The sequence below is a fragment of the Oncorhynchus keta genome, chromosome 35 (genome assembly GCF_023373465.1).
Source record: "Oncorhynchus keta strain PuntledgeMale-10-30-2019 chromosome 35, Oket_V2, whole genome shotgun sequence".
Classification (NCBI taxonomy): domain Eukaryota; kingdom Metazoa; phylum Chordata; class Actinopteri; order Salmoniformes; family Salmonidae; genus Oncorhynchus; species Oncorhynchus keta.
The window spans coordinates 21,482,524-21,554,612 of NC_068455.1; the positions used below are offsets into that span (position 1 = coordinate 21,482,524).

Sequence of the window (72,089 nt, forward strand, 5' to 3'; positions counted from 1 at the left end):
ATTGATGCACCCATTTATCAATAGACTCTTAAGGAATAAATCACCAAGACATAGCTGGCAATCCATACATTTCTGATGTTTTGCAACTGTCATAAGAATCTGTACGTGAGACACTGTGTGGGTTTGCAGAATGTGATTTTGTTTTCAGAGAGAACTGGCTTCATTTGTCACACCCTGGCCATAGTTTGCTTTGTATGTTTCTATGTTTTGTTTGGTCAGGGTGTGATCTGAGTGGGCATTCTATGTTGTGTGTCTAGTTTGTCTGTTTCTGTGTTTGGCCTGATATGGTTCTCAATCAGAGGCAGGTGTTAGTCGTTGTCTCTGATTGGGAACCATATTTAGGTAGCCTGTTTGGTGTTGGGTTTTGTGGATGATTGTCCTTGTTACTGTCTCTGTGTTGCTTTGCACCAGTATTAGGCTGTTTCGGTACGTTTTTGTATTTGATTTGTGTTTACTTTGTTTCATTAAACATGGATTGCAATAGCCACGCCGCATTTTGGTCTGACTCTACTTCACCGAAAGAGAACCGTTACACACAAAGTATTATGCCAACACATGAATGAATGTTAAACAAGGCCCTATTTCAGGGGGAAATAAACAGCTGTTTAGCCCATGAGTATCATTAGTTTACAATGTATACAGTGCCCAATAGCCTTTCTACTGCTATTCTTGACTAATGAGAACAGGATGTGCAGATTTTATGATTTGTATGTTATTCAATTTAGCATCCTGGAGCTGGCACAACACAGTACTGCTAATCCTTAGTAAAGCCATGTCAAATCAGCAGTACAATATACACACAAACATGTATTTACAGTACTGTTATTAATTGGTGTGTTCAGGGTCGATAAAGTGCTTTATCCATCAGGGGAATGCTCCCTACATATTAACTGGAATGTTAGCAGCAGAAAGCAAAACAGTGAAAAATAGGCTTAAGAACCGAGATAGGTAACTGGTTGGATAGATGCCACCAGGGTACTCTGCTCCAGTCAGAGAGCAAGCAGACTATAGAGACAGTGTCAAAGCTCATATTTATTTAGGACTGGCAGTTGGACATGGTAAAGTTTGGCGTGTGGTTCTGCAACAAAGGAGAGACAACATGAGCAGGTTGCATAATGTAAAAGGTGTTAAGTTTCAGCTTCAAGATGTAATGTCATGTGCACAAGGAAAGAGTCAACAGGTGAAATCAACTTGCTTGATCAAGTCCATCTCAGTCAGCAGTGTGCTGGTCTGCTCTGAGGGCTTTTGTACACATAGCTTGTGACACAAACATGTAAACAGTAAACACAAATAAATTGTGTGCATTTATGCAGAAATATTTGCACATTTAGCGAACACAAACAAATTAGTGGGATTTTGTCAATGTTTAGTGTCTTAGCAAACCAATGCTGAGGGGAGTGAATGGTTGTTAAACTATCTTTATCTTGTGTAGTGGTGTGGTGGGTATTCTTTCCAGACAGTGGTAGTGGGCTTGATAGTGGATGTTTCAACAAGGATTTTCTCATCTTCTTGTAGCCATTGCAAAGTCAACAAGTACTGACATATCCTGCAACTTACTTTGACTATTCTATTGATTGTGTTTGTATATCTAACCGCCAGAGCACCATACCATTCCTAGAAGAAGAACATCATGATGGCTTCAATGACTGAGCTGTAAAGTCTGCACTTAATGGGCCATTGAACTGAACACTATACAAATGCTGCTAAATGTTAAGGGTGTGAGTGTATAGAGCACAGCATGATGTGACATACAGTAACCTGCAGTTGGAGGCAGGCAGCTTGGCATTTGGCTTGACAGCAGGACTACCGGAATAACATTGTTTCTGGAGTTTAGTTTCTATGAAGTGTGCGTTTCTGTCTGTGTATCTATCTGTCTGTGTATCTATCCAGCTGTGTTTCTCTCTGTCTATGTTTCTCTCTTGTCTGTGTTTCTCTCTTGTCTGTGTGTGTGTGTAAGGTTCTTTGCACGCACACATTAGGCTGTGAACAGATCAGTCATGTGGGGCCCATCCATTGGCAGTAATAGCTGGTCCCATCTCTTATCCCATAGCTGTTCCATTCCTGTGTAATTTATTTTTTATTTTAATTTTTTTACCTTTATTTAACTGGGCAAGTCAGTTAAGAACAAAGGAATAGTAGGTTAACTGCCTGTTCAGGGGCAGAACGACAGATTTGTACATTGTCAGCTCGGGGGTTTGAACTTGCAACCTTCCGGTTACTAGTCCAACTCTCTAACCACCATTCAATTAAATGTGCCAATGAGGAAGACTGAGTATGTAGACAGTCTAATACTGTATATTGCTTATGATACTTTGTTCATATACAAAAAAATATAGCTTGAAAACCTCTTCTTGTACGGTCTAACAATGTTTTTACTGTTAAATGGACCCAGCTTTCCCAACCATTGAGAGGCTCCGCTCAGCACATTATTATATTTACCTCTCACTGTAAACAGTTTAGAGCGCTACCCTACAACTGTCCTTTGCAATAGCTTTCCTATGTAAAGTCGCTTAATGTCATGCAATATGTGTCTGACTGTGCTCGTAAAGGAGCTGTTTCCACACTACCTGAACATTAAGTGGCCTTTCTCAAAACTTGACCTATCACTATTTTCAGAAATGTTATTATAGTCTTGCTTCTCAACTGTATCTACTGACTCACAGTGTGAATGTAGGATTCTGTATCTATTTTGTAACATTCAATGAGAAAGTCTTGCAAACTTACCACTTTGAGTTTGGTGACTTTGCTGGAGACCAGTGAGTTCAAATAAGTTAGCAAGTAAATGTTGTCCATGGGAAGTAAATACATATGAGTGATGGGAACCAGTAAATAACCATTTTGATGTCTACTTGATTTAAAAAAACTGTCAGGGGCATCTAAGTCATGCACACAGTTATCAACTAACAATATTTTACCTTGTTTTCACATTTGACAAATATGTTATTTCAAATTACATATTGATGAAATCACACAGAAATAACAGCAGCAATGATCAACTTGTTTTGCTCTGAAACTCTGGCATGGAAAAAATGTATTAGTGTACTTAACTCATATAACCTTCGCCTGGAAGAGGCTGGGAGAGGCTGGGAGAGGCTGGGAGAGGACAGCTTAATTTGTATTCGCTAAGTGTCCAGAGTCATTCGAAAACAAACAGCATTCTTATATATGTGGGACAGGAAATAGCATCTGGATGTCTCCACACACTTTCAGTGGAGGACATTAAAGGCCTGTCATTCTCTACCCTAAGCCTCTGTAGAGTGAAATATTATCTATTAGCCATATTTGGACTTTCTCCCCTTTCTCTTGTTCACAAAGGACATCCTCAGGGTGGTCCATCGAGAAAACCAAAGCACTTGTCAATATGGGGCATTTGTATTGGTTGGTTCAAATGCCTGACAAACTATTTTGATTTCTTCAAAGCGGGGCTGCCTCTGAGAAGGTTGACGGTTTATATACCAGTGGGTCACAACACACCGGTTCTGAATGTCTCTTAACAGAATTTCCAAGACAGAACAGCCAGGTTTGTTTCCAAGTTAGGAGCTGGAGGCTCTGTTTGTCTCTGAGGGGATTAAAGAACATAGCAAATGGGATGACTACATTGTTCTGTGTTACTGCAAGACTGGGGGCTAGCTAATATCTTCTATGCCAGGAGTTGGCCTTGGAGTTAGTTAACAAGGAAAAAAGGAGTGAAGTAAATTAACAGGCATCGCTGCATGGGAACACAAGGTGCTGAAGCCAAGGTGTCCTTGGTCCTTCACACACATTTTAGAAAGCGCTCTAAACTGTTTACAGTGAGAGGTAAATATAATGTGCTGAGCGGAGCCTCTCAATGGTTGGGAAAGCTGGGTCCATTTAACAGTAAAAACATTGTTAGACCGTACAAGAGGTTTTCAAGCTATATATTTTTTGTATATGAACAAAGTATCATAAGCAATATACAGTATTAGACTGTCTACATACTCAGTCTTCCTCAGTGGCACATTTAATTGAATCTATTATATAACCTAGATTTGCTGAACAACACTAACCCCGAAGAGTAACCACAGGTGCGTCAATCTAAATAACACAACTGAGCTTTTGATTACATCGTGTTATGTGATGATGTAACGGGATTCTTCTGGTGAAGGAGAGGAGGACCAAAATGCAGCGTGGTTATAATTCATGGATCTTTAATACAGAAACTATACATGAATAAACTACAAAAACAAGACACGTGAAAACCCAGAACAGTCCCGTGTGGTACAAATACTGGCACAGGAGACAACCACCCAAAAAACCCAACACAAAACAGGCTACCTAAATATGGTTCCCAATCAGAGACAATGACTAACACCTGCCTCTGATTGAGAACCATATCAGGCCAAACACAGAAACTAGACACACAACAGAATGCCCACTCAGATCACACCCTGACGAAACATACAAAGCAAACTATGGCCAGGGTGTGACAGATGAAGCCAGTTCTCTCTGAAAACAAAATCACATTCTGCAAACCCACACAGTGTCTCACGTACAGATTCTTATGACAGTTGCAAAACATCAGAAATGTATGGATTGCCAGCTATGTCTTGGTGATTTATTCCTTAAGAGTCTATTGATAAATGGGTGCATCAATCTAAGTAACATAATTTAAAAGATCCCAATCAAAATATGTCAATTCAAGCTAGAGATAGTAGATATGCGGGGACTGCATTTCAATCCACCACATCTACCTATGTCGGCCTTTCACATCTGCGGTGAAAGGTGGTAGAGCTACAGCGGTGTTTGTCAGACCATGAGACATCCCAATAATGTTTCTTCTAACAAAAACGTCTGTAGCGTCCGAACGGTTTGACCTACAAACTACTATGACCATTCTATTGAAAGAGGAGATTGCTCTCACAAGTGTCATGGAGGTAACCGGTACTGGTTTAAAAAATGTATGGAAGTATGTCAGTAGTTTTGTGCCTACCTAAAGAAAAGAGTTAAATACTGTATGTGTAAAAAAAAATATACCTACACACATATATATATGGAGAGCCCTGCGGATGCGGACGGTGCAGTTGCCGTACCGGGTGTTGATACAGCCCGACAGGATGCTCTCAATTGTGCATCTGTTAAAGTTTGAGGGTCTTAGGGGCCAAACAGAATTTCTTATTCCTCCTGAAGTTGAAGAAAAAATGGTAAGCAGACGGTAGTAGAAATAACAAGATGATTCCAAATCTTGGAATCTCAACAGGCTGAATATTTATTATTATGAATGCATTATTAATTCTCAGAAGCCTCCTAGAGAGCCTCTCAAAAAATAGAATTACCATAAATGACCTTTATAACCCATATTTTGAATTTCCTACTACCATGGTATATTCATATTACCAGGGTATAACCATATAATTAGGAATTAAAATACTAGAATGGACATTAACCATCTTATGGTGGTCCTAAGGTCAACTTTGTTGATCAGGGAGTTGGTCAACCATAGTTTGCCAGTGCTGTGATAAGATATTGTCGACTGGTTTTGGATTTCTCCCTGATCAAGATAGAACATTGAGTTTTTATGACACAGCCCCTTTATAATAATAATAAATGCCATTTAGCTGACGCTTTTATCCAAAGCAACTTACAGTCATGTGTGCATACATTCTACGTATGGGTGGTCCCGGGAATCGAACCCACTACCCTGGCGTTACAAGCGCCATGCTCTACCAACTAAGCCACAGAAGGACTTTACTAATTTAATAGGATCTCTATGGGTATAACATTATGAAAATCTTAGGATCTTCAGATCAGTATTCTCCACAAGATCTAATGGAGAGACATCAAGCTAGAACAACATGTGTTATTAAAGGGATATCAAGCAGATTCCTTTTCCTATTGCTTCCACATGGTGTGAACAGTCTTCAGACATAGTTTCAGGCTTTTATTCTGAAAAATGAGCGAGAAAGATCACATTGGATGGCTGGGTGCCAGCAGAGTTTTGCATGCTCGAGCAGCTCTGAGCAGACATTTTATCTCTCTCCTATTGAAAATGCTACCGCCCGGTTGAAATATTGTTGATTATTTATTGTAAAAACAACCTGAGGCTTGATTATAAAAAACATTTGACATGTTTCTACGAACTTTACGGATTCTATTTGGAATTTTCGTCTGCCCCGTCATGATCGCTCGAGCCTGTGGATTTCTGAACATAACGGGCCAACCAAATAGAGGTTTTTGGATATTGTGTAACTGGGAGTCTCGTGAGTGCAAACATCTGAAGATCATCAAAGGTAAGCGATTCATTTTATTGCTTTTCTGACTTTCGTGACCATTCTACTTTGCTGCTAGCTGTTTGTAATGTTTTGTCTGCTGAGAGAGATGTCCTTACAAAAACGCTTGGATAGCTTTCGCCGAAAAGCTTTTTTGAAGTTAAGCTGTGTTTTGCTATATTGCACTTGTGATTTCATGAAAATTAAATATTTTTTGTAATTTAGTAATTCATTTGAATTTGGCGCTCTGCAATTCAGCGGATGTTGACGAACATGATCCCACTAAAGGGATGGGTGCGCCAAGAAGTTAATTAAGGTGGCAATGTTTACTATGGCTGCCTCGTAATCGTTTTCTCTGGTGCGCAACGGGTTTTGTACCCATTTGTTTGTGGTTCTGGTTACCGGTGGTTTTATGAATATAACTACTCTGTTGATTACCCAGTTTTGCCTTCCTGCGTCTGACTTCCCTGCCGCCAGTTACGCACTCCCTTACACGCACTCCCATGTACAGTCGTGGCCAAAAGTTTTGAGAATGACACAAATATTACATTTTCACAAAGTCTGCTGCCTCAGTTTGTATGACATTATTGCAAATAATTGCAATGTCCTTCTTTGCCATGCAAATGAGCTGAATCCCCCCAAACCATATCCACTGCATTTCAGTCATGCCACAAAAGGACCAGCTGACATGTCAGTGATACGAGGACAAGGCTGGAGATCACTCTGTCATGCTGATTGAGTTCGAATAACAGACTGGAAGCTTCAAAAGGAGGGTGGTGCTTGGAATCATTGTTCTTCCTCTGTCACTCATGGTTAACTGCAAGGAAACACTTGCTTTGCACAAAAAGAGCTTCATGGGCTAGGATATTGCTGCCAGTAAGATTGCACCTATATCAACCATTTATCAGATCTTCAACCACTTCAAGGAGAGCAGTTCAATTGTTGTGAAGAAGGCTTCAGGGCGCCCAAGAAAATCCAGCAAGCGCCAGGACCGTCTCCTGAAGTTGATTCAGCTGCGGGATAGGGGCACCACCAGTACAGAGCTTGCTCAGGAATGGCAGCAGGCAGGTGCGAGTGCATCTGCACTCCCAATGAGGCGAAGACTTTGAGGATGGCCTGGTGTCAAGAAGGGCAGCAAAGAAGCCACTTCTCTCCAGGAAAAACATTAGGGACAGACTGATATTTTGCAAAAGGTACAGGGATTGGACTGGGGTAAAGTAATTTTCTCTGATGAATCCCCTTTCCGATTGTTTGGGGCATCCGGAAAAAGCTACCATCAGTCCTGTGTCGTGCCAACAGTAAAGCATCCTGAGTGTGTGGGGTTGCTTCTCAGCCAAGGGAGTGGGCTCACTCACAATTTTGCCTAAGAACACAGCCATGGTACCAATACATCCTCCAAGAGCAACTTCTCCCAACCATCCAGGAACAGTTTGGTGACAAACCATGCATTTTCCAGCATGATGGAGTACCTTGCCATAAGTCAAAAGGGATAACTAAGTGGCTCGGGGAACAAAACATCGATGTTTTGGGTCCATGGCCAGGAAACTCCGCAGACCTTAATCCCACTGAGAACTTGTGGTCAAAATATTCCACAAATTCTGACAAACTCCAAGCATTGATTGTGCAAGAATGGGCTGCCATCAGTCAGGATGTGGCCCAGAAGTTAATTGACAGCATGCTAGGGTGGATTGCAGAGGTTTTGAAAAAGAAGGGTCAACACTGCAAATATTGACTCTTTGCATCAACTTCATGTAATTGTCAATAAATGTCTTTGACAAAATAAAAGCCATCGCACTGCACACTGCCTTATCCCATCGAGACAAGAGGAATACCTATGTAAGAAAGTCATTCACTGACTACAGCTCAGCCTTCAACGCCATAGTGCCCTCCATGCTCATCATTAAGCTCGGGGCCGCCCTGTGCCACTGGGTCCTGGACTTCCTGACGGACCAACCTACGCTGATCCTCAACATGGGGGCCCCACAAGGGTGCATGCTCTGTCCTCTTCTGTACTCCCTGGTCACGCTAGTCTTCAACGCAATCATCAAGTTTACAGATGACAACAGCGGTAGATCTGATTACCACCAACAACGAGACAGCCTAGAGGGAGAAGTTGAGGGAACCGGCGGAGTGGTGCCAGGAAAAATAACCATCAACGTCAACAAACGAATAAGATGATCGTGGACTTTTGGAGACAGCAGAAAGAACACGCCCCATCCACATCCAGCAGTAGAGAGGGTGAAAAGCTTCAAAATATGTTCACATAACCCTCCTCTTGTACTGACAAATATATTGAACACCCTCCCCCCCTCATAGAATTAACTCTAAATAATGTTTACACCCACAAATAACAATTGTTTTTATAACCGGGGATATTGACTTTGCCACTTCAGCATGTGGCACAGTCGATGCCATGCAGGGCTACGGGCCAGAAAGTTGATGATTTGGTGACCACCACAGAGTTCACGCTCCCTGCCTGTTTCATTACTTCACGATCAAAGTCAGTTGCAGACAATGATCAGATTGGGGAATCAGATTTTCAACATTTTGATGCTATATTTATAGTTATATAAAATATATGCAACGCATTTTCCAGCAACAGGTTTCTGTCCCAATGTACAATACAACTCATAAACAAAATATACTGTACCGATTTCGGGCACTTCAATATTTGCATTTTCAACACCACAATAAACAGACTGTGTCAATCTCGAGAAACATAAAACACATCCCTCCTTATCTTGTAGGCTTACCCGGTATCAAAAGCTCGTCTTGAGAATCGGCAGATGTATTTACATTTTTTGATGTCTCTTGCCATTCAACAAATTGCAGTAGCACAGTTAGGATTGATTGATTTGATTCGTTAGTAAAAAAATACATATATACACACAAAAAACATCTGTGACCGGGAATGCACAGTAAAGTTGGGGACTTATTTCCATTGTAGTCCCTACATTTGCTGCATCATATGCTACAGTAATATGAGTACAAAATGCACATCTAATTTACACAAATCCATATGCAGTGGCAACTTTAGCATGAAAATCTTGGTGGGGCAAACTAAAATATATATTTGTTGATGCATGCTAGCAAACCCACTCCACAACACAACACTAAACAATTGTCACATCTGCTCCTGCACCTCCCCTCCGGCATACAACATCACCAGAGTACTAAACAACGGTCCTGAGATTCTTCATTCCGCACACCTGGCACACATCATTACGCGCACCTGTGCATCATTATTATCCATTATGATTCACACCTGGACTCCATTACCTTCATAATTTTCTCCCCTTTATATGTCACTCTCCCATGTTACTCACCAGTTGGTATTGTTTTTGTGTATCGATGTACTGCCTTATGTTTGTGTCGTGTTCTTGGTTTTGTTGTTTTGCTAAAATGTTTCACCTGCTTCCGACTCACTGCCCCATCATTACAGCAATACATTATTTGCATTATAACGGTGCCCACAAATTGTTAGGAGTCCCAAAACCTTACCACCGCTACACCTGGCTATCAGCGGAGGCTTGTCTGGCAGCGAAACAGTTCATTCAGCCTCATTTACTGCCTTTTCAAAAAACATAGCTGATATGGCTGGCTTGCTTAAACAAATGTGGTTTCTACTGATGATTGAGATGTACAAACTATGGCATAAGGGGACAACGAGTGGATAAAAGAGGCAATCCATAATTTTGGTTAAGACTTTAATGAGCGGGCTAGGATGGACGTAGTCGATATAACTATTTGTTCAGCAATTTTGAAATACAGTGTACAGTGCCGTTCTTCAGTTTTTTCAGTTTTTGATTTGTGAAAAAAGTTTGAAATATCCAATAAATGTCGTTCCACTTCATGATTGTGTCGCACTTGTTGTTGATTCTTCACAAAAAATACAGTTTTATATCTTTCTGTTTGAAGCCTGAAATGTGGCAAAAGGTCGCAAAATTCAAGGGGGCCGAATACTTTCGCACGGCACTGTATCTCCATGGCGTATTACATAATTTATGCAGCAGCATACAATACCTTTTTGAACCCACTTGAACAATAAGGTGGCGTGGCGGTCTTTCGTGGGCAATATTTGTCATCAAACTGTCATCAAAGTCTAGCATTCTCTGGATTTATGGTGCTTTCAAGACAACGGGGAACTCGGGAAAACACAAGGTCGAATCATGACATCAGTGATCTTCAGGTCGGAGCGCTAGAAAGAGGCCCGAGTTCCTGCTTTGCAATTCCTAGTTGGATAACCTTTCAAAACATATTTCTTCCAGTAAGAGCTCGTTTTTATCCTAGTTCCCAGTTATCTTGAACTCACTGACGTCTGAGATTTCCCAGTTCAGAGTTTCCAGTTGTTTTGAAAGCAGCAGAAGTCATGCTGGATTGACAGCATGGCCAATGCTGAATGTTTATCCATTTAAGCTTGTAAAAGAAACCCTTAACACCAGACTTGGACCACACAACCACTCCAATGAATAGCAGGCTAGTGATTGCTTTGCAATGCTTGAATTTAGCCACTGATTCCTTCCAAACCACTCATTGTTGAATTTGGAAATGTCAACTTCTTGTGTAATTTTTATGCCCAATGGCCAATGAGCACCGATACATTTTATCAATAATTTCTCTTAACTTTTAAAATACTGAAAAGGATTTGCCAGTAGATTGTCGACTTAATTGATGATGATGACTGCTAGTTTTCTGAAACTTCTTAAGGACTGGCGTCCCATCAAAAGGCAGCTCCAAAATGCAGGTGTTTCAGACTAGTTCAGTGCTTTCTGTGGTGTGGGGTAGCCAGTAGAAAATATGGAGCGTAGGGGTTGGTAATGTTCTCTAGATGCGCTGTGATTGGTTTTGTGTTCTGTCACTCATGGGGACACAACATCACAGCAAAATCTACAGGGAGAGCTCATGGGTGCTGCCACATTAGAAGTGCCCATCCAAGAAGGCTCAAGGTCATTGGCCACAGATAAAATGACATCAAATCACTTTATATCTACAGTAGCTTTGATTGGACTGATTATGTCAACATCATACTTTTAAAGTGTTAGCTGGAGAGTCTTAGGGATAGTCCCTTTTAATTTTTTTGGGGCCAACAATTACACTGCCTGTAGCTCAGGCCCTGAAGCAAGGAAATTAATATTCTTGGTACCATTTGAAAGGAAACACTTTGAAGTTTGTGGAAATGTGAATTGAATGTATGAGAATATAACACAATAGATCTGGTAGAAGAAAATAGAAAGAAAAAACAAACAAAAAATTCTACCACCATCTTTGAAATGCAACAGAAAGGTCCTACTTCGAGCCATCACTCTGGTTGTTATTCCGATTGTGTCCACAAGATGGCAGCAGTGTATGTGCAAAGTCAGACCGATAACTTGAAGTATGAGCAAACTACATGACATTTAGTGTGTCACCTAGGTACATTTGGGCAAATCGAAGGAGACATTTGCATTCATATAAAACATTTCTGCAAGAATATCATCAAATCTGTAAACTTGGACTGGTTATCATAACTTCATAACTCTGAATATTCTTATTATTTTTGTCCAAAAGGAAAAGGTATGCTGTCGCACGAGGTTAGCAGCTACATTTTGCGATGTACACAGGGTTTCCGGATACTTCCGTAAAGCCCAGCTGATTGGCTATCTAGTTAGCTTTGTTTGACCCCGATTGGTGCTTATTTGACAAAGTTAGTCGATCAAGTGAAGACCCCCTGCATCATCGTACCTGCTTCTCTACTCCAGCGTAGGTCTTTACAGAATGCTGAAGCCACCAAACGAAGCATCGGGGAATGATGGTTTTCCGGTTGGTGGTGACTTCGGGTCCGGGGGCCGCCACTGATGAAACCAGGGGTGCCTAAGCCAGCTCGTCGGGCTGTCACGCCCTAGCTAGTTCGGGAGGTTTCTTGCCCCATCCCACGTCAGGCCTCAGCCTGATCATCAGGTTTTTATGCCCAGCTGGCTCATCAGGCTGTTACGCCTCAGCCAGATCATCGGTCTCCCACAACTCAGCCAGCTCGCTAGGCTCTCACGCCTCTGCTGGTTTGTCGGGATTTCAGGCTCGCCCCTGGGGAGGTCAAGCCTGCTCCCGCTCTTCCCCCCCCCCCTGGCGCTTGAGGGGGGCCAGGCTCCCCAGCATTACGCACTCCTGCCACAATCATTACGCACACTAGAGATTGTTGGACTCACCTGGACGCAATCACCTCTGTCATTACCTCACCTATATCTGTCTGTTACCCCGCTCTGTTCCCTGCTTCACCATTGATTGTCATATGTCCTTGTATGGTCATGTTAGCCTGTTAGTACTTCCAGATTGATGGTAATGTCTTGCTAGCTGAATACTAGTGCTCTTGGAACTGCTAGCGGAACCCCTCGACAACATCTGCTGAAAAGGCAGAGCACGAAATTCAAAAATATTTTTTTGAAATATTTAACTACCATATATTCACAGGTGCAATGCCCCAAATTAAAGCTTAACTTTATGTTAATCTGCCCATCATGTCCAATTTCAAAAAGGCTTTACAGAGAAAGCACACCTTATGTTAGGTCAGAGCCTAGTCACAAAAAAAACATTTTCTAGCCAAAGAGAGGAGTCACATGAATGCTGCAAGAAGGCATGAGGACTGCAGATGTGGCCAGGGGAAAAAAATTACCATGTCCGTACAGTGAGACGCCTAAGACAGCACTATAGGGAGACAGGACGGACATCTGATCATCCTCGCAGTGGCAGACCATGTGTAACAATACCTGCACAGGATCGATACATCCAAAAATCACACCTGCGGGACAGGTACAGGATGACAACCACAACTGCCCAAGTTACACCAGGAACACACAATTCCTCCATCAGTGCTCAGACTGTCCGCAATAGGCTGAGAGAGGCTGGACTGAGGGTTTGTAGGCCTGTTGTAAGGCAGGTCCTCACCAGACATCACCGGCAACAACGTTCCATATGGGCACAAACCCACCGTCGCTGGACCAGACAGGGCTGGCAAAAATGTATCTTCACTGACGAGTCGCGGTTTTGTCTCACCAGGGGTGATGATCGGATTTGCGTTTATCGTCAAAGGAATGTGCATTACACCGAGGCCTGTGCTCTGGAGCGGGATTGATTTGGAGGTGGAGGGTCCGTCATGGTCTGGGGCTGTGTGTCACAGCATCATTGGACTGCGCTTGTTGTCATTGCAGGCAATCTCAACGGTGTACGTTACAGGGAAGACACCCTCCTCCCTCATGTGGTACCCTTCCTGCAGGTTCGTCCTGACATGACCCTCCAGCATGACAATGCCACCAGCCATACTGCTCGTTCTGTGCGTGATTTCTTGCAAGACAGGAATGTCAGTGGTCTGCCATGGCCAGCGAAGAGCCTGGATCTCAATCCCATTGAGCACGTCTGGGACCTGTTGGATCGGAGGGTGAGGGCTAGGGCCATTCCACCCAGAAATGTTGCAGGTGCCTTGGTGGAAGAGTGGAGTAAAATCTCACAGCAAAACTGGCAAATCTGGTGCAGTCCATGAGGAGATGCACTGCAGTACTAAATGCAGCTGGTGGCCACACCAGATACTGATACCCCCCCTTTGTTCAGGGACACACTATTCCATTTCTGTTAGTCACATGTCTGTGGAACTTGTTCAGTTTATGTGTCAGTTGTTGAATCTTGTTATGTTCATACAAATGTTTACACAATAAAAATGTTTTACTTTATCAGAGATGATTTAACTAATGTATGGTAACACATCCGTTTAATCAGAACCATTGTTCCCCAATCAGACAAATATCGATTAACCTGAATAATATATTAGAAAAGGAGCTTTTGTTTCCAAACTCACTTTCAACCTTCTCTCTTAATAACAATGACTGCAAACACTTTCTTGGCTGTTCAGTTGAACGTTAACAATAAAAAGTTCTAGACATAGCGTCATAACTTCTTTAAGAAAAGGAGGAAAAGTTGAACATTTTAATTATAGATATCTGATTATGGAAGAGTTTATTTTCATACTGAATAAAAGTTTGATTGTTGACATTCAGTACATTGATGTTCAGGACATCGACATTCAATACATCGATGTGTAAGCTAACTGTTGCAACTTTCCAAGCTATACTGAGTGTACAAAATATTAAGACCACCTTCCTAATGTTGAGTTGCACCTCAATGCTTCCCACAGTTGTGTCAAAAAGGATGGATGCCCTTTGGGTGGTGGGCCATTCTTGATACACACGGTAAACTGTTGTTTGAAAAACCCAGTGGTGTTGCAGTTGTTGACACAAACCAGTGCACCTGGCGTCTACTACCAAATCCGTTCAAAGGCACTTAAATATTTTGTCTTGCCCATTCACCCTCTGAATGGCACACATTCCCAATCCATATCTCAATTGTCTCAAGACTTAAAATCCTCCTTTATTAACCTGTCTCCTCCCCTTTATATACACTGATTGAATTGGTTTTAGCAAGTGACATCAATAAAGGATCACAGCTTACACCTCGATTCATCTGCTCAGTCTATGTCATGGAAAGAGCAGTTCTTAATGTTTTGTACAATCAGTGTAAATTACTGTGTCAATTTCTATTTTTAATCATAGATATCAATCTTTCATATTTACTAATGGGCAGGCAGGTAGTCTAGCGGGTAGCGCGTTGGGTTAGTAACCGAAAGGTTGCTAGATTGAATCCCAGAGCTGACAAGGTAAAAATCTGTCAGTCTGCCCTGAACAAGACAGTTAACCTACTGTTCCTAGGCCGTCATTGTAAATAAGAATTTGTTCTTAACTGACTTGCCTGGTTAAATGAAAAAGCTAGCTAGGTCATGATACATATCCATTGTAATGATATTTTACCTTGTGGCTGGATGGGAGTGGCAGGGAGGTGGAATGACAAGGCTCTAGATGATGGTTCAGTACAATCTGCTTTGATTGTTGTATTTTGTACTGTAGGCTGTGCCTCAACAAACTGACTTCCCTAGTTAAATAAAGGTTAAAATTATACATTTATAAAAATTAAGACTATGGAGCTATCTCCCCCATCCCACTCCAAATCACCCATTGATCCTGATAGAACATAAACAACTCAGATACAGTTTGGACAAAATACTTAGCTGCCTTCACATATGTAGGCCCTGTAGCAAGTGCAACCAACTGTGTGTGTGTGCGTGTGTGTGTGTCACTATTATGTGGGTGGATGGAAATGATCCAATGTTGATCATAATAATAAACTTCATTTATCAATCTGACTCCATTATCATGTGAATGATATAGGGCCATTACTGTATCCTGTGGGTAGAGCCAAGGTTGCGAGCCTTGCGTCACCACTCTGAATAGTACAAGATGCACGTGTACAGGTTTACCATTATGGATTTATTAAGAGGCTAAGGAAAAAGGAGCTAATATCTTGCAATCAATGTCCTAGCATTAAATTATTGAGTTAACCTTGACTCAGAGATGTATAGTTAGAGACTAAGCATATATGCAACGTACATTGTGAACAAGATTTAGCATTAGACATTCACCAAAAAAATAATTCAAGACTATCCATCTCAAAGTATTCAGATTTATTACAATAATGCAATTAACAAATGGTACACACCAGAAATCTTCACGAAATAAAGAATGCAAAATATCCTAAGTCTTAACAGCACAGAACATTCACCAATTATGACATACAAATATATACGCCAGGAGAGCTGTTTACCAATGACTGAATGATCAGCGTTTAAACACAACTTTTATTCTTCCAAGAGCCCCAGTGTCTCCTATCATATAATTAACTTCACTTTGCATGGCCCTAAATATTAAAACAAAGGCATGAAAATAACTCACACATTCTTGGATCTAATCATCACACCTCAGCACTGTATGATAAGAGCACACACATGTGTCACTCCTCTTTTAACTATTCGCTGTCCTACAAACAGAATAACACAGTTTCTCTGTTTATTTTAAATTTTTATTTCACCTTTATTTAACCAGGTAGGTAGTTCTCATATGCAACTGCGACCTGGCCAAGATAAAGCAAAGCAGTGTGACACAGATAACAACACAGAGTTACACATGGAGTAAACAATAAATAAGCCAATAACACAAACATGTCAATGACACAGTAAAATAAAAGAAAGTATATATACAGTGTGTACAAAAGGCATGAGGAGGTTGGCAATAAATAGGCCAAAGGAGCGAATAAATTCAATTTAGCAGATTAACACTGGAGTGATAAATGAGCAGATGATGAGATACTGGTGTGCAAAAGAGCAGAAAAGTAAATAAAATAAAAACAGTATGGGGATGAGGTAGGTAGATTAGGGTGGGCTATTTACAGATGGACTATGTACAGCTGCAGTGATCGGTTAGCTGCTCAGATAGTTGATGTTTAAAATTGGTTAGGGAAATAAAAGTCTCCAACTTCAGCGATTTTCCCATTCGTTCCGGTCACTGGCAGCAGAGAACTGGAAGGAAAGGTGGCCAAATGAAGTGTTTGCTTTGGGGATGATCAGTGAGATATACCTGCTGGAACGTGTGCTACGGGTGGGTGTTGTTATCGTGACCAGTGAACTGAGATATGGCAGAGCTTTACCTAGCATAGACTTATAGATGACCTGGAGCCAGTGGGTCTGACGACGAATGGCCGGGGTTGGCCGGGGTTGGAGTAGCCAGAGGGAAGGCATGGCCAACTCATGAGAAATGCTTATTGTAATTTTCGATTATCATGGATTTATCAGTGGTGACCGTGCTACCTAGCCTCAGTGCAGTGGGCAGCTGGGAGGAGGTGCTCTTGTTCTCTATGGACTTTACAGTGTCCCAAAACTTTTTGGAGTTAGAGCTACAGGATGCGAAGCGAGCCTTTGCTTTCCTGACTGACTGTGTGTATTGGTTCCTGACTTCCCTGAGCAGTTGCATATCGTGGGGACTATTTGATGCTATTGCAGTCCGGCACAGGATGTTTTTGTGCTGGTCAAGGGCAGTCAGGCACTGGAGTGAACCAAGGGCTATATCTGTTCTTAGTATTGCATTTTTTGAACTGGGCATGCTTATGTAAGATGGTGAGGAAATTACTTTTAAAAGAATGACCAGGCATCCTCGACTGACGGGATGAGATCAATATCCTTCCAGGATACCCGGGCCAGGTCGATTAGAATGGCCTGCTCGTAGAAGTGTTTTGGGGAACGTTTGACAGTGATGAGGGGTGGTCGTTTCACCACTGACCCATAGCGGATACAGGCAATGATCGATGAGATCCTGATTGAAAACAGCAGAGGTGTATTTGGATGGCAAGTTGGTCAGGATAATGTCCATGAAGGTGCCCATGTTTACGGATTTAGGGTTGTACCTGGTAGGTTCCTTGATGATTTGTGTGAGATAGAGGGCATCTAGCTTAGATTGTAGGACTGCCGGGGTGTTAAGCATATCCCAGTTTAGGTCACCTAACAGAACGAACTCTGAAGCTAGTTGGGGGGTGATCAATTCACAAATGGTGTCCAGAGCACAGCTGGGAACGGAGGGCGGTCGATAGCAGGCGGCAAGAGTGAGAGACTTATTTCTGGAGAGGTTATTTTTTTTAATTAGAAGTTCAAACTGTTTGGGTATAGACCTGGAAAGTATGACAGAACTTTGCAGGTTCTCTCTGCAGTAGATTGCAACTCCTCCCCCTTTGGCAGTACTATCTCTGTAACAATAAATCCATAACATTTACAGTACAATGAAACATATCAAAATTCATTGCTCTTTATGAGCTCTTGAAACAATCCAAACATGACAATTTAATTCAGAGTAACATTAATTTCCTCAATTCAATTTTATCAGTTATCACACCTCTACTGGCGTCAGTGACCCCAGGACTTCGGTAAGAAAGTCTCCTCGTTAAGATTGCCACAGATCAGGTGTGCTTAATCCCTGTGATAGCCCACAGATGGTCTGCCATTTAATAAACAATGCCATAAATCATGATGAGTCATCAAGCTGTGCTCCCATGCTAGCCAGTCGCTAGTCAAGAGTATCATTTAAAAAAAATTCTTCCTCTACATTTTCCCACCTGTGGATACTCTGCACTGTAGAAGACAATCAGAGAAACCAGAGAAATGTGTGGAGCGAGGTAATTAGAACTTGAAGCAACAGCATCAACTCCATGTAATAGTTACCCTCCAAAGGCTTGCAAGGACACAGTGTAGACCCTCAACAAGATAGTCGCTGTCTGCATTAACTTTTTGTCCAGTAGCATTAAGGTCCTGGTGTTCTCCTCATAGAAGGCATCTTCTCACCAAGGTGGAACTTCAGTCTCCAGGGGTACCCTGCCTAGAATGCTCAGCTGTCCCATCGTGGAATCCTCCATCAGAAAGTTCCATCACCTCCATCAGAAAGTGTGGCTTAGTTGGTCAGTTCAGGTCCCATCATGGAGTCCATTTCACATTTTATGACGCACCAGTTTTTGTGAAAAGCTTGTAAAACATTGGAAATAGTACTACATTGAATGTACACACATCACCATGATAACATTCTGAAATGTATGAGAAATATAGATTACACACTAAATATCTCATGACATAAGTTATGAATAAAGTTTCACTATCTTTGATATAGAAAATGTCTAACAAAAATATCCCATCAACTGCTTGGTCCAAACAAGGAAGAGTTAGGGAGAATGCATGAATGGATGAAAGAAAAACAAACAACACTTACCATCCAGCATCATTGCAAATAAAATGTTTAACAATATACGGTGATGAACAATTTCACGCCCTGATCTGTTTCACCTGTCCTTGTGATTGTCTCCACCCCCTCCAGGTGTCACTTATTTTCCCTGGTGTATTTATCCCTCTGTTTCCCGTCTCTCTGTGCCAGTTTGTCTTGTCAGCGTGTATTTCTTGTGCGCCTGCTTTTCTATTCTCTCTTTCGCTAGTCCTCCCGATTCTGACCCTTGCCTGCCCTGATTCTGAACCCACCTGCCTGACCATACTGCCTACTCTGACCTCGAGCCTGCATGCTACTCTGTACCTCCTGGACTCAGACCTTGTTATGGTCTTTTTGCCTGTCCACAGCCATTCTCAAATCAAATTTTATTTGCTACATGCGACGAATACAACAAGTGTAGACTTTACCGTGAAATGCTTACTTACAAGCCCTTAACCAACAGTGTAGTTCGAGAAGAAAATATTTACCAAGTAGGCTAAAGTAATAATAAAAAGTAACACAATAACGAGGCTATATACTGGGGTCAATGGGACCAAGTCAGTGTACAGGCTAGTAAGGCTAGGTAATCTGTACATGTAGGTTGGGGTGAAGTGACTATGTGTAGTTAACAAAGGACCACACACATTTGTGTGGTCCTTCTGTAGCTCAGTTGGTAGAGCATGGCGCTTGTAATGCCAGGGTAGTGGGTTCGATCCCCGGGACCACCCATACGTAGAATGTATGCACACATGACTGTAAGTCGCTTTGGATAAAAGCGTCTGATAAATGGCATATATTATATTATTATTATATTAACAAACAAACAGCGAGTAGCAGCAGTGTACGGGGATGTTTTTATGAATTCTTCAGTTCAGCAGTCTTATGGCTTGGGGGTAAAAGCTGTTCAGGAGCCTTTTGGTCCTAGACTTGCCGGTACCGATTGCCGTCGGGTAGCAGAGAACAGTCTAACTAGGGTGACTGGAGTCTGACAATTTTATGTACTTTCCTCTGACAGGTCCTGGATGGCAGAAAGCTTGGGCCCAGTGATGTACTGGGCTGTTCGCACTGTAGTGCCTTACGGATAGATGCCGAGCAGTTGCCATATCAGGCGGTGATGCAACCTGTCAGGATGCTCTCGACACTGCAGCAATAGAAGTTTTTGAGGACCTGGGGACCATGCCAAATCTTTTCATTCTCCTGAGGGGGCAAAGGTTTGGTCGTGCCCTCTTCATGACTGTCTGTTGGTGATGTGGACAACAAGGAACTTGAAAGTCTCAACCTGCTCCGCTACAGCCCCGTCGGTGTTAATGGGGGCCTGTTCGGCCCACCTTTTCCTGTAGTCCACGATCAGCTCCTTTGTCTTGCTCACATTGAGGGAGAGATTGTTGTCCTGGCACTACACTGCCAGGTCTCTGACCTCCTCCCTATAGGCTGTCTCATCGTTGTCGGTGATCAGGCCTACCACTGTTGTCGTCAGCAAACTTAATGATGGTGTTGGAGTCATGTTTGGCCACGCAGTTGTGGGTGAACAGGGAATACTGGAGGAGACTAAGTACACACCCGTGAGGGGCCCCAGTGTTAAGGAACAGCGTGGCAGACGTGTTGTTGCCTACTCTTACCACCTGGGGGCGGCCCGTCAGGAAGCCCAGGATCCAGTTGCAGAGGGAGGTGTTTAGTCCCAGAATCCTTAGCTTAGTGATGAACTTCGTGGGCACTGTAGTGTTGAACGCTGAGCTATATTCAAACAGCATTCTCACATAGGTGTTCCTTTTGTCCAGATGAGAAAGGGCAGTGTGGAGTGCGATTGAGACTGCGTCATCTATGGATACGTTGGGACGTTGGGACTGTATACAAATTGAAGTGGGTCTAGGGTGTCCGGGAGGATGCTGTTGATGCTGTTGATAGCTATGACCAGCCTTTTAAAGCACTTCATGGCTACCGACGTTCCACGGGGCGATAATCATTTAGGCAGGTTATCTTGGCTTCCTTGGGCATAGGGACTATGGTGACCTGGTTGAAACATGTGGGTATTACAGACTCAGTCAGGGAGAGGTTGAAAATGTCAGTGAAGACACTTGACAGTTGGTCCGCGCATGCTTTGAGTACACATCCTGGTAATCCGTCTGGCCCTGCGGCTTTGTGAATGTTGACCTGTTCCAAAAGTTTTGTTCATATTGGCTACCGAGTGCGTTATCACACAGTCATCCAGAACAGCTGGTACTCTCGTGCATGCTTCAGTGTTACTTGCCTTGAAGCAAGCATAAAAGGCATTTAGCTCGACTGGTAGGCTCACGTCACTGGGCAGCTCGCATCTGGGTTTTCCTTTGTAGTCCATAGTAGTTTTCAAGCCCTGCCACATCTGACGAGCGTCAGAGCCGGTGTATAGGATTAAAATCTTAATCCTGTATTGACGCTTTGCTTGTTTGATGGTTCGTCTGAGGGCATAGAGGGATTTCTTATAAGCGTCCGGATTAGACTCCCGCTCTTTGAAAGTGGCAGCTCTAGCCTTCAGCTCGATGCGGATGTTGCCTGTAATCCATGGCTTCTGGTTGCAAGTTCAAATCCCCGAGCTGACAAGGTACAAATCTGTCGTTCTGCCTAGTTAAATAAAGGTAAAATAAAAAAATATTGTTCATGGGATTTATGTTTAAATGAATGATTAGAATACTCCACCCTGAAACCATATAATTGTATGAAATTGTGTAATTTGTCAGTAAAACAATATGTCTCTACAGTATCTTAAACACAGACTGTCTGAGCAAAATTCGGTGCCGACCTTGTCTAGGGGCCACTGAGAGATTTGGTCTCACGGCCTCTAATCTATGTCGGCTGGGTAGGGAGACCATATGGGCGCAGGTATGTGCGCCGCAAAAAAATGGTTGTCTTTGTGTTGTGAACTTCAGAACGTTCCTGTGAATAAACATTTAACTATTGTAGGCTGGGCCTCTGTCTGATTTAATTTCAACCAGTATCTTACAAATTCTGGGTTGCAGACTGAGTAGTTAACTTCTCTAGGATAAGGGGCGGTATTTGGAATTTTGGATGAAAAGCATGCCCAAATTCAACTGCCTGCTACTCATCCCCAGAAGATAAGACATGCATATTATTAGTAGATTTGGATAGAAAACACTATGAAGTTCCTAAAACTGTTTGAATCATGTCTGTGAGTGTAGCAGGTGAAAACCTGAGGACAACATGCAGATCTTTTTTTTTTTAGGTCACTCTTTTCAACGGGATTTCATTGGGAATCCAGATTTCTAAGGGACTTGCTTGCAGTTCCTACCTCTTCCACTGGATGTCACCAGTCTTTAGAAATTGGTATAGGTTATTCCTTTGTGTAATGAAGAAGTACGGCCATCTTGAACGAGGGTCACTTCAAGTGTACTGTTTGTTAGAGGCGCCTGACCAGAAAGCTAGCGTCAGTTTGTTGTCGTCCTGTATTGATCATCCCGTCTTCAATTTTATCGATGATTTACTTTAAAAAATAGCTAAAGTTATATTACAAATGGGTTTGAAATGTTTTGGCAATGTTTACAGGCAACTTTTGAGATATTTTGTAGTCACGTTGCGCAAATTGGAACCAGTGTTTTTCTGGATCAAACGCGCCAAATAAATTGACATTTTGGATATATATGGACGGAATAAATCGAACAAAATGACCATTTTTGATGTTTATTGGAAATAATGGAGTGCAAACAGAAGAAGCTCGTCAAAAGTAAGGCATGATTTATATTTTTATTTCTGCGTTGTCGCGCCTGCAGGGTTGAAATATGTTTTCTGTCTTTTGTTTACGTAGGTGCTATCCTCATCTATTGCTTTTGCCAAAAAGCCTTTTTGAAATCTGACATGTTGGCTGGATTCACAACACGTGTTGCTTTAATTTGCCTATCTTACATGTGTGATTTCACGAATGTTAGATTTTCATAGTGTTACGCACTCCTCTGTGAAGAGGGAACGCAACACCCTGCTACAACTCAACTCCCCATGAAGTGAAAGAGGTATGGACTGTAGGTGCGAGTAAGGATGACAAAAGTCTGAATTTACAGTTTCCTAGGAATTTATTCCGTCACATGGTAATATGGGGAAAAGGGACTGGACGGAACCAAAGAAAGTAAATGTCAAAGCCCCCCTCATCTACCCTGCATACCCACTACCTATCTAACTTAGCATCACCTGGTGCGCTAACCAAAATACAGGGGGTGGTCCGCCCAGGTCTTACCTAGTGTGCCTAGACAGTGAATATACTACGGGTATATGTATGCCCGCGAGCCTCTTGCCTAAGCACTCCCTAGGTGCCTTCCCCTCCCTCCTGGGATAAAATGAAACAGAATATTAAACAATTCACTTAACAAAACTGAGAAAAAACTAAACTCAGGCCAAGAGGTTAACTAGGGGGCACTAATTTTATTTTTGGAAAAATAATGTTCCCAAAGTAAACGGCCTATTTCTCAGGACCAGATGCTAGAATATGCATATAATTGACAGCTTAGGATAGAAAAGTTTCCAAAACTGTCAAAATATTGTCATTGCAGGCGAAATCCTGAGGAGAATCCAATCAGGAAGTGCCTCTTATTTTGAAACCGTTGTGTTCATATATATATATCCCTATTGGCCATTGAAAGGGATATCAACCAGATTCATTTTTCTACGTATTCCCTAAGATGTCTACAGCCTTTAGACGTAGTTTCACACCTTTATGTTGAAGAATGAGCGTAAACGACTACATTGCATAAGTGGCCAGCTGAGGGCTCTGAGTGATTCTTTCGTAATAGACAGTGGTAGTCATTTTTCCTCTCGCTCCTACTGAAAAGCCAATTGTCCCGGTTGATATATTATCGGATAGATATTTGAAAAACACCTTGAGGATTGATTATAAAAAACGTTTGCCATGTTTCTGTCGATATTATGGATATCATTTTGGCTTTGTCGTGAGCGCTATTTCCAGTGGATTTCTCAACATAACGTGACCAACAAACGGAGGTATTTTGGGTATAAAAGGAACATTTGCTGTCTAACTGGGAGTCTCGTGAGTGAAAACATCCGAAGATCAAAGGTAAACGATTAATTTGATTGCTTTTCTGATTTTCGTGACCAAGCTTCCTGCTGCTAGCTGGACATAATGCTATGCTAGGCTATCGATAAACTTACACAAACGCTTGTCTTGCTTTGGCTGCAAAGCATAATTTCAAAATCTGAGATGACAGGGTGATTAACAAAAGGCTAAGCTGTGTTTCGCTATATTTTACTTGTGATTTCATGAATATGAATATTTTCTAGTAATATTTTTGGACCTCTGCGCTATGCTAATTAGTGTAGTTGATGACAATTCTCCCAGATCCAGGGATGGGTAGTTCCAAGAGTTAAAGAAGCTCTGACAAAGCAACAAACACAGAATATACCAAAGCTGCTACCAACAACAACTAACATAGTACATACCAACAACCAACATGCTATACCACCCATCCATCAACCTCCTCTCTCAGCAATGATCTATATCAAAAACAATCTCTCCCCTGAACAACAGAACACTGGCTTTTATAGCTTCAGAAGGCATTGGAAACTGGAGACAGCTGCGTCCTGACGAGGGGGCGGGGTCAGCTCCAATTAGCCATGGAGTCGACCAATCAGCTGCTGGGGGATTTCAGGAAGCCATCTCCTGAAACACACTCAAATACACAAACTACAACACAGAAACTGGGGAATGTAACATAGGAGTTTATTTGGATTTGGCACTCTGCATTTTCTCTGGCTTTTGGCCAAGTGGGACGCTACCGTCCCACATAAAATTAAAGTTCAGTTTATGGACATTGAGAACAAAATTCTCTTAACAGATATATGGGGACGACGTCATTGCACTTATTGATGAAGCTCTTGCCTACCCCTGGATACTAATAAATATCAGAGGCTCGAAACATCTGACTCCCATGTCTGCATCTGCGTCTCACCCTTATACAATTACTCCTCCCCTTTGAGAGGGATGAGTTTGGAAACAAAGGAGAACACTCTCAAACAATCCATATAGTGTTGAGCAAATACCGTTTCCACCCCTATGGTTCAGGAAGTAAATGAGAACAATCAAATTCTAAGAATATTCAAATAAAAAACAATGTACAATTTTTTGAAAAACTCAAAGGAAACTATATTTCCATAGGAGGATTTTCTAAAGCCATCATGTCTGCGAGCCACTCCTGCTGAGCGTGCAGTGTCTTCATCTCTACAGATAAGATGTCCAATAGCCAAAACGAGTTTGATATTCATCTTTATTATTACAATTGATTCCTTTTCTGTAAAACTGGCTGAGGATCACATCATTATTGTCACTAGAGTTCAATCCCGTTGTATGCTCAGGAATGACATACTCAGTGGCATGGACTGCTCATGTCTCCAAAAACGTATCTGTGCACCCTATTGCCTTAAAGCGTTGGACTTAAGATGCAATGGACAATTCAAATGTTCTTGTTTGTTCCAAACCTACATCTGGTATAAAGTTTGATTTGGATGTAATCAAGTTTTATTTACATATTGTCTGGATCAAAGCCAAAATATCAATCTGTGTGCTCTTTATTACACCAGGATGGCCGAGAGGTTAAGGCGTTGGACTTAAGATCCAATGGACAAATGTCCTCGTGGGTTTGAACCCCACTCCTGGTATAAGTTCATCTATCATTTGGATGTTATCAATTGTCCTTTGACTCATTTTAAATTTCTTTGGATGAAAGCTGAAACAATTGACTTTGTTCCCCTTATACCGCCTTCAAGTATTTCACTGGGCTCTTGATTGTTCTTTACACCAGGATGGCTGAGTGGTTTAGACTGTTGGAATAAAAATCCAATGAATGCTATGTTCTTGTGGGTACTAACCACATTCCTGGAAAAAACTTACTTTGGATGTAATCAACCCACCTTTCATTCATTTCCAATTAGTGTGGATCAAATCTGAAAGAAATTACTATGGCAAGTTATTCTACTTTGACTCAGCTCTTGTTAGTCTTTTAGAAACACCTGGATGTCAGTTTGTTTAAGGCGCTAGACTCATGATCGATATTCAAATGTTCTTGTTTGTTCCAAACCTTTATCTGGTCGAAAGTTTGATTTGGATGTAATCAAGTTTTATTTATTGTCTGGATCAAAGCCAAAAGATCTAACTTTGTGCTCCTTATTAGATTTTGAATGCGCCCTTGATTTTATTATTAGCATGTTCCAGTTGAAAAGGGTGCATCTTCCTCACTGCTTTTGCCCGTTCACATCACGGGCCATAGACTGTTGCACTGTGACTCCGGTTAATATAACTCCCTCATTGACTTTAATGGGAACAACAAATAAGGCAAGCCACAAATGAAACTAGTTCAGACGCAGGACAAACTGTTTGCTAAGGGAGTAGTGGTCAAGAAACTTCTCAATGAAAGGAAATGTTTTCGATTTTTATGGCAGCACATGCAGTCAGGAGCTTAGGAGAGGACAAAATGTGCATCTAAAAAAAATTAAGTTATTATAATTGGGACTGCAGTCATTTGGCTGACCAATAACCGTCATTCAAATTCCATGACCATCAAATCCCTTATAATGGTGTTGCAGATCTTCAAATCAAATCAAATTTTATTTGTCACATACACATGGTTAGCAGATGTTAATGCGAGTGTAGCGAAATGCTTGTGCTTCTAGTTCCGACAATGCAGTAATAACCAACAAGTAATCTAACTAACAATTCCAAAACTACTGTCTTATACACACAAGTGTAAGGGGATAAAGAATATGTACATAAAGATATATGAATGAGTGATGGTACAGAGCGGCATAGGCCAGATACAGTAGATGGTATCGAGTACGGTATATACATATGAGATGAGTATGTAAACAAAGTGGCATAGTTAAAGTGGCTAGTGATACATGTATTACATAAAGATGCAGTACATGATATAGAGTACAGTATATACGTATACATATGAGATGAATAATGTAGGGTATGTAAACATTATATTAGGTAGCATTGTTTAAAGTGGCTAGTGATATATTTTACATAATTTCCCATCAATTCCCATTATTAAAGTGGCTGGAGTTGAGTCAGGGTGTTGGCAGCAGCCACTCAATGTTAGTGGTGGCTGTTTAACAGTCTGATGGCCTTGAGATAGAAGCTGTTTTCCAGTCTCTCGGTCCCAGTTTTGATGCACCTGTACTGACCTCGCCTTCTGGCTAATAGCGAGGTGAACAGGCAGTGGCTCGGGTGGTTGTTGTCCTTGATGATCTTTATGGCCTTCCTGTAACATCGGGTGGTGTAGGTGTCCTGGAGGGCAGGTAGTTTGCCCCCGGTGATGCGTTGTGCAGACCTCACTACACTCTGGAGAGCTTTACGGTTGTGGGCGGAGCAGTTGCCGTACCAGGCAGTGATACAGCCAACCAGGATGCTCTCGATTGTGCATCTGTAGAAGTTTGTGAGTGCTTTTGGTGTCAAGCCGAATTTCTTCAGCCTCCTGAGGTTGAAGAGGCGCTGCTGCGCCTTCTTCACGATGCTGTCTGTGTGGGTGGACTAATTCAGTTTGTCTGTGATGTGTATGCCGAGGAACTTAAAACTTGCTACCCTCTCCACTACTGTTCCATCGATGTGGATAGGGGGGTGTTCCCTTTGCTGTTTCCTGAAGTCCACAATCATCTCCTTAGTTTTGTTGACGTTGAGTGTGAGGTTATTTTCCTGACACCACACTCCGAGGGCCCTCACCTCCTCCCTGTAGGCCGTCTCGTCGTTGTTGGTAATCAAGCCTACCACTGTTGTGTCGTCCGCAAACTTGATGATTGAGTTGGAGGCGTGCGTGGCCACGCAGTCGTGGGTGAACAGGGAGTACAGGAGAGGGCTCAGAACGCACCCTTGTGGGGCCCCAGTGTTGAGGATAAGCGGGGTGGAGATGTTGTTGCCTACCCTCACCACCTGGGGGCGGCCCGTCAGGAAGTCCAGTACCCAGTTGCACAGGGCGGGGTCGAGACCCAGGTTCTCGAGCTTGATGACGAGCTTGGAGGGTACTATGGTGTTAAATGCCGAGCTGTAGTCGATGAACAGCATTCTCACATAGGTATTCCTCTTGTCCAGATGGGTTAGGGCAGTGTGCAGTGTGGTTGAGATTGCATCGTCTGTGGACCTATTTGGGCGGTAAGCAAATTGGAGTGGGTCTAGGTTGTCAGGTAGGGTGGAGGTGATATGGTCCTTGAGTAGTCTCTCAAAGCACTTCATGATGACGGAAGTGAGTGCTACGGGGCGGTTGTCGTTTAGCTCAGTTACCTTAGCTTTCTTGGGAACAGGAACAATGGTGGCCCTCTTGAAGCATGTGGGAACAGCAGACTGGGATAGGGATTGATTGAATATGTCCGTAAACACACCAGCCAGCTGGTCTGCGCATGCTCTGAGGGCGCGGCTGGGGATGCCGTCTGGACCTGCAGCCTTGCGAGGGTTAACACGTTTAAAAATATATATATATTTTTTTACTCACCTCGGCTGCAGTGAAGGAAAGGCCGCATGTTTTGGTTGCAGGCCGTGTCAGTGGCACTGTATTGTCCTCAAAGCGGGCAAAAAAGTTATTTAGTCTGCCTGCGAGCAAGACATCCTGGTCCGTGACGGGGCTGGTTTTCTTTTTTGTAATCCGTGATTGACTGTTGACCCTGCCACATACCTCTTGTGTCTGAGTCGTTGAATTGAGATTCTACTTTGTCTCTATACTGACGCTTAGCTTGTTTGATTGCTTTGCGAAGGGAATAGCTACACTGTTTGTATTCGGTCATGTTACCGGTCACCTTGCTCTGATTAAAAGCAGTGGTTCGCGCTTTCAGTTTCACGCGAATGCTGCCATCAATCCACGGTTTCTGGTTTGGGAATGTTTTAATCATTGCTATGGGAACGACATCTTCAACGCACATTCTAATGAACTCGCACACCGAATCAGCCTATTCGTCAATGTTGTTGTCTGACGCAATACGAAACCTATCCCAGTCCACGTGATGGAAGCAGTCTTGGAGTGTGGAATCAGATTGGTCGGACCAGCGTTGAACAGACCTCAGCGTGGGAGCTTCGTGTTTTAGTTTCTGTCTGGAGGCAGAGATCAACAAAATGGAGTCGTGGTCAGCTTTTCCGAAAGGAGGGCGGGGCAGGGCCTTATATGCGTTGCGGAAGTTAGAATAGCAGTGATCCAAGGTTTTGCCAGCCCTGGTTGCGCAATCGATATGCTGATACAATTTAGGGAGTCTTCTTTTCAGATTAGCCTTGTTAAAATCCCCAGCAACAATGAATGCAGCCTCAGGATGTATGGATTCCAGTTTGCAAAGAGTCAAATAAAGTTCGTTCAGAGCCATCGATGTGTCTGCTTGGGGGGGAATATATATTTTTTATATTTTTAATTTATTTCACCTTTATTTAACCAGGTAGGCTAGTTGAGAACAAGTTCTCATTTGCAACTGCGACCTGGCCAAGATAAAGCATAGCAGTGTGAACAGACAACACAGAGTTAAACATGGAGTAAACAATTAACAAGTCAATAACACATAAAAAAAGGGGAGTCTATATACATTGTGTGCAAAAAGCTGTGATTATAATCGAAGAGAATTCCCTTGGTAGATAATGCGGTCGACATTTGATTGTGAGGAATTCTAAATCAGGTGAACAGAAGGACTTGAGTTCCTGTATGCTTTTGTGACCACACCACGTCTCGTTAGCCATAAGGCATACGCCCCCGATCCATTCCGTTGTCCTGGGTGAAAGGCAGAACACAGGATCCGCTTCGCGAAAGTCATATTATATTCTTGGTCGTACTGATGGTGAGTTGACGCTGCTCTTATATTCAGTAGTTCTTCTCGACTGTATGTAATGAAACCTAAGATGACCTGGGGTATTAATGTAAGAAATAACATGTAAAAAAAAACTAAATACTGCATAGTTTCCTAGGAACGCAAAGCGAGGCGGCCATCTCTGTTGGCACCCATAGGCCTATACATGTATGTCACGTGTCAAACTCATTCCACGGAGGGCCGAGTGTCTGCTGGTTTTCACTCCTCCCTTTTACTTGATCGATGAATTAAGGTCACTAATTAGTAAGGAACTCCCATTATCTGGTTGCCTAGGTCTGAACCCTAAGGCACCCCCATGGAAATCTAATTAGCATATTAAAAAAATCCCCATAAAATCTGTCAGTTTAAGCAAGAGATATGTTTTTTTGCATTGGATGCTTCTCAATCCACCACATCTTCCAATGTTGCACTTCCGCATCTGCAGTGAAAGGTGACAGAGCTGTGCTGTGTTTGTCAGACCATGAGACATCACGAAAATATATCTACTCACAAAACCCTCTATTGAAGATGAGACTCTCACGAACACGACAGTGTTTTTACGTATTGCTCTGCGACCTCCACAAGCGTCTTGGGACTTGTCTGAAGTCGTTACAGCTTATCTACCCACTTCTGTCTGTAGTGGCGGAACAGTTTGGGCTACACACTCTGTGAAAAGGTGACACTATCTCGAATATATACATGTCAGTTGTTTTGCTCTAGGATGCCCACGGGCCTCGTCTGAATGTCTCCGATACCAGTTGAAAACATTTATGGAAGTATACAGTGCATTCGGAAAGTATTCAGAGCCCTTGACTATTTCCATATTTTGTTACGTTATAGACTTATTCTAAAATTGATTAAATAGTTTTTTCCCCTCATCAACCTGCACACAATACCTCAATGACAAAGCAAAAACAGGATTATATAGTACATTTTTGCTCATTAAAACAACCAGAACTGAAAAGTCACAGTTTACTCAGTACTTTGTTGAAGCACCTTTGGTAGCGATTACAGCCTCGTCATCTTGGGTATGACGCTACAAGCTTGTGTAACAGTACTCTTCTGGCGTTGTGTACATCAGTCATCGACACGGAACTCCAATATGTAGCACCAATCATGTAGCTTTATTCTGATAAGAACGACACAAAATTGCACGTCATGCAATGCCCGTCTCACCATCCAACTCTGCACTCCCGCACGCTGGTTTGGTGCTTGTTCACTGGGGCAGTTCCCAAAATATTACAATTACAATATACAATATAATATTTTTAACAATGTACCTGATAAGAACGACACAAAATTGCACGTCATGCAATGCCCGTCTCACCATCCAACTCTGCACTCCCGCACTGTACAAAATATATGAACCCCCCCCACCAGACACAGTAAGTTGCTAGCTAATACTGGCGAGAATTCTCTACAACAAAATGCACAACAAATATTCTCCAAAAACCCCTGCATCTTATGTGTGATGTTTGAATAACATTTACAAACTATTTGATATAAATTGTACATTTAAATCATCACTTGAGAGCATAAAATCACTTTTGACGTACGGTGCTTTGCAACCAACAACTTACCGCTGGTTTGGTGCTTGTTCACTGGGACGATTCTGACTGGAACATCCCCTCTCGTAAGCAAGCTACGCAAACCAGCCAATAAGATGCCATGTTGAGTAGGTGAAGGCAAGACAAACTCAAACCAAAAACCCATTGGCTTAACAATAAAGTGGCAAGGGGAATCACCAATATAACCCTGTTACACAATTCCACTTGCCAAGAAAAATAACAAAATACAAAACGGCACTGTGCAAACATACCAGATACAGAGACACTCAACATATGTACAGAAAAATCCAGAGAGAGAAAAAAAAGTACTACCTAATAGAGAAAACTAAAAGGTAACGCTGTGTATATGAAGGATGCAGACCGTGCTTTAAATCAGTCACTAAATATTCCAGTCATTAGACTATTCTCCTTGAGAATTAGAGTGAAAAGCGGTTGATCAAACCCCTTAGCCCTCATAGGTAAACATGCCCTGTCACATGTTAAGTACACTCGGTGACTTTAAAACATCCAAGTAATAAAATAAACCACCATAAGAGACTTTATCATATGTCACATTACCATCCTGCAACCTCTAATTATGGTCACAATGATGTAAAAGCAAAACAAATAAAAGATGTCAATACCATTGAACCTCTATTCACATATTTTACCTTCAAGAGCTAACTTTCTGCTGATTCATAATCTCAATCAGTCTTGACACTGGTTTAAATAGCCTTCCTGCCCTTGACCTAATATGACCCCGACTACCTTCAACTGCATAAGGGGTAACAGTGTTGTGCACTGTTGCAATAGTGTGTCCGTCAACACAGTCAGTACTTAACTGATCAGGTAAGGAATCGTCCGCGTTTGGTAGGTCAGTACGGATATCGTAAGCAGACTGGTCAATTAGCTCACTCACTACACTGTTACAGTCTCGGTCAGATTCTTGAAGACTCTCTGATCGAGGCAGACCTTCCAGCTGCAGTATATCATCCACGGAAACCAAAGGTGGAATATCCTGAGCATCCAAGGATCGCACATCACCCTCCAGGCTTGTGTCACCTGTTCCTTCAGAAGACAACTCTGACACCCACACTCTGGTTCTGTACTCAGCACCATCATCCACTGCAGTGTCCATGGCAGCTGAGACCACTAGGCTGTCATTCATGTCCTCAGACTCTGTTAATCCAGACATGTCTGTTCCCTCCTCAACAGCAGCATGGGGAAGAGGAAGAAAGTTGACTGGCATTATCAGATTGCGATGTACCGTCTTCTCCCGTCCAGTGGAGCTGTTCTGAATCTTAAAAGTGTGACTGTCAGCATTCAATCCAGTGACAAGGTAGACAGTCTCCCAACGGTCAGCAAGCTTCCGCTTTCCCCGCTCCCCTTGTTAGCCAGCAATACACGATCCCCAATCTCCACTGGTGCTCCTCTGACTCTTCTGTCATAAAGGTCAGCATGCCTCTTCAACTGCTTCGCTGCAGATGCCTGTGCTGCATTCATGGCTTCTTTCAGATCTCTCCTCAAAGACTGAACAAACTGGTCATAGTCGACAACTTCTGGGTTCTCTATGACCGAGCCAAAGACTATGTCAACAGGCAGTCTTGGCGTCCTCCCAAACATTAGCAGGAAAGGGGCAAAGCCTGTGGTCTCGTGGATTGTACAATTGTATGCAAACGTAAGGGACTTCAGCGCCTGAGGCCATCTGTGCTTAGCTCTCGTTGGCAGGGCCCGGATCATGTTTCCCAAAGTCCTATTCATCCTTTCGCAGGACCCGTTCCCCATCGGATGGTACGGCGTGGTGTGAGACTTCTGAACGCCTGCAACACTCAACAGTTCGGCTATTAAAGCGCTCTCAAAGTTGGCTCCCTGGTCTGAGTGTATACGGCGAGGCATCCCGTAGACACAGAAATAGTTGTTCCACAACTGATGAGCTACTGACTTAGCAGACTGGTTCGGACACAAGAAGGCATGAGCTAATTTGGTAAAGTGGTCAGTGACAACGAGCACATCCAAGGATTTGTTTGAAGAATCTTCTGCAGACCAGAAGTCTATGCACACTAGTTCAAGATGCTCAGTTGTTATTATGCTCTCAAGAGGAGCTCTTGCTTCCGGATCAGGAGTCTTGCTCACCACGCATCTCCTGCAGCACTTCACATAGGCTTTTACCTCCCTCTCCAGGCCATGCCAGAAGAACCTCTGTCTTGTCAGGTAGACTGTTCTCTGTTGGCCCTGGTGGCCAGCTTCATCATGGACACCCTTCAACACCATTGCTTTCATGGAGGCTGGAACCACATACAGATACATTTTCCTCTTTGTAACCACATTCTTTGAAACACGATACAGTACACCCATCTTCATGGTCAACTTGTCCCAACTTCTGAGAAGACCCAAAACCTCAACACTCTCATGGGCACGCTCTCTCCGGGATGGTCTTCTCCCCTCTCAACAAAGAAGATGACTTTGCTGATCACGTTGTCATCACGCTGCTTACTCATCAGTAGGCCGTGTGGCAGAACATCGACATTGGTCTGCTCTGATGGCATAACAGCCTGTGGGAGCTGTGGCAACAGCAGTGCATGTGAGCCCACTTCACCCACCCAGCACCTATGTGAATGAAGAACAGCTGCAACTTCATGTCTTGATAAAGCACCAGATGGGGGTCAACAGTAGCCTGACAGCTAATGACCACTTCGTTGGAGTCAGAGGCTTTGTCAAAGGGGTGGCTGGACCAGCGAAACACATCTTGCACTCTGTCTGTGCGCACAGCGTCGGCTTCAGCTAGTAAGGTCTCGTACGGGACCCTTGTCAGGCGATGGAGTGCACTGGGTCGTACGAAGGGCTCTCTGCTCAAAGCATCTGCAACAACATTCATTTTTCCAGGGATGTATTTAATGTCAAACTCGTACGGTGCCAGCTTGGCGACCCATCTCTGTTCACAAGCATCAAGCTTTGCTTTGGTCAGAATGTATGTCAAGGGATTATTATTCGTCCATACTGTGAACTGCTGTCCCCGTAGCCAGTGGTGGAACTTGTCACAGATAGCCCATTTCATGGCAAAGAACTCGAGCCTGTGCGCAGGATACCTTGACTGTGCATAACTGAGGGACTTGCTCGCGAAGGCTATAGGTCTCGCTGTAGCTCCCGGTTCTTGCACCTGAGATAGCACAGCACCTAAGCCATTGCTGGATGCATCCACCAAGAGTAGAAAGGGTTTTTCAAAGTTGGGGTGGGCCAACAAAACCTGGTCCAGCAAGGCTTGCTTTAGCTGGAATAAGGCCTGTCTGCATTCTGTTGTCCAGTCGGCAGCCGTCAACTTCCTGACAGGTGAGCTTCGCTTCTTTTTCCAGTGTGGAGCCTTGTTTCCAGTAGTCAATCCAAAGAGAGGCTTTGCAATGGTCGAGCAACCTTCAATGAACTGTTGATAATACACCACCATCCCAAGGAATGACCTCAATTTCTTCTGAGATGGAATGTCAGTGCCATCTTTCATCAGATCAGCTTCTGTTACTCCTGTAATGGCCCTCACCTTCTCAAGGTCTGTAGCTACACCATCCGCACTAATGATATGCCCCAGAAACTTCACAGACTTCTGCAGAAAGTTACACTTTTTTGGCGCCAACTTCAGGTTGTGAGCCTTGAGACGCTCAAAAACCATTTCCAGGCGCTGTATAGCCAGATCTTCAGTGGGCGCATAGACCAAGACATCGTCAAGGTAACACAGCAGGCTAAGAAAGTTCTGATCCCCAAAGATGTTTAGCATCATCCTCATAAAGGTTGCCGGACTATTACATAACCCCTGTGGCATTCGATTGTATTCGTACAATCCAAATGGGGACGTAAAAGCTGTGAATCTCCGGTCATCCTCATGCACTTCCACATTGTAGTAGCCAGAGGTAAGGTCCATTGTCGAGAAAAAGGCATTTCCACCTAACGCAGCCAGCGCGTCAGCCTGGTGAGTGAGTGGGTGGGCGTCTTTGATGGTGCGAGCATTGAGCAAACGAAAATCAGTACAGAGTCTCAGGTCTCCAGACTTCTTCCATACAAGGACAAGGGGAGAGACGAACTCACTACTAGACTTCCTTATGATATCACGTTCTTCCATCTCATTCAATGCTTGTTTGAGCTTCTCATAATTATTTGGTGAAAGGCGTCGGTAGGGCATCCGAAAGGGTTTCTCATCACTCAGTTGAATGCGGTGAAGACATCCGGAAGCTTTTCCACAATCCAACTTGTGCCTGGAAAAATAGATGAAAAATAAATGGTACTCAGCTATGAGCTGGGTGAGTTTCTTCTTACCAGCAGGAGACGCTTGACAGGAGGAGACATCAATATCAGTCAAACCTAAGTCACGTAAGACCTCAGGCTCGCTTGAACTGTCAGGTCCGTCAGTATCGTGAAGTTGGCTGGAACCGTCAGTCAGTGTCAAGTCATCTTGGCAGTCAGTGAGTATATCAGCCGTTCTCTGCACTTGCTGCTGTAAAGCTGCTGATGAACCATCATTCACACCCGAACAGTCAAAGTCCTCTAGAGCCATGCAAGGAAAGACATCGGCTAGAGTGGCGTTTCGTCTCAATGTCACTGTCTTCTGAGAAGGGTTTATCACTCTAACAGGGAGCCACCCATCCCCCCGCAATAGAGCCACTGTCCTCCCTACCAGTATTGACCTTGGTGTTGACCTTGAACTGCTGGGCTCAATGACAACCGCACTGCCAGCTGATAGATTCTGAGTGTTTCGTAGTCTGCCCCAGACTAAGTGCTCCTGCATAGGCTCTAGAGTCACAGCCCCTTTTAGTCTCACAGTTCCAACTTTGTCAGGTACTTCACTGTCTCTCCATCTCTCCACATTAGCCATCATCTCGATTAGCTTGCTCTCCTCACCCCCGTCACACACAGGAGTGTAAACCCTCTTCCAGAGATCTCCATCCGTCTTCAGGTGGCGAATCAAGTGCTTTAGGAGATTGCTGCCCAAGATGAGATCATCACTCTGGCCTTCAACCACCAGTGTAGGCACAGCGACTCTACATCCGTACACCTCCATCTCCAGCTCACATACTCCCAAAGGCCTCGTCTTCAACCCACCACAACCAACCAAGACTACCCCTGTAGGACTCAATGATGGACTTTTCAACACTCCTGCATGCAACAGTTCAGGTAAGACCCTAGAGCTCAAGGTACATGCCATGGACCCACTGTCAAGCATAGCTCTCACTTCCACTTCTCCTCCTATTAACACCTTGGCATAGAATAAATCATCATACGGGGAAGTCTCTGTGTGTTCTGCATTATGATACTCTTCTCAGTCTCCATTTCGTCACAAACACTTTTATATACAGACTCCAAATCAACAGCTCTCACTGATGGGGACTCTACAAAAGGCCCAACACTCTCCCCTTCTACATGCAGGCCTACTAGTTTTCCGGAAGCTGAGCAGTGATTACTGTAGGGACTCCACTAGCTGTGCTCAGAGCTGCGGCCTTGGGGCACTGAGAGCGTGCGTGGCCAGCTACATGACAAAGAAAGCAGAGGTGATTGGTCCTGCAGTGAAAGTAAGTATCCCCGCACACATCCCCGCACACGTTACATGGCCCATTAGACTTCACTTTGCTCCTATTCCCTTTTTGGAACTTATGGTCAGACTGTTGTGGCCTCTGCTCCAGCACACGCTCCAGCATGGCAACGATACGTTCCATGGGCTCAGCTGAGCCTTGAATAGTCTGGGCTGGGTAAGGCAACGTATTGGGTACTTCCATGTGGGACCTCACAGCAGGCATGGTGATCGGCATGACAGCACCAACTTCCTGCTTCATTGTTGCGATGGCTGGGGTCACCTTAGATAAGTGAGAGTACCTCCGCTCCCTCCTGTATTCATCCAGCCTCTCATGAACATCTGCAGCGGTCCATTGCTGTAATGGCTTGCACTTAAAGATAAGGGACAGTTCAGCGTTAGGGCAATGTCTGATGAACATGACTGTGAGCTCACGAGATGGGTCTATATATATATATATAAAGAGGGCTAAATAGAAAAGCAAATCTGGGCTTGATGGCGAGAGTGCAATGGGCCAAAGTAACAGCCCATGGAATATTTATAATATAAGTGTGTGTGTGTGTGTGTGTGTGTGTGTGTGTGTGTGTGTGTGTGTGTGTGTGTGTGTGTGTGTGTGTGTGTGTGTGCGTGTGTGCGTGCGTGCGTGCGTGCGTGCGTGCGTGCGTGCGTGTGCAGGGCAGACCAGAACAGCATTTCTTTAGATTTTCTTGTTCTTCCGTATATTTTCTATATATTTTATTGATACTTCAAGGTGTCTTAAAATACAAAACCATCCTTGGTATGATCTTTGGTATGACCTTCTTAAAACAATACCATAAAGCATAGTAGAACCCCCCTCCTCCCCTGGCTTAGACAGGGCCAAGACTGTTCAGTGTCAAAAGTAAGGGGTTAAATATATGTTCTTTCTTATGTCTCTCAGCTATACGACATGCACATCTGTTGTTCCATCAAGTTAATCTGTTATTCAGTGCATTTGTATGGGCCAAAAATACTTTTTCATCAATTATAATTTTTTATTTGATTTATTTATACTTAGACAGGGCTTAGACTCATGGGTTAATTGAAAGGAAAAACCAAAAGCGAGCAAAAACTACACCCTCCGTGGAATAAGTTTGACACCCCTGAGTATGTAAAGCCTTATGAGACAGGGTTGGTGTAAACACATATGTACACACTCACCTAACACTAAAATAGCTGCCAGGATTTTGCCACACATTTAGATTGTAAATATTCCATGGGCTGTTACTTTGGCCCATTGCGCTCTCGCCATCAAGCCCAGATTTGCTTTTCTGTTTAGCACTCTTTTGCACCAAATGTATATAACTTTTTCATATTCACTGGTCGGTAAGCCCGTACTAAATAACACTTGCCTCTTGTAAGTTTTGTAAGCCCTGATACTAAGATATATAACTCTTCATTGATCTCTGTAAAGAGGGATGCTCTCAGAACCCAGTGAGCCAGTGCAGAAAGCCTCTTTAGAGGGATTACAGGACTGATCCTAGCTAATGTAGTGGAGAAAGCCAGTCACATTATACTTACACAAACACGCCCCCTCACAAACACAAAAACTAAGCACTTAAACAGAGTGAGTGTGTACATGCCATGTACACACCCACACAAATATAATATCTGACATAATTATTTACCTCCTAAACCTGTCCAAGTCCGATTTACCTAGTGACTAACATTACCTAGTGCCTAACACTATGTGTAAGCGTGTTCCTATGCACGTTACAACATTGGGCAGATAGCTCATTTATTTATTAATTGTATCTCTGTGTGTCTCCCACACATAGGAATACTGCCTTGGGTATCCAACTAGCTATCACAGCCTTGCGTCAGAATTAGACGTTCAGCCATGATTCTCAAATGTCACATTTGACCTTAACAGTGTTAAGGTTAAGTTTAGGCATTAAGTCCAAATGTATAAGGTTAGGGTTAAGTTTAGGCTTTTACTCTGAAATCTTAAAGTTAGGCATTGACTTCAAATGGTTCATGTAAGGGTTTGGGATAGGCTTAAAACAGAAATCTCAAAAACAACTTTCTGTCGCTGGATATAAACTTACAACCTTTTGAATCAGAGGCAGATGCCCTGTTTGGCATCCACAGCATCCTAGCACAACTCAAATCTACTTGAAGGTAACAGTGTTCATTGTTACGCCTAGAGACAAGTTTTCACGCCATCTCCCGACATCCTCAGACATGGAAGGATGTCGAAAATGGACTTGTATCACGTGTTATCTGGCTGTGGGTATTAATACAGCATTTCCAGCACCACCGCGAAGGCTGCTGTCATTTTGCTAGGCTCCAGCTACTTTAAACACAGGCTAGGACATGGTGTGTGTGTGTGTGTGTGTGTGTGTGCGCATGCATATGTGTGTTTGTGTTGTGTGTGCATCCGTGTGTGTGTGTCTTGCCATGCTGATCGCGTTTCTCCTCAGACCATCTGATTTCTATTAACATTGAACATGAAGAGTGACTTATGGGAAATGCAGCAAGCCATTCGTCAGATGTTGACCTCTGGGAAAAACCTCTCTGCCATGGTGTTTGTCCCCCTAGGGGAGCTATCTGTAGAGCATAAATATTCAATATATTCCCGGGCTGAGCATGAAACTTTGGCCTTCATGTGGATGACATAGATTGTGCATGCAGTTGTTATGCTGTCTCATGAGAGAGGTGGCCATTTTTCAGAGCCAATCATGGCACCAATCTGCCAAGAGTGTCCTCTTCTGTGTCCATCAGAGCACAATGATTCTTTAAAACAACCATCAACATTATGATTATGGTACTGTCATAGCAATGGGAAGTAGCAGCACCCCCTGCAAAATCAGAATTAAAAATGTATACTGTATATATTATTTGTATCAGTGGACCGATATAGATGTCTGTCGTGTGCGCATTTTTTGTTGTTGCAGCACCTCAGCTTTGGCAAAAATTGTAGTTGTATAATTAAGTATCTTGCAAGATTCAATAGTTGGAATTGTAAGAAATCTTGTAAGAGTTGTTGCCCTGTCCCTTTCTATGCCATTGAATCCAGAAAGAACAAAACTCTGACCTCAAACATCTACATCAAAATGTCCAAAGATATGGGAAAAGACACAAAACATCCACATCAAATTACATGGAAAACAACCACTTGTTGTGCAGTATTAATTTACCATCCTTACAAAACACTTAAGGTAATAATAGTATATTACTGTATTGTGCATAGGCTGGTCACCTAGGTTTGTACCTGTAGACTACACCATGAAGAAAAACAATGCACAATACAGTAATTGGGTGTATTGAGATGTCAAGTGATTTGAGATGATGTCAAAACAAATCAAATTTTACTTGTCACATACACATGGTTAGCAGATAGCAATGGGATATGTGGGACGCTAGCGTCCCACCTGGACAAAAGCCAGAGAAAATGCAGAGCGCCAAATTCAAATAAATTACTATAAAATTTAAACCTTCATGAAATCACACATGTAAGAATTAAAGCTACATGTGTTGTGAATCCAGCCAACATGTCAGATTTCAAAAAGGCTTTTCGGCGAAAGCAAATGATGCTATTATCTGAGCACCTCCGTAAACAAATTGCAAAACGCAGAAATAAAAATATAAATCATGCCTTACCTTTGACGAGCTCCTTCTATTGGCACTCCAATATGTCCCATAAACATCACAAATGGTCCTTTTGTTTGATTAATTCCATCCATATATATCCAAAATGTCAATGTATTTGGCGCGTTTGATCCAGAAAAACACCGGTTCCAACTTACGTGACTACAAAATATTTCAAAAGTTACCTGTAAACTTTGCCAAAACATTTCAAAATCCTTTGTAATACAACTTTAGGTATTTTTTTATAGTAAATAATCTATCAAATTGAAGACGGGATGATCTGTGTTCAATACAGGAAGAAAACAAACTGACGCTACCTTTCTGGTCACGCGTCTCTAACAAACAGTACACTTGAAGTGACCCTCGTTTTGAACAGGGATAATTAGTCATTACACAAAGGAATAACCTCAACCAATTTCAATGTCAAGACTGTTGACATCCAGTCGAAGCGGTAGGAACTGCATGAAGGTCCCTTAGAAATCTTGATTCCCAATGAAATACCATTGAAAAGAGTGACCTAAAAAGAAAAACCCATCTGAATGGTTTTTCCTCTGGGTTTCGCCTGCGACATAAATTCTGTTATACTCACAGACATGATTCAAACATTTTTTGAAACTTCAGAGTGTTTTATATCCAAATCTACTAATAATATGCATATCTCATCCCATGGGGATGAGTAGAAGGCAGTTGAATTTGGGCATGCATTTCATCCGGATGTGAAAATACTGCCCCATGTTTCCAAGAAGTTAATGTGAGTGTAGCGAAATGCTTGTGCTTCTAGTTCCGACAATGCAGTAATAACCAGTGAGTTATCTAACCTATCAATTTCACAACAACTACCTTATACACACACGTTTAAAGGAATGAATAAGACTATGTACATACAAATATATGAATGAGTGATGGTACAGAACAGCATAGGCAAGATGCAGTAGATGGTATCGAGTACAGTATATACATATGAGATGAGTAACGTAGGGTATGTAAACATATAAAAGTGGCAGAGTTTAAAGTGGCTAGTGATACATGTATTACATCAATGGCAAGATGCAGTAGATGGTATAGAGTACATTATATACATACGAGATGAGTGATGTAGTGTATGTAAACATAATTTGAAATGGCATTGTTTAACCTTTGTGAGATAGGGGGCAGCATTTTCACTTTTGGATGAATAGCGTGCCCAGAGTGAACTGCCTCCTACTCTGTCCCAGATGCTAATATATGCATATTATTAGTAGTATTGGATAGAAAACATGATGTTTGTGAGTATAACAGAACTCATATGGCAGGCAAAAACCTGAGAAAAATCCAACCAGGAAGTGGGACATCTTAGGTTTGTAGTTTTTCAAAGCTTGGCCAACCGAATACATATTGAGATATGGATGAGGTTGCACTTCCTAGGGCTTCCACTAGATGTCATCCGTCTTTAGAAACTGGTTTGAGGATTCTACTATAAAGGAGGGGCTCATGAGATCTCTTTGAGTCAGAGGTCTTGCAGAGAGCTTTGGTCTCATGATGCGCGCTCCCGACAGAGTCACCTCTCGTTCCAATGCTTTTCTGAAGACAAAGGAATTCTCCGGTTGGAACATTATTGATGTTTTATGTTAAAAACATCCTAACGATTGATTCCATACATCGGTTGACTTGTTTCTAAAGGACTGTAACTTTTCGAGATTTTGTCTGGATGAAATGCTTGCGTCTCATGAAGATGGATTACTGGGCTGAACACGCTAACAACAAGTGGCTATTTGGACATAAATGATGGAACTTTATGGAACAAATCAGTAATTTATTGTCGAACTGGGATTCCTGGGAGTACCTTCTGATGAAGATCATCAAAGTTAAGTGAATATTTATGGTGTTGTTTCTAACTTTGTTGATTCCAAAATGGCAGATATTCCTCTGGCTATTTTGGGCTCTGAGCGCCGTTCTCAGATTATGCTTTTTCCGTAAAGTTTTTTTTAAATCTGACGCAGCAGTTGCATTAAGAAGGAGAAGTCTATCTTTAATTCTGTAAATAACACTTGTATATTTTATCAATGTTTATTATGAGTATTTCTGCAAAATCACCGGATGTTTTGGAATCAAAACATTACAGCACATAAGGCGCCAATGTAAAATTAGATTTTGGGATATACATATGCACATTATCGAACAAAACAAACATGTATTGTGTAACATGATGTCCTGTGAGTGTCATCTGATGAAGATCATCAAAGGCTAGTGATGAATTTTATCTATATTTCTGATTTTTGTGACTCCTATCTTTGGCTGGAACAATGGCTGTGTGTTTTTGTGACTTGGCTCTGACCTAACAATCAAATGTTGTGTTTTAGCTGTAAAGCATTTTTGAAATTGGACATGATGGGTAGATTAACAAGATGTTTATCTTTCATTTGCTGTATTGGACTTGATAATGTGTGGAAGTTATATATTTCAAAAAAATATTTTTGAATTTCGCGCTCTGTCTTTTCAGCAGAATGTTGTCGAGGGGTTCCGCTAGCAGAACGCCTGCGCAAGAAAGGTTAAAGTGGCTAGTGATACATAAATTTTTCATCCATTTTTGCATTATTAAAGTGGCTGTCGTTGAGTCAGTATGTTGGCAGCAGCCACTCAATGTTCATGGTGGCTGTTTTACAGTCTCTAGGTCCCTGCTTTGATGCACCTGTACTGACCTCGCCTTCTGGATGATAGCGGGGTGAACAGGCAGTGGCTTGGGTGGTTGTTGTCCTTGATGATCTTTATGGCCTTCCTGTGACATCGGTTTGGTGTAGGTGTCCTAGAGGGCAGGTAGTTTGCCCCCAGTGATGCGTTGTGCAGACCTCACTACCCTCTGGAGAGCCTTACGGTTGTGGGCGGAGCAGTTGCCGTACCAGGCGGTGATACAGCCCGACAGGATGCTCTCGATTGTGCATCTGTAGAAGTTTGTGAGTGCTTTTGGTGACATGCCGAATTTCTTCAGCCACCTGAGGTTGAAGAGGCGCTGCCGCACCTTCTTCACCACGTTGTCTGTGTGGGTGGACCAATTCAGTTTGTCCGTGATGTGTACGTCGAGGAACTTAAAACCCTCTCCACTACTGTCCCGTCGATGTGGATAGTGGGGTGCTCCCTCTGCTGTTTCCTGAAGTCCACGATCATCTCCTTTGTTTTGTTGACGTTGTCAACAAGGTTATTTTCCTGACACCACATGCCGAGGGCCCTCACCTCCTCCCTGTAGGCAGTCTCGTTGTTGTTGGTAATCAAGCCTACCACAGTAGAGTCATCTGCAAATTTGATGATTGAGTTGGAGGCGTGCATGGCCACACAGTCATGGGTGAACAGGGAGTAAGGGGGGGGCTCAGAATGCACCCTTGTGGGGCCCCAGTGTTGAGGATCAGCGGGGTGGCGATGTTGTTAACTACCCTCACCACCGGGGGGTGGCCCGTCAGGAAGTCCAGTACCCAGTTGCACAGGGCGGGGTCGAGACCCAGGGTCTCGAGCTTGATGACGAGCTTGGAGGGTACTATGGTGTTGAATGCTGAACAGTAGTCGATGAACAGCATTTTCACATAGGTATTCCTCTTGTCCAGATGGGTTAGGGCAGTGTGCAGTGTGGTTGCGATTGCGTCGTCTGTGGATCTATTGGGGTGGTAAGGAAATTGGAATGGGTCGAAGGTGTCAGATAGGGTGAAGGTGATATGGTCCTTGACTAGTCTCTCAAAGTACTTCATGATGACAGAAGTGAGTGCTACGAGACAGTAGTCGTTTAGCTCAGTTACCTTAGCTTTCTTGGGAACAGGAACAATGGTGGCCCTCTTGAAGCATGTGGGAACAGCAGACCTGGATAAGGATTGATTGAATATGTCTGTAAACACACCATCCAGCTGGTCTGCGCATGCTCTGAGGACGCGGCTCGGAATGCCGTCTGGGCCTGCAGCTTTGCGAGGGTTAAAACGTTGAAATATTTTACTCACATCGGCTGCAGTGAAGGAGAGTCCATTTTGGCAGCAGGCCGTGTTAGTGGCACTGTATTGTCCTCAAAGCGAGCAAAGAATTTGTTTAGTCTGTCTGGGAGCAAGACATCCTGGTCCACGACGGGGCTGGCTGTAGACCCTGCCACATACCTCTTGTGTCTGAGCCGTTGAATTGCGACGCTACTTTGTCTCTATACTGATGCTTAGCTTGTTTGGTTGCCTTGCAGAGGGAATAGCTCCACAGTTTGTATTCGGTCATGTTTCCGGTCACCTTGCCCTGATTAAAAGCAGTGGTTCGCGCATTCAGTTTCTTGCGAATGCTGCCATCAATCCACTGTTTCTGGTTTGGGAATGTTTTAATAGTTGCTGTGGGTACGACGTCGCCGATGCACTTGCTAATAAACTGGCTCACCGAATTAGCGTGTTTGTCAATGTTGTTGTTTGACGCAATGTGGAACATATCCCAGTCCACGTGATCAAAGCAATCTTGAATCGTGGAATCAGATTGGTCGGACCAGCGTTGAACAGACCTGAGCGCGGTCTAACTGTTTTGTATAGATAATTATCAGACTCAAGTTACAAATCCTGTTAAACACTCACTTTGCATCTTTCAGTCTGGATCAATCAGTCTGCACCTATCAGTCTGGATCTATTAGGTTGAAGGGTGGAAACTCTGTGTTTATAAAATAATTCATTTTTATTTTACAGCCATGAGCTGAATCTTGTGGCTCATAGGCCTACTGTCATCCTACCTACACATAATCAGATTGGCTCGAGTTGAATCTAGAGGGCCTGTTTCGCTAATCTCAATGCCATAACTCACCAACATTATTCCTATATAGTCCCCATTGGCCTGTACAATAATAGAACAAGTCTCCAGTGATTTACATCAGTTTTTATTCTGTCCTACCTTGCATGGTTCCTACATCCGCGTTTCAGGCCTAGGGCTCGTTTTGTGCTGATGACACGTTTGATTCATCTCCCTGCCATTAGCTTGGCTACATATCTGCTCTCCATAACCCTACTCACCACCACATCACTTTCAGCATTTACTGCCACTCCCCATGCACACATCACTCAGGGTCACCAGAGGCAGTAAACCCTTTAACACTGTCATAATTGTTTTCTATAGCTTTTCACGTTTCTCCTGTCCCTCTCAACAAATCACGTGTATCACTATCTCTCCCAATCTGTCTCTCTTATTAAAATTGAGATACTCTTACAAAGACTTCATGTTTAAGATAAGATAGTACTTTATTAATCCCCGAGAGGGCAAATTTGATTGCACCAGCCAAAACATACATCAACACTAAATACACAATACAAACACAACAGGAAGGACACACGAACACTATAAACATCACATAAATGAATATAATAATGAAGTGTTCATGTAAAAAATGACATGATATGATATTCAATAGATTATATTTTGACATATGAAGTCTGTAATTCTATTTGTTTGCGCAGTATATGAGAAGCTTTTTGGGTTTAGTGACATGTCTTTGACTAATGAGCTGACCCTCTGCTGATTGTTTGGCATGTATGCAGTTATCATGAGAACCATAAATACACTTCTTCACCCTAAAGGAGGCACCATCGCAACCAATAAAATTGAAATAAGAACCCTGGAAAAAGACCAATGAAATGGTCACATTTGTCAAACCTAATGCCATGAACAGCCCTACACTCACAGAGACAGTTAATTAAGAGACACTTTAATGAAACAATCACCTCCAAGTCACATCACTGTCATGTATGTTCTTATCTAACAATTTGTCATTGAAATAGAACATCTAGATCAATGAGGCATCCTCGATGGATCATTTAACCATGGATCATTTAACCATGGATCATTTAACCATGGATCATTTAACAACATGGATTCAACCAGAATGAAAATAACAAAGTAATGAACATGCGTGGGTCAACAATGACATTTGAGGTCAACCACCATCGACCTTATTGCCAACGTAGCCTGACACGTACAGCTAGAAGCATATACAGTAGACCTTCACTGTATATTGGCACGCCATTTGAATTCATATGTATTTGCATGGCATTTTTTACTATATTGAGATATAGAGCTACTCTAGTTAGTCTAGGTAAGTCTTTGTTTAATTTATATAAATATTTAATTCTAATCAAACTTCACCAAAAATACCTCTTCCAGAAGGTCTTTCAGAGGAACTTTGGAAAGTGAAAAACTCCCCCTTTGATCAACAGAGGCAGTATGGATGTGTCACAGATCTGGCTTCTATCAATTATCAAAGTCCCTTCTAACTGTCATTCATGGAGATAGAGATGCTATACATACTGTAGAGGCTGGAGGAAATTACAGGCCTGCCTGCCACTGAACAGATGCATGTCACCTGAATTTTACAGTCAGTCAATATACTGAGATTTATATTGGTAAAGAGTTATATTGGTAAAACACAGCAAAGTAGTTACTGAGTGTTAAAGATGTATAAAAAAGACATTGCATGTGTAGGACATTTACAGAAATGCATGAGGCATCAAACAATACTCACGCAACGGAAAGGTTGCTGGTTCGAAAACCCTGAGCCAACTAGGTGAAACTCGGTCTGTCTGTGTGCCCTTGATCAAGACACTTAACCCAAATTGCTCCTGTAAGTCACTCTGGCTAAGAGTGTCTAATATAATAATAATAATAAAGTGTCTACTAACGTGTCATGTAAAAATGTACTGAAGAACAATGTTTAAGCAGAAATAGCCGAAGGAGATGCTGGATGCAGAAAAGATGCACTACAAGATAAAGAAGAGAAGGGAAACCAAGACAGTAGTCGAGAAGAGAGCAAACATAGGAGATTTAATAATGAATCACAGTATTGATATGTTTGCACTAGGGCAGGATGGGATAACTAGTCTAACAATGTGGCTGGCCTTCAACTCTGCTTTACCACAACACTCAGCCTGAGAGAGAACATTATTAGAATGAATGAAAGCAAAAATCATTTAGGACATCACACAGATAGCTATTTAAATTGAATCAATAGACACACTAGAGGACAATTCCCCAGAAACATAGTCAAATGTAAGACTGATATTAATAAACACGGTCAATAGTGTTTGGCTCTATATGAACAGACCAGCAGAACTTTACCAATATCTAAACTATTCCTAACTCTCTTTCTAGGGAATGTCTGCATGCTGAGGAGATTAACTAGGATCCAAATGAACCATACATAACTGTCATGCCTGCATTAGTTCTCTACCAGAATGGCAGTCTGTACCATTAAAAATGCTGAAAAGTAATCAAAGTAAATAATAGTGTAAAGCAGTTTATCCACTTTGTATACATCCTTGAGATGTTATGATTAATGTAAGAAGAGCCAATGTGGTTGATACGGCAAGCTGGGTCATGCATCGGCGCTTTTGACAACTGACTGCCACTCATATCGGGCCAAGACCGGCCTGAGGAGCCCCCATGTTTTGCAGTGACAGGGGATGGATAGTAAATGGCACCGGTACATTGTCTATTGGCTCGGTGGTGTTTTCCTTATTCAATCTCGTTCTGTGGGCAGAACGAATGTTACAATTCCTTTTAATTCTTACTGTTAAACTTTAAATATATTGCAAGAAAACATCCTAATAATGGATGGAGAAAAAGAAAGTTATTTTTTTCTAAAAAAATCTTTCTTTATGGTGAACTTTATACATATCTATACATTTTGTGAATAAACATATTCTTCCACACACTGCTGAAGATACAGGTACAAAGTCCTTGTGAGTCATGAGTGACTCTGATTCAATCATCATAGACGTTTTATGCTGTCCTAATATGGATACCGTACACATGGCCAATCAGTAGATCGGTAGTTAATGATGGAAGTCGACAAGACATGAGCAGCAGAATGTCCTTTTGGTAGTTATTGGCTGAGTCCTATCCTCACACTGTTCTCCTAGCAGGGTGTTGGTCTGGCTGATGCCAAATGGGTTGAGACGGACCTTCTGCTGTCTCTGTAGGCCTTTTAATTACATACTAAACCCCGGGCTTTGCAGTCTGCCTGTTTGGACTGTCTGAGCTGGAGGACAGCAATGGCCAAGCAAGTCAAGGCACCGGCCGGCCTGGCAATCAAAAAGGTGAAATTCACTCAGTCTTTCTGTAAATGAACTCGGCTCCCATCGAAACTCGTCATTGTCTATTGGCTCGGTGGTGTTTTCCTTATTCAATCTCGTTCTGTGGGCAGAACGAATGTTACATTTTGTTAAAAGAAGCCAGATAAGAGACTTCCCACTGGGCGAAAAATGTTTGAATCATCATTGTCTCTAGGTAATTTTAATGCAAAAAAATCATTGGGATGACACTGAATAAACGTGAAAAACTAATTTGATTTGAAAAAAGTAATCAACGTTACGGCATTCCGTATATTTTCACCCAAATTTTTACCTAAATCCGACGACATTGTGAAAAGTTTTTGATTTTTAACGCCTATTCTAAACACCTCCCTCTGCAACTGGATCCTGGACTTCCTGACGGGCCACCCCCAGGTGGTAAGGGTAGGCAACAACACGTCTGCAACGCTGATCTTCAACACTGGGGCCCCTCAGGGGTGTGTGGTTAGTCCCTTCCTGTACTCCCTGTTCACCCACGACTGTGTGGCCAAACACGACTCCAACACCATCATTAAGTTGGCTGACAACACAACAGTGGTAGGCCAAACAGGCCACCATTAACGTCGACAGGGCTGTAGTGGAGCGGGTTGAGAGTTTGAAGATCCTTGGTGTCCACATCACCAACAAACTATCATGGTCCAAACAAACCAAGACAGTTGTGAAGAGGGCACACAACACATTTTTCCCCTCAGGAGACTGCAAATATTTGGCAATGGTCCCCAGGTCTTCAAAACGTTCTACAGCTACACCTTCAAGAGTATCCTGACAGGTAGTGCGTGGGGCCAAGCTTCCTGCCATCCAGGATCTGTATAATAGGTGGTGTCAGAGGAAAGCCCAAAAAATTGGCAAAGACCCCAGTCACCCAAGTCATAGACTGTTTTCTCTGCTACCTCATAGCAAGCAGTACCCAAGCGCCAAGTCTAGGACCAAAAGGCTCCTTAACAGCTTCTACCCCCAAGCCGTAAGACCACTGAACAATTAATCAAATAGCCATCAGACTATTTACATTGACACCCTCCTCCATTTGTTTTGTACACTGCTGCTACGCCGTTTATTATAGTCACATCACCCCTACTGACAGTGAGGGAAAAAAGGATTTTGATCCCCTGCTGATTTTGTACATTTGCCCACTGACAAAGAAATTATTCGTTTATAATTTTAATGGTAGGTTTATTTGAACAGTGAGACAAAAAAATTGATTTGCATTTTAATAAGGGAAATAAGTATTTGACCCCTCTGCAAAACATGACTTAGTACTTGGTGGCAAAACCCTTGTTTGCAATCACAGAGGTCAGACGTTTCTTGTAGTTGGCCACCAGGTTTGCACACATCTCAGGAGGGATTTTGTCCCACTACTCTTTGCAGATTTTCTCCAAGTCATTAAGGTTTCGGGGCTGACGTTCGGCAACTCGAACCTTCAGCTCCCTCCACAGATTTTCTATGGGATTAAGGTCTGGAGACTGGCTAGGCCACTCCAGAACCTTAATGTGCTTCTTCTTGAGCCACTCCTTTGTTGCCTTGGCCGTGTGTTTTGGGTCATTGTCATGCTGGAATACCCATCCACGACCCATTTTCAATTCCCTGGCTGAGGGAAGGAGGTTCTCACCCAAGATTTGACGGTACATGGCCCAGTCCATCCTCCTTTGATACGGTGAAGTTGTCCCTGTCTACTTAGCAGAAAAACACCCCCAAAGCATAATGTTTCCACCTCCATGTTTGATGGTGGGGATGGTGTTCTTGGGGTCATAGGCAGCATTCCTCCTCCTCCAAACACGGCGAGTTGAGTTGACGTCAAAGAGCTCTGACCACAACACTTTCACTCAGTTGTCCTCTGAATCATTGATGTTCATTGGCAAACTTCAGACGGGCATGTAGTATATGTGCTTTCTTGAGCAGGGGGACCTTGCAGGTGCTGCAGGATTTCGGTCCTTCACGGTGTAGTGTGTTACCAATTCTTTTCTTGGTGACTATGTTCCCAGCTGCCTTGAGATCATTGAAAAGATACTCCCATGTAGTTATGGGCTGATTCCTCACCGTTCTCATGATCATTGCAACTCCACGAGGTGAGATCTTGCATGAAGCCCCAGGCCGAGGTATATTGACATTTCTTTTGTGTTTCTTACATTTGCGAATAATCTCACCAACGGTTGTCACCTTCTCACCAAGCTGCTTGGCGATGGTCTTCTAGCCCATTCCAGCCTTGTGTCGGTCTACAATCTTGTCCCTGACATCCTTGGAGAACTCTTTGGTCTTGGCCATGGTGGAGAGTTTGAAATCTGATTGATTGATTGCTTCTGTGGACAGGTGTCTTTTATACAGGTAACAAAATGAGATTAGGAGCACTCCCTTTAAGAGTGTGCTCTGAATCTCAGCTATTTACCTGTATAAAAGACACCTGGGAGCCAGAAATCTTTCTGATTGAGAGGGGGTCAAATACTTATTTCCCTCATTAAAATGCAAATCAATTTATAACATTTTTGACATGCGTTTTCCTGGATATTTTTGATGTTATTCTGTCTCTCACTGTTCAAATAAACCTACCATTAAAATTATAGACTGATCATTTCTTTGTCAGTGGGCAAACATACAAAATCAGCAGGGGATCAAATACTTTTTTCCCTCACTGTGCATGTACAAATGACCTCAACTAACCTGTACCCCCACACATTGACTCGGTACCGGTACCCCCTGTATATAGCCTTGTTATTTTTATTTTATTGTGTTACTTTTTATCATTCTTTAGTTTATTTGGTTGATATTTTTTTTGCCAACAGTGCATTTTAAGAAAGAGTTAAGGGCTTCGAAGTAAACGTTTCATGGTAGGGTCTACACATGTTGTATTCGGCGCTTTGGACAAATAAAGTTTGATTTGATATTGGTCATATACCACACCCCCTCGGGCCTTATTGATTAATTATAAAGTGGGTGGTTCGAGCCCTGAATGCTGACTGGCTAAAAGCTGTGTTATGTCAGACCATAAACCATGGGTATGACAAAAGAATTATTTTTACTGCTCTAATTAAATTGTTAACCAGTTTATAATAGCAATAAGGCACCTCAGGAGATCGTGGTATAATGCAAATATACAGTATCACGGCTAAGGGCTGTACCCAGGCACTCCGCGTTGTGTTGTGTGTAAGAAAAGCTCTTAGCCTTGGTATATTGGCCATATAGTGCCTTGCGAAAGTATTCGGCCCCCTTGAACTTTGTGAACTTTTGCCACATTTCAGGCTTCAAACATAAAGATATAAAACTGTATTTTTTTGTGAAGAATCAACAACAAGTGGGACACAATCATGAAGTGGAACGACATTTATTGGATATTTCAAACTTTTTTAACAAATCAAAAACTGAAAAATTGGGCGTGCAAAAATTATTCAGCCCCCTTAAGTTAATACTTTGTAGCGCCACCTTTTGCTGCGATTACAGCTGTAAGTCGCTTGGGGTATGTCTCTATCAGTTTTGCACATCGAGAGACTGACATTTTTTCCCATTCCTCCTTGCAAAACAGCTCGAGCTCAGTGAGGTTGGATGGAGAGCATTTGTGAACAGCAGTTTTCAGTTCTTTCCACAGATTCTCGATTGGATTCAGGTCTGGACTGTGACTTGGCCATTCTAACACCTGGATATGTTTATTTTTGAACCATTCCATTGTAGATTTCGCTTTATGTTTTGGATCATTGTCTTGTTGGAAGACAAATCTCCGTCCCAGTCTCAGGTCTTTTGCAGACTCCATCAGGTTTTCTTCCAGAATGGTCCTGTATTTGGCTCCATCCATCTTCCCATCAATTTTAACAATCTTCGCTGTCCCTGCTGAAGAAAAGCAGGCCCAAACCATGATGCTGCCACCAGCATGTTTGACAGTGGGGATGGTGTGTTCAGGGTGATGAGCTGTGTTGCTTTTACGCCAAACATAACGTTTTGCATTGTTGCCAAAAAGTTCAATTTTGGTTTCATCTGACCAGAGCACCTTCTTCCACATGTTTGGTGTGTCTCCCAGCTGGCTTGTGGCAAAGTTTAAACGACACGTTTTATGGATATCTTTAAGAAATAACTTTCTTCTTGCCACTCTTCCATAATGGCCAGATTTGTGCAATATACAACTGATTGTTGTCCTATGGACAGAGTCTCCCACTTCAGCTGTAGATCTCTGCAGTTCATCCAGAGTGATCATGGGCCTCTTGGCTGCTGTCTTCTCCTTGTATGAGCTGAAAGTTTAGAGGGACGGCCAGGTCTTGGTAGATTTGCAGTGGTCTGATACTCCTTCCATTTCAATATTATCGCTTGCACAGTGCTCCTTGGGATGTTTAAAGCTTGGGAAATCTTTTTGTATCCAAATCTGGCTTTAAACTTCTTCACAGCAGAATCTCGGACCTGCCTGGTGTGTTCCTTGTTCTTCAAGACGCTCTCTGCGCTTTTAACGGACCTCTGAGACTATCACAGTGCAGGTGCATTTATACAGAGACTTGATTACACACAGGTGGATTGTATTTATCATCATTAGTCATTTAGGTCAACATTGGATCATTCAGAGATCCTCACTGAACTTCTGGAGAGAGTTTGCTGCACTGAAAGTAAAGGGGCTGAATAATTTTGCACGCCCAATTTTTTAGTTTTTGATTTGTTAAAAAAGTTTGAAATATCCAATAAATGTCGTTCCACTTCATGATTGTGTCCCACTTGTTGTTGATTCTTCACAAATAAATACAGTTTTATATCTTTATGTTTGAAGCCTGAAATGTGGCAAAATGTCGCGAAGTTCAAGGGGGGCGAATACTTTCGCAAGGCACTGTACCACACCCCCTTGTGCTTTATTGCTTAAATATAAATAATATACCACGCTCGTATAAAAAAACGTAAACGGCACCGACCGCCGCTGGTGTATACAGTTGAAGTTGGAAGTTTACATACACTTAGGTTGGAGTCATTAAAACTAGTTTTTCAACCAATCCACACATTTCTGATCGGGTTAAGAAAGGTGGGGGTGTGGCTATATATGTAAAATCTAAATTCCATGTAAGTTTGGCAAAGTCTGAAACTATTTGTAAACAGTTGGAATTTCTTGCTTTGAATATTGAGGTTTCATAGGGTCTCTCTATAACTGTGATTGGCTGTTTTTGACCTCCCTCTGCTCTCGGTGATCCATTTTCTTCTTTTACGCACCTTATGTCTAACCTTCTTTACAGTGAAATGATCTTGATTGGTGATCTCAACTGGTGTTGGTTAAAGCCGGTGTCTGATGATTTAAAAATGTTTTGTAATTCTATGAATCTTACCCAGTTGATTAACTCACACTCTTGCTTTAATCTTAAATGCCCAGATAAATCTACCCTGATTGTTTTTATATTGACACATGTTCCACATACATTTTCTGCGGTTGGTGTTTTTTGTAATGATTTAAGTGACCATTGTGCTGTTGTTGCTGTTAAAAATACTAAGGTTCCAAAGACAAACCCACACTTTATTTGTAAGAGAAATTTGAAGTGTTTTAATGAGCAGGCTTTCTTTCATGATTTGTTTTATTTTGACTGGAGCAAGATTGAGCTTATCCCTGATGTGGAAACTGCCTGGAAATTCTTTCATGATGTTATTTTCCAAATAGTAAACAAACATGCCCCATTCCGCAGGTTCAGGTTTAAAGGGCGGGATAATCCATTGTTTTCTTCTGAGCTGTCTTGTATTATTCACGACCATAATCTAACCGGGGCTAAAGCAAGGAAATCATGTTATGATGCTGATTGGCTAATTTTTAGGCAGTTGCGAAACAAGTGTTCTTTTCTTCTCAAGAAGGCCAAGTCTGAATATTTTTATGTCTGTTACCACTGATAACCTGAATGACCCTAGAACGTTTTGGAAGACTATTAAGTCTATGTCTGGTAACAGTAATGTTAATGAATTACCGTCATGTGTTTTGAAGGACTCTGTTGCTATATATGACAAAACTGAAATGCTGAATTGTTTCAATGAGCACTTTGTATCATCTGGTAGGCTGTTTGATTCAGTGTCCTCTGTCTCTGTACAACCCTGTGTGGATGAACCAGTGAGAGCCGGTCAAACTTTTAGCTTTTTGCCATTCCCAGTGCAGGTGGTACATTAAAGCCCTGAAATCCTTAGATCAGAGAAAGCCTGCAGGTCCTGATCTTTTGGATCCCTGCTTTTTAAATCTGGCAGCTGATTTCATAGCTGAACCACTTACATATCTGTTCAATCTAACCCTGGAATTGAATGAAATTCCAAAGATCTGGAAATCAGCATTTGTCCTACCACTTTAAAAAGGGGAAGATCCAACTCTTTTAAATAATTATAGGCCAATCTCAAAGCGTCACCCCTGATGAAAATACTTGAAACCCTTGTAAGTGAACAACTAAGAGTTTTTATTTACTTACTATATTTTATCAATGTACCAATCGGGGTTCAGGGAGAAGCATAGCACAATTACAGCAGCCATGAAGGTTTTAAATGATATCACTGAAGCCCTTGACAAAAAACAGCACTGCGTCTCACTTTTTATTGATCTCTCTAAGGCTCTTGATACAGTTGATCATGCTATACTAAGGCAGAGGTTGTCGAGTGTAGGTCTTTCGGAGCAGGCAGTTGAATGGTTTGCTAACTATCTGTCTGATAGAACTCAGTGCACTCATTTTGATGCGCTTATGTCTGTTAAATTGTCTGTCTTTAATGGTGTGTCCCAAGGCTCTGTACTTGGTCCTCTCTTATTCACTATTTTTTATAAATGATTGAGACAAAAATGTCCAAAATGCACAACTTCATTTTTATGCTGATGATACTGATGCAAGCTGATATATACTGATAGATGCTGATATATTTACTGTTGTGCCTCGTCTCTTACAAAAGCTTTCCAGAACTTGCAAACTGCTTTTTGTACTGTTCAACATACCTTGTGTCAATTGAAGCTTATCCTCAATACTGACAAAACTAAACTAATGGTGTTTTCTAATGCAAGAAATAGACCTCTGAACCTTTCACCTGTCAGGGCAAGGAGATTGAGGTTGTAACCTTATGTAAATTGCATATTCAACAACTTACAAAAAAATTGAAGTTGAAATTGGGATTTTATTTTAGGAATAAGGCCTGTTTTTCTTATGAAGCCAGAAGGAGGCTAGTATCCGCTACATTTATGCCTTTACTAGACGATGGGGATATTTTATATATGAATTCTTCCGCTCAGTGTTTGAGATCAATTGACACTCTTTACCATGGCACTTTGAGATTTATTTTAAACTGCAAAACCCTTACGCACCACTGCACTTTGTATACCAGAGTTGGCTGGACTTCTCTAGTCACTCATAGGCTCAGTCACTGGTATACATTTATTTACAGCCATTTTGGGTTTACTACCTTTTTATTTGGGCATTTTTATTGTTCAGAAATGTGGTGGGTACTCTCTTCGTTCGCTGGACTTTATCCTGCTAACTGTTCCAAATGTCCGAACTGAATTTGGTAAAAGGGCTTTTATGTCCTCTGAGCCATCGTCTTGGAATGCCTTACAAAATACGTTTAAACTGGAACAACTTGTCCCGATTGGTGTTCTTAAATCACAGATGAAGGATTTTGAGGCTGATTCCCTGACCTATCAATTTTTTTAATTTGTTGTTTTTGATTATGCTATACTCTTGTGAATTCAATGGTTTTTATTAGATTACTTGTAGTTTTTCATGTTGTATGTCTGTAATTTTTGTAATGACTTGGTGCTGCCTATCTTGGCCAGGACGCTCTTGAAAAATGTATTTTAAATCTCAATGTGCCCTTCCTGGTTAAATAAAAAGTGCAATTTATATATCTCTTTATATATATATTCACTATATATATATATACACTGCTCAAAAAAAATAAAGGGAACACTAAAATAACATATCTTAGATCTGAATGAATGAAATATTCTTATTAAATACTTTTTTCTTTACATAGTTGAATGTGCTGACTACAAAATCACACAAACATTATCAATGGAAATCAAATTTATCAACCCATGGAGGTCTGGATTTGGAGTCACACTCAACATTAAAGTGGAAAACCACACTACAGGCTGATCCAACTTTGATGTAATGTCCTTAAAACAAGTCTAAATGAGGCTCAGTAGTGTGTGTGGCCTCTACGTGCCTGTATGACCTCCCTACAACGCCTGGGCATGCTCCTGATGAGGTGGCGGATGGTCTTCTGAGGGATCTCCTCCCAGACCTGGACTAAAGCATCTGCCAACTCCTGGACAGTCTGTGGTGGGGCTGTGCAGCCCCCCCAAAGAAATGCCACCCTACACCATGACTGACCCACCGCCAAACCGGTCATGCTGGAGGATGTTGCAGGCAGCAGAATGTTCTCCACGGCGTCTCCAGACTCTGTCACGTGCTCAGTGTGAACCTGCTTTCATCTGTGAAGAGCACAGGGCGCCAGTGGCGAATTTGCCAATCTTGGTGTTCTCTGGCAAATGCCAAACGTCCTGCACGGTGTTGGGCTGTAAGCACAACCCCCACCTGTGGACATCGGGACCTCATTACCACCCTCATGGAGTCTGTTTCTGACCGTTTGAGCAGACACAGGCACATTTGTGGCCTGCTGGAGGTCATTTTGCAGGGCTCTGGCAGTGCTCCTCCTGCTCCTCCTTGCACAAATGCGGAGGTAGCGGTCCTGCTGCTGGGTTGTTGCCCTCCTACAGCCTCCTCCACATCTCCTGATGTACTGTCAATCAGTGTTGCTTCCTAAGTGGACAGTTTGATTTCACAGAAGTGGGATTGACTTGGAGTTACATTGTGTTGTTTAAGTGTTCCCTTTTATTTGAGCAGTGTATATATCTTCACTGTGTTCAAAACGATATTCAACATTTTATTTTTACCCATCTACCAATAGGTGCCCTTCTTTGCGAGGCATTGGAAAACCTCCCTGGTATTTGTGGTTGAATCTGTGTTTGAAATTTACTGCTCTACTAAGGGACCTTACAGATAATTGTACATGTGTGGTACAAATATGAGATAGGCATTCAAAAAGAATGTTATACACTACTATTGCACACATTGGCAACTTATTTTGTGACTTTTTTACTCCTGAACATATTTAGTATTGCCATGACAAAGGGATTCTACATTATTGACTCAAGACATTTCAGCATTTCATTATTTCATAATTAATTTGTAAAAATTTCAAAAAACATCATTCCTCTTTGACATTATGGGGTATTGTGTGGCCAGTGACAAAACATTTCATTTTAAATAAATTCTAAATGCAGGTTGTAACACAATTAAATGTGGAAAAGTCAAGGGGTGTGAATACTTTCTGAAGGCACTGTAGAATTAGCCATGACTAGAATACAGAATATACATATAATATAGGTAAAACCGTATGTAAACATTATTAAAATGACCAGTGTTCAATGACTAGAATACATTACAATACATACATATAAAGTGGGTTAAACAGTATGTAAAAATTATTAAAGTGGCCAGTGTTCAATGACTATGTACATAGGGCAGCAGTCTCTGTTTACATCATTTATTAATTTATTTTTATTTCACATTTATTTAACCAGGTAAGCTAGTTGAGAACAAGTTCTCATTTGCAACTGCGACCTGGCCAAGATAAAGCATAGCAGTTCGACACATACAACAACACAGAGTTACACATGGAATGAAAAAAAAATACAGTCAATAATACAGTAGAAAAAAGAAAACAAAGTCTCTATACAGTGAGTGTAAATTAGGTCGTTAAGGCAATAAATAGGCCATGGTGGCGAAATAATTACAATATGGAAATTAAACACTGGAATGATAGATGTGCAAAAGATGGATGTGCAAGTAGAGATACTGTGGTGAAAAATAAATAAATACAGTATGCGGATAAGGTAGATAGATGGGCTATGCACAGGTGCAGTGATCTGTGAGTTGCTCTGACAGCTGGTTCTTAAAGCTAGTGAGGGATATGGGAATCTCCAGCTTCAGTGATTTTTGCAGTTCGTTCCAGTCAGTGGCAGCAGGGAACTGGAAGGAAAGGCGACCAAAGGAGGAATTGGCTTTGGGGGTGACCAGTGAGATATACCTGCTGGAGCGCGTGCTACGATTGGGTGCTGCTATGGTGACCAGCAGAGACTTAGCAGAGACTTGTAGATAACCTGTAGCCAGTGGGTTTGGCGACGAGTATGAAGCGAGGGCCAGCCAAGGAGAGCGTATAGGTCGCAGTGGTGAGTAGTGTATGGGGAATTGGCAGCAAAACAGATGTTAGACTACATCCAGTTTGCTGAGTAGAGTGTTGGAGGCTATTTTATAGATGACATCACCGAAGTCAAGGATCGGTAGGATGGTCAGTTCTTCGAGGGTATGTTTGGCAGCATGAGTGAAGGAAGCTTTGTTGCGAAATAGGAAGCTGATTCTAGATTAAATTTTTGATTGGAGATGCTTAATGTGAGTCTGGAAGGAGAGTTTACAGTCACCTAGGTATTTGTAGTTATCCACATATTCTAAGTCAGAGTCGTCCAGAGTAGTGATGCTGGATGGGCGGGCAGGTGCCAGAAGGGCCAGAAGTATACAGAATGGTGCCGTCTGCGTAGAGGTGGATCAGAGAATCACCAGCAGCAAGAGCGACATCATTGATGTGTACAGAGAAGAGAGTCGGCCCGAGATTTGAACCCTGTCGCACCCCCATAGAGACTGCCAGAGGTCCGGACAACAGGCCCTAAGATTTGACTCACTGAGCTCTATCAGATAAGTAGTTGGTGAACCAGGCGAGGCAATCATTTGAGAAACCAAGGCTGTTGAGTCTGCCAATAAGAATGTGGTGATTGCCAGTCGGAAGCCTTGGCCAGGTCGATGAATACAGCTGCACAGTAATGTCTCTAATCGATGGCGGTTATGATATCCTTAAGGACCTTGAGCGTGGCTGAGGTGCACCCATGACCAGCTCGGAAACCAGATTGCATAGCGGAGAAGGTACGATGTGATTCAAAATGGTCAGTAATCTGTTTGTTAACTTGGCTTTCGAAGACCTTAGAGATGCAGGGTAGGATAGATATAGGTCTATAGCAGTTTGGGCCTAGAGTGTCTCCCCCTTTGAAGAGGGGGATGACCGCGGCAGCTTTCCAATCTTTGGGAATCTCAGACGATACGAAAGAGGTTGAACAGGCTAGTAATAGGGGTTGCAACAATTTCGGCAGATAATTTTAGAAAGAGAGGGTCCAGATTGTCTAGCCCGGCATATTTGTAGGGGTCCAGATTTTGCAGCGCTTTCAGAACATCAGCAATCTGGATATGGGTGAAGGAGAAATGGTGAATGGCTTGGGCGGGTTGTTGTGGAGGGTGCCGGGCAGTTGATCGGGGTAGGGGTAGCCAGGTGGAAAGCATGGCCAGCCGTAGTAAAATGCTTATTGAAATTCTCAAATATAGTGGATTTGTCGGTTGTAACAGTGTTTCCTAGCCTCCGAGCAGTGGGAGGAGGTGCTATTATTCTCCATGGACCTTACAGTGTCCCAGAACTTTTTTGAGTTTGTACTGCAGGATGCAAATTTCTGTTTAAAAAAGCTAGCCTTAGCTTTCCTAACTGCCTGTGTATATTGGTTCATGTATCCTAAAGCACGTGCAATTACATTTTTTGGTGTTTAATTCATCTTTGTTTTTTATTTACTTCTGATTTTTTGGAAGGGAATTTTTTTAATGTATTATTTTATCTTGTACATTTCTTTGAATTACTTTATTTTAATAGAGATGTTGAGCGCTGTTAACACCCCGAGTTTCCCTTATCCTACAGTCGGTGGAGAAACCAACTTTTGAGTGTTCAGAGACAAAACACTTAAGTTCTTCTGACTGGAATTGAAATGGCTAGAGTCTTCAGAGGTGTAAGGATAATTAGGAGCTGAAAACTAGGGCATTTGGCACAGTGTAGCCCGCTGATAAGCCAGCTCATCATCCTCTATGGAGAAAATAGTAAACAAGTTTGAGGTTGGGTTTTTACTTAGGCCACAAATATGAGTGTAGGATGAGTCAAGAACATTATGTGGACACGAGTTAACAGATTGACTTTTAAAAGTGTGATTTTCAGTGGAAAGTTATTTTAATGGTAACCTTGACTGAAGAGAGAGCCACTGTTGATGAAATCCGGCTTGTAAGAGACATTTCAGTTCAGGATAAAACCAGAGTAAACCATCTTACCATTTAACATAATGTAGATGGACAAAGACACACAAGCCTGAAGGGTATAATGTAAATGTCCAGCTGATCAGAACAAAAATATAAGTTCTGCAAAAAAATGTCCTTAGGCAAAGATATGTACATTTACACATTCTTTTATGAATGATTTTTGCATTCGGCTTTATAGGGGATTCTGACCAGTCCATTCTATATGAGAGCTGGGGAAATTGTTAGTACATGCCTGCATCATCACCATGCTGTCATGAATTCCTGGTGCGTATGAGGCGAATAGAGGGACACGTCTTCCTGAGCATTGTGCTTCTCTGTGCTGTGAGCTAGCTGCACTGCATTTCACATTTCGTATCAAGGTGTTGATTGCTTTCTAATCCCCTTATTTCCCTTCCCCAGAAAGATCATAAAACTGTAATGAGGAGAAAGGATTTCTCAATGATAAACACTGATTCCACATCACATATTATGATTGGCAGAAATGCAGTTTGACTCCTTTTTGGGGTTAGGGTTCTGTGAGAAAGAATACATTGAGATTAAGGAAGCCTCTATTGTTTGTAATATTCTACATTCGGTTGGATCCCGATGTATAGGTGCAATATGTATTAGGCTAAAATGCTGGTCCTATGCTACCAAATTGGCACAATATTGTTATGCATAGTACTACTTACCTTTATTAACATCAGTGAGTTCATTTGAGTATGGCATATCTTAGAGTTGTAAATAAGTGGTCTTCATTTATTTATATTGTTCTGGAACAGTTGGACTGCTCTGGAGTTGGTTAATATTGGAAATGATGTGGGAGTATGTGGGAATTTATGTGGAAGAATCATGTAGACTGAACCAGCTAAATGATATCCATGAAATTATCAAATTATTTATTTTCTTACATTTCCTTCACCTTCTCTTTATTTTATCGCCTTAAGATATTATTAGAGAAAATAAGAGAGAGGGTGAATGAGATGGACACCATCCTAAGAAGTAGCATTCTATGGATTTAAGAAGAACTTCCTGGAAGAAGAAAAAAACATCCGGTTCTGATTTCCAGTTTCCCTGGTTACTAGTTGAGTCTGGGCTCTCCGATAACCACCTCTGTGCTTGCTGGGAGCTTTCCATTGGAACACAGGGGCTACATGAAACCCCGCCAGACTTTTAATAAATTGTGGATGGGGAGACCAAAGGCTGTTGACATACAGAGAGGCTCTACTTCTACAAAAGCAGGATCACAACAAGGCATAATCTATTGTTAAAAAAAACGAACAAATCCAACTGTAGTCTTTAATACTATGTATGTTCTGACAATTCAAAAAGCAAAATCAAGTGTTCATTATTGTGATGCAGTGTTTGTGTGTTGATGTGTGTGTGATATTTCTACATATTTCGGTGCCCCATGTAAGGGTGATTCTCTACATTATTGGTGCCCTGTGCGAGGATGATTCTCTAGAGTTTGTATGCGCTACTGTTACAACATTCATACATTTACATAATTTATAATCCGCTGGGCTGATGATGCCGGCCAGTGATGGCTGTATCAAGTGGAGAGCTAGAGGTCAGACACCTGAGGAGCGGAGTACAAAGGTTAACAACACAATATTGAGGCCAAACTACCCTATGTGTCCAGGAAGAGAGACTCAATCTGTTCACCTGGTGTCTTTATATGGTTCAGCCTTGTTAGTTCTACACTGAGGGGGCATATACTGTTACGCAGACAAACCAGCCATAGACAGTTCATAGATTACTGGAATTTAATGATGAGTTCGTAATTATGAAAATAATTTCTCCAAACTCCATTAGTCAAACATGACACAGCATCAGGGGCATATCATAGCTGCAAATGTGCTGCTTACTGACATGACCATTTCTTGATTTTTCATATATAAAAACTGGAAATAACTGATTGTTTATCAGGGCAAAACTGAAAAGTACATTTACTGCTTGGCTAGTTTTTATTTTATTTAATGGATTCTTACACCTCAACATTCACACACATATGGTGCGGGCTATGGATAGGTAATCATACATTCATTATCTCTTTCCCTCTGAGAATGATTAGTGACTTACAATAAGGCTTCCTCTTAAGTAACTACGTGCTGACTAATATGGTACAATTAATGAAAGTTCAAAATACTTCAGAGTAGTCTGCCCCTTTCTTTTCCATTAAACATCTACCAATCCCTTAAAGTGGGATGCAAAAAAAATGGTCTAAAGGCCTCCACTAAATAAGGGACATTAACTTATTCGATATAGGGGGCGCTCTTTTAATTTTTGGATCAAAAAACGTTCCTGATTTAAACAAGATATTTTGTCACGAAAAGATGCTCAACGATGCATATAATTGACAGCTTTGGAAAGAAAACACTGACGTTTCCAAATCTGCACAGATATTATCTATGAGTGCCACAGAACTGATGCTACAGGCGAAACCAAGATGAAATTTCAAACAGGAAATGCCCCAGATTTTGAATGGGCTTTGTTCCAATGTCTCCTTATATGGCTGTGAATGCGCAAGGAATGAGCCTACACTTTCTGTAGATCTGGTAATTTGCAGAGATAGTCTGTCTGATAAATATATGTATTTTTTTACGTGTTTGTATTTCCATAAGCCTGATTGATGAACAAATGGATGTGTTCATATTAAACTCTGGGGACGAAGTTAAAAACCTATGCATATTTCACTCACAGGGGAGCTGTGTCTGGACATGTCTGTCCAGGGAGAAGGAAGCAGTAGATATCTAAATAAACATCCAGAATATTTCTGCCGATTGACATATTTATTCAGAGTGAATAGCCACCAAAACCCTTGTATTTTCCTGTATTAGTTTATTTATTATAATGATTTACTAAGTTTTATTATCGTGAGATTTAGCCCAAAAATTAACTAGCTATTGCAGGCAGTAATTTATTCATCATTTAGAACTGTGTACCCACAGACCATAAAATAGCTAATCAACCAGTTAAGAGAATAAGTGAATTCCTCAGATGTGACCGTGTTAACAAATGTCCTTATAGTTGAAATCAGCAGTTTAAACAACAAATCATTCCACTGCCCCACTCTATAGTGTTGTTTCCATTTACTTCATTTACAAACATTGGAGTAAAACAAGGCTATATTTTGAGTTCTGATGGGTATGACAGCTGAACTAAGCTCATGAGCCATTTATAAATTGTAGTCTTTTAGAATCAGTGGGTACATATCATTCATTTATAAGTTTTTAAAAAATAGATGTAGCAGCTGCAGATTTCCCCTTTAAGGGGTATAGTTACGTGAGGCATGGAGCATCTGTATTACAGACTATTTACTAATTATCTTCCCCAGTTACAGTGAAACTCTGCACCAGGTGTTGTTTACCCTCCCTGAGAATAATCTCCATTGGTTCAGAGGAAGGCAACACTCCCTCTCTAAAACATATACGGTGCATTGCCAGTTTGCTCTGTGTAATTTACAGCACACTGAGCCTCCCCAGGGCCTCTGTCAGTGTTGAGGGGAGATGTGGCATGTGATAAGGAGGGGGAGAGAGAGAGAGATGGAGAGAGGGAATTACTAGCAAACATCATAAACAGTTGTTTACTTGAGAGTGGTGGGGTTTGAATTCTATTCAGCACCATAAACCTTGATCTCAGGTAATGATCCAATCATTTCTGTCCAAACAATGTCACGACATTCCTCTGTGTAAACTAGATATTCCAGGAGGGTGTTTGTATTGGGCACTCAAACATATCTGCCAACAAACCAGTAGACTGTCGAGATAATGTCATGCAACCACTGACAGCCATTGAAATCCCCATAATCTGTCTTTGAAAATCAATTGTCAGAGGTACTGGGCTGCACAGAGGTGGAGAAACAGTGTGAGGAGTAACTAATAACATAAACAATCAACACCTATGTTGTGTTGAGAAAAGTGAGCAGACATGTTTTGCTAACAAATTGAAAAACAGAGTGGAATCATGGGGAGGCTTTTTCAACATTTGTTCTTCGGGACTAATTTGTAAAAAGAGCTGTTTCTAGAAGTAGACTGATATTTTCACTTTCCCCTACAACACTTACTGTGCATAGCTGAATAATATACATAGATTTCATGGAAATGTTTTTCTTCACTATTTCAGCACAGAACTGTAGTGGAAGAATTAAAGAAGGTGATACTCGGGTCTAGCGACTGCCTGGCGTGGGAGGCAGAGGTGTGGACTCGAGTCACAAAGATGACTTGCAACTCGACTTGATGCAACTCGACCAATGATCCGTGACTTGGACTTGAGCATTATGACTTGACCTGACTTGATACACTCCAAGCACAAATATTTAAAAAAGTGTGCAGCGCATCAACTCTTCATTTAACAGAATACAGTTTGAGACGGACAACAGGCAATCAAATTGTGCTGTCACGGCTTTCTTCTGTTGAAGGATAGGCAGACCAAAACGCAGCGTGGTTATTTTGATACATCTTTAATAAAGATGAAAATAGACCAATATACAAAAACAAGAAAAGTGAAAAACCAAAAACAGCCCTATCTGGTGTAACAAACACAAAGAAAGGAACAATCACTCACAAAACCCAACACCAAACAGGCTACCTAAATATGGCTCCCAATCAGAGACAATGACTAACACCTGCCTCTGATTGAGAACCATATCAGGCCCAAACACAGAAACAGACAACCAAGACATCCAACATAGAATGCCCACTCAGATCACACCCTGACCAAACAAAACATAGAACATACAAAGCAAACTATGGTCAGGGTGTGACATATGCCAGCTGAGAAAAAGTTGTTCATGGCAGTGCAGAGGAACGTCGGCGGGTGAATTCAGATGGAGCCCTTGGAAAGATACCCCAAATTATTATTTTCAGATATAAAGATGCTGTATCAACAAGAAACAGATAGCAACTTGCATAACATGCGGGAAGAAAATTACAGACGGAGGCGCAACAATTTCCAACTTTGTTCGACATTTGAAGCTGCACAAAGAACGGTATGTCGTGGCTAATATAGCCAACAGCTATATATTTTATTACTTTAAGAGTGTATCATGTAGGGTAACGTAACGTTAAATCAATGAGCCTCCACACAGTCAGTGATCCTCGATCACTATTGGGGGTGGGGGGTCTTTCTCATGGCTACCCATGTATTTCCATGGAAATATAACGTTTATTTGGAAAGTAATAAATATAGATATTTTTAAAAGCATTCATGAATTGTGTAAATGTAATATACTATCTATTACCCTTGTTAAAAATATGAAATGGTATTATATTTGGTGAAGAGCACATTATGACTTGTTGAGGACTCAAAACTCAAAGTTTAGGACTTGAGACTTGACGGTCTTGACATCAGACTTGACTCGGACTTGCTTGTCTTGACTTGGGACTTGAGTGCTAAGACTTGAGACTTACTTGTGACTTGTAAAACAATGACTTGGTCCCACCTCTGGTGGGAGCACAGCCCGATGACTGAAACATGATTTATGGCATTGTTTAAATGACAGACCATCTGTGGGCTATCACAGGGATCAAAACACACCTGATCTGTGGCAATCTTGTGTCGTGTCTTTGGCTATGCCGGAATAAGTGGAATGACATGCTATTCTATAAAATAATTTTCCCATAATTAATATTACCTGATTGAGCTAATCATGTAAATGTAATTAACTAGAGAGTCGGGGCACCACAAAATAATATTTATAGAGCTGTTATCTTCCAAATAATCTCTGAAAGACCTAGCAATATTTGACATGAATAGCAGTCAATATTATTTGTCACCTTAATTCAGTCCCATCTGAAAGTGTAAATTCTTGGTTTTCTTCACGATCCCTGGCTAACAAGTTGAATCAGTAATACAAAATTGGGTTTAATTATTTATTTACTAAATACCTAACTAATCACACAGAATTACATGTACGCAGAATTAATTTCACCTTGATCACAAATTACGTCAAAGGAAATCGTCCCTAGCGGGTGGAACAGATATGACAGCTTGTTACACAAAAGAAAAGGGGCTGGGTTTGAGTGAAAGAGCGGGAAGACTGAGGGACAAAGGGAGAAGCTCTGCTATCGTCAATACAGTATATTATGCATCCTAACTTACCACCCATTTGGAAAAGGAAAATGCAATAAATATTTACTTTGAGCTGCGCTTCGGTAGGTTGGTGGTAGATGGAAGGCCGTGTTGCCAAACTGTGTCCTTTGAAGAATGTCTATGAAGACTGAGGGACAAAGGGAGAAGCTCTGCTATCGTCAATACAGTATATTATGCATTCTAACTTACCACAATTTGGAAAAGGAAAATGCAATAAATATTTACTTTGAGCTGCGCTTCGGTAGGTTGGTGGTAGATGGAAGGCCGTGTTGCCAAACTGTGTCCTTTGAAGAATGTCTATGGTGGTCACTTGGATACGTTGTAGTTATGTCGTTGTGTGGTAGACGGGATACTCTGTCTGTTCTTTCCTAGCCCGCGTTTGCAGAGGCTGTTGCTAACTCAACGGCTAGGAGGTATCACTTCTGTAGTGAATAAGAGTTCAAAGTTCATAACATTCACAACCAAAGCTCACACTGAGGTTGGCTTAGTTCTGTAGTTGACATGTTAGTCCTTTTAACGCAGAGGCTGCAGACCTCACGTACTTGGAACAGGAGGTTACATTTTTGTCAAGGCTTTATATAGTGGAGCGAGAAGGGTGTGTCTGGAAAGTTTTATAACCCATGTCTCTTCACAGGGGCGGGCCACTGATTGAGCAGAGCCCTAACCTTATGAAAACACAAATCTCTCATTTGGAATCTAAAATTAAATTTAATCTCTTCACTAATCATTTTCTATTCAAACATTTAAATTGAACATCCGATACCTCTGATGTGTAGACTTTCCACTGTAGAGTTTATGTCATCCTATCATTGATGAGAATGTCCCAGATGACAACCCAACTGACATCATATTCATTAAATACCACTGCATATGTTCAATTGGTCGGATTACCAGAAGATAGTTCATTTCCTCCTACCTTCTGATGTTCCCAGAATCTCTATGTTAACCTAGGGGTTTTCAAATTTCACATCAGTAGGGTAGAGAGATGAAAAAGGGGGGAGAGGTATTTATGACTGTCATAAACCTTCCCCCTAGTCCAATGTCGAGACATTCTCACCGAAGTCCTGGGGTCACTGACGCCAGTTGAGGTGTGGTGACTGAAGAAAACGTGAATAGAGGAAATTAAAATTACTCTGAATTAAAATGTCATGTTTGGATTGTTTCATGAGTTCATAAAGAGCTATGCATTTTGATGTGTTTTATTGTACTGTAAGTGCTATGGATGTATTATTACAGAGAAACTGTGCTATTGTTTTTGTCGGACAGCAGATAGTTCAAAGAGGAACACAGGTGTGTGCTCTTATTATACAGTGTTGAAGTGTGATGATTAGATCCAAGAATGTGTGTATTATTTTCATGCCTGTGTTATGTTTTGGGCCATGCAAAGTGCAGTTAAATAGACGATAGGAAACACTGGGAGTTTGCCTCTCGGAAGAATAAAAGCTGGATTTAAATGTCAATCATGGAGTCATTAGAAAACAAACTCCTCCTCATAATTGATGATTTTTCTTTGCTGTTAAGACTTTTGTATTCTTTGTTTCGTGAAGATTTCTGGTGTACAATTTGGTAATTGCATTCTTATTTCGTAACTGCAATAAATCTGATTACTTTTCACATTTTTGATTAATATCATTGAATTATTATTTGGTGAAATGTCTAATTATAAATGTTACTTAAAATATACAGAGCATATATGCTTGGTCTCTAACTATGCATCTAATGAGACAAGGTTAACTCAATCATTTAATCCTTGGACATTGATTACAAGATATTAGGTCCTTGTTTCATAGCCTCTTAACATGAAAAGCCTCCTCCCTAAGTTTGTTTTATTTGCTGCTTTAGCACACTCCGCCAACCCGGCTGTCCTAGCCGTGTCTGAATCCTGGCTTAAAGGAAGGCCTTTAAAAATCCTGGAATTTCCATCCCTAACTATAACATTTTCCGACAAGGTAGAACTGCCAAAGGGGGCGGAGTTGCAATCAACAGCAGAGATAACCTGAAGACTTCTGTCATACTATCCAGGTCTGTGCCCAAACAATTTGAGCTTCTACTTTTCAAAATCCACCTTTCCAGAAACATGTCTCTCACCGTTTCCGTTTGTTTTAGACCCTTTTTAGACCCACAGCTGTGCCCTGAACACCATATGTGAGTTGATCGCCCCCCATCTCTCTTCAGAGTTCGTACTGTTAGGTGACCTAAACTGGGACACAGATGCCCTCAATCTCACACAAATGATCAAGGAACCTATCAGGTACAACCCTAAATCCGAAACCATGGGCACCCTCTTATATATCATCCTGACCAACTTTCTCTCTAAATTACAGCTCTGCTGTCTTCAACCAGGATCTCAGCGATCACTGACTCATTGCCTGCATAAGTAATGGGTCCGCAGTCAATCGACCACCCCTCATCACCGTCAAATGCTCCCTAAAACACTTCAGCGTGTCACGAATATCACCGAAGGTGGCTCCCCTTCCCGTTCAGGTGGCGACGGGCGGTCGTCGCCGCCGGTCTACTATCTGCTACCGATCCCTTTTCGCCTTTTCGTTTTGTTTGGTCTAATTGGTTTCACCTGTTCCTTGTTTTGGGTTGTTTGCTTTTTTTGGTTCATGAGTGTTCCTGTCTTTTGGATTTTCCGCTTTACAGCGTATGTACCAGTGTAGTACATTTTTTGGAGTGTTTTATGCCTGTGTTCGGCATCACCCCCTTTGTGCGCTGTGATTGTACAGAATAAAGTGTTTTTTTCCTAATCCTCTGCTGTCTGCGCCTGACTCCACACCCATCACTCTTCCAAGCCTGACACAGCGAACAGGCCTTTCTAATCAACCTGGCCAAGGTATCCTGGAAGGAAATTGACCTCATCCTATCAGTAGAGGATGCCTGGTTGCTCATCAAAAGTGCTTTCCTCTCCATCTTAAATAAGCATGCCCAAAAAAATGTAGAACTAAGAACAGATATAGCCCTTGGTTCACCCCAGACTTGACTGCCATTGACTAGCTCAAAAACATACTGTGGCGATCTGCATTAACATCGAATAGCCCTGCGATATGTAACTTTTCAGGGAAGCCAGGAACCAATATACTCAGTCATTTAGAAAAGCTAAGGATAGCTTTTTCATATAGAAATTTGCATCCTGTAGCACTAATTCCAAAAAAGTTTTGGGACACTAATGTCCATGGAGAATAAGAGCACCTCCTCCCAGCTGCCCACTGCACTGAGGATAGGAAACATTGTCACCACTGATAAATCTATGATCATTTATCATTTCAATAAGCATTTTTCTACAGCTGGCCATGCTTTCCACCTGGCTACCCCTACCCCGGCCAACATCTCAGAACCCCCTGCAGCAACTTGCCCAAACCACCCCCGCTTCTCCATCACCCAAATCCAGATAGCTGATGTTCCGAAAGAGATGCAAAATCTGGATCATTACAAATCAGCTGGGTGAGACAATCTGGATCCTCTCTTTCTAAAATTATTATTAGAACTTGTTACAACTTCAATGCAGTTCAAGAAAGAGTTAAAAAAATATTAACTAAATAAAGAAAGAAATAATAAAAAGTAAAACAATAAAATAAAAATAACAAGGCTATATACTGGGGTGTTGTCGTGAATTTGGAGAGCAGACTGCCAGGGATTCAACCCATTTTCTCTTCAGAATCAGTGACAGGCAGGGACTCAACCCCAGTTCTCTTCAGAATCAGTGACAGGCAGGGACTCAACCCCAGTTCTCTTCACAATCAGTGACAGGCAGGGACTCAACTGCATTTCAATTCGTTCAGTGACAGTGCCAAGAAAGTGTTTTGTTTGTGCTCATAACACACCATGGCCGTTAGAAGAGTGTATGCCTATAGTGTGAACTTGCCAGGGGGAAACTTGGTATGTGTGTGCCTGCGTGTGCGAATTATTAGATCATTATATTGATAAGAATAAGTGCGCCGTGCCGCCTGTTTGAACGAGTGTGTTAGATTTTTACACACACACCTGCATACACACACAACCCTCTATACCTATATATGTAACCACGGTTCCGCCTTATGAAAATAATCTGTGGCACAACCTTTTCCAAGTCATAATACTTACAATTAAATTATTATTATGTGCTAAAAGAGCAAGGATTTCCTTCTTACTAAAGCCAATTCTGAAGTTTAGTTTCACCAGGGAGCCAGGGAGACATGCACTTAACCAAATCTCCTATGTTAGTCTTGAAATATAACTTGAGACTTTATTCAAAAATGTTGAACTTTATTCTCAAAACTAATTGTTGAGTTTATTCTCAAAATACTGACACTTTGTTCACAACATTTAATTGACTTTAATTTTGAAATGTTGCCACATTATTCTCGAAATATTGCCACTTTTTAAAAGTCCTATATGGGCCCCCAAAAAATGATCCAAGCACCACCACCCTGTTTTAGCTTTTTCTTCACTTGGCCCTGATAAATACTCTTCCATAAGTCAGTCTTACATTGTATGATGTTGCGTTCACTTTATAGATATTGTTTATTGCATCAAAGATTACTTTGTGTGTTAACTTATGAAAGCTTATGCTTCAGCGTACTGACTGGTTTCCCTCCAAAATTATGAACTCTGCGTAGTTATACTTTCTTTCTGTGTTAATGTGGGGAGAAAATTGCCAAATGAGTCATGTTTTACTACTTAGAGCATTGTCTCGTAATATGTTAGTGTATTTTTATAATCTCAGAGACCAATTGGTAAACTCTGATTTACCACCCCAAGATATTCCCGAACAACGTCTATTTGCGCCCCTACTGGATGGAAATTACAAATGTAATGGCTGTGCTCAATGCAATGGCACTTAAAAATGTAGATCCTTCAAACACCCACAAACAGGGAAATCGATCCCAATAAAAGGTGTTATTACGTGCTCCACTAAGGCGGTTATTTATATTATAACTTGTCCTTGTGGTAAAAATTATGTAGGTAAAACAAAGCGCAAATTAAAAGTACGTATTTTACAGCATCGTAGTACCATTAGGTGTAAAAACTTTACTTATCCAGTTGCGGCCCACTTCTTGGAGGCAGGCCACTCGATTTCGTCTCTGCGTTATATTGGCATCGAACATGTCACCCTCCCTAGGAGAGGGGGTGACCTTGATCATTTATTGTTAAAACGAGAGGCTGCCTGGATCTTTAATTTAAAGACCCTTGCGCCCTTCGGTCTCAACGTAGACTTTGATCTGAAGCCATTCTTGTGATTATTGTGACTTTGCCATTGTAATTGTGTGTAAACTTGTATAGTCAAATTAATCTATGATCGTATGCCATCCATTTGTTTGTATGCTGTTCTTTGTATGACATTTTAATATTTGATTATTATCCAATGATATTAGGCCACTCCTGGCCATGATTACAGACACCTGTGTCTTTTGACACTATATAAAC

General features: G+C 41.9%; 1 non-coding gene across 1 annotated transcript; it reads left to right on the forward strand.

Moving 5' to 3' along the window:
- The first annotated feature begins 25,442 nt into the window (after positions 1-25,442).
- Positions 25,443-25,525, forward strand: trnal-uaa (transfer RNA leucine (anticodon UAA)). The gene has a single exon. It is a non-coding gene; the product is annotated as a tRNA-Leu (tRNA).
- Positions 25,526-72,089: the final 46,564 nt, after the last annotated feature.